General features: G+C 34.5%; 6 protein-coding genes across 6 annotated transcripts; all 6 read left to right on the forward strand.

The window, feature by feature from the left end:
* The first annotated feature begins 4574 nt into the window (after positions 1–4574).
* On the forward strand, positions 4575–23851 carry LOC135142627 (protein takeout-like). The gene is made up of 5 exons (XM_064074370.1): positions 4575–4755; positions 4894–4986; positions 13948–14095; positions 14147–14280; positions 23370–23851. Exons 1-5 carry the CDS (start codon positions 4677–4679, stop codon positions 23669–23671), a joined length of 756 nt encoding a protein of 251 aa, XP_063930440.1. The 5' UTR covers positions 4575–4676; the 3' UTR covers positions 23672–23851.
* A 441-nt stretch (positions 23852–24292) lies between these two features.
* On the forward strand, positions 24293–25276 carry LOC135142663 (protein takeout-like). The gene is made up of 4 exons (XM_064074404.1): positions 24293–24356; positions 24410–24650; positions 24699–24832; positions 24889–25276. The coding sequence occupies exons 1-4, from the start codon at positions 24299–24301 to the stop codon at positions 25185–25187; spliced, it is 732 nt and encodes a 243-aa protein (XP_063930474.1). The 5' UTR covers positions 24293–24298; the 3' UTR covers positions 25188–25276.
* Positions 25277–34223: 8947 nt separating this feature from the next.
* LOC135142527 (protein takeout-like) lies at positions 34224–35124 on the forward strand. Its single transcript, XM_064074244.1, has 4 exons — positions 34224–34281; positions 34341–34581; positions 34630–34763; positions 34820–35124. Exons 1-4 carry the CDS (start codon positions 34224–34226, stop codon positions 35122–35124), a joined length of 738 nt encoding a protein of 245 aa, XP_063930314.1.
* An 11001-nt stretch (positions 35125–46125) lies between these two features.
* On the forward strand, positions 46126–47190 carry LOC135142660 (protein takeout-like). Its single transcript, XM_064074401.1, has 4 exons — positions 46126–46188; positions 46242–46482; positions 46541–46674; positions 46725–47190. Exons 1-4 carry the CDS (start codon positions 46131–46133, stop codon positions 47027–47029), a joined length of 738 nt encoding a protein of 245 aa, XP_063930471.1. The 5' UTR covers positions 46126–46130; the 3' UTR covers positions 47030–47190.
* Positions 47191–54814: 7624 nt separating this feature from the next.
* LOC135142623 (protein takeout-like) lies at positions 54815–56044 on the forward strand. The gene is made up of 5 exons (XM_064074366.1): positions 54815–54830; positions 54925–55089; positions 55150–55390; positions 55439–55572; positions 55625–56044. The coding sequence occupies exons 2-5, from the start codon at positions 55023–55025 to the stop codon at positions 55927–55929; spliced, it is 747 nt and encodes a 248-aa protein (XP_063930436.1). The 5' UTR covers positions 54815–54830; positions 54925–55022; the 3' UTR covers positions 55930–56044.
* Positions 56045–66569: 10525 nt separating this feature from the next.
* On the forward strand, positions 66570–67901 carry LOC135142640 (protein takeout-like). The gene is made up of 4 exons (XM_064074386.1): positions 66570–66962; positions 67101–67341; positions 67386–67519; positions 67575–67901. The coding sequence occupies exons 1-4, from the start codon at positions 66902–66904 to the stop codon at positions 67877–67879; spliced, it is 741 nt and encodes a 246-aa protein (XP_063930456.1). The 5' UTR covers positions 66570–66901; the 3' UTR covers positions 67880–67901.
* Positions 67902–71574: the final 3673 nt, after the last annotated feature.

The raw sequence follows: 71574 nt of genomic DNA on the forward strand, positions 1-71574 counted from the left end.
TAAGGCCTCTTTCTTGTTGTAGTTATGTTACATTTCATTTGTCGCATTTTTGGTTACCCTTTGTTGCATATTTCGTGGAATTTTGTCGCATTTTTCGACGGCTTTTTGGCCTTTTTGGCATTTTTTCACTTTTTTGTCGTTTTGATCTTTTTTGTTGCCTTTATTACAATTTTTTGCCCGTTTTACGTTCTTTTTTTGTCGTTAAGGTTTTTTTTTGTTGTTATATTTCTTTTGTCGCTTTTTTGATTGCCGTTTTTTGCATTTTTTGTGGACTCTTGTCGCATTTTTCGACGTCTTTTTTTTCACTTTTCGTCTTCTTTCGAATCTTTTTTCGCCTCTCGCTTTTTCTCCATTTGTTTTGTCCCTTTTTTATTGGATTTTTCTGTCCCTTTTTTTTTCGTTGTTTTTTTTGTCATCTTTTTTGTCAATTTTTTATACTTTTTTTGTCTCTTTTTTCTTACCTTTTTTGTCGCGTGTAATTTTTTTGTTTTTTTTTTGTTACTTGTCTGTTCTATAGCTATTGCCGATCTGTCTTATGTCTGTTGCCTTTCTATTTCATGACTGTTATTTCTTTGTCACCTGTCTGTTGTATGGTTGTTACCCGTGTCTTATGCGTGTTATCAGTCTGTCCAATGGACGTTGTTTGTGTGTCCAAAGGCCTTTTTCTGTCTGTTTTCTGACCGTTGTCGTGTTTGTTCAATGACCGTTGCCTGTCTGTCTGATGGCTATTGTCGCCGTCCAATGGCTGTTGTCTGTCTGTTCTATGGCCGTTGTCTGTCTGTCCTATGGCCCTTGCCTGTGTGTCCTAAGGTCGTTGTCTGTGACATAGGACATACAGCCATAAAACAGTGTATGACCGTTTTCTGTCTGTCCTATGGTAGTTTTCTGTCTGTCTTATGGCCGTCTCTGTCTGTCCTATGGCCTTTGTCTGTCTGTAATAAGGCCGTTCTCTCTCGGTCCTATGGCCTTTGTCTGTATGTCCTAAGGACATTGCCTCTCTGACACAAGACATTCAGCCATAGCGCCGTTGTCTGTCTCTTCTATGGCCGTTGTCTGTCTGTCCTATGGTCATTGTCTGTCTATCAGAAGGCCTTTTTTATGGCCTTTTTTGTCGGTTTTTTCATAGTTTTTTGCTGCTTTCTCTGTCATTTTGTGTGACCTTTTATTATTACATTTCTGTCTTTTTTTTTCACTTTCTTTTTTGCTGTTTTGGTCCCCTCTTTGTCGCTTTTTTCATATTTTTGTCACTTGATTGATCTTTTTGTCATTTTTGTTTTTTTTTGTTGCCTTTATTGTAATTTTTTAGCCTTTTTTATCTCTCTTTTTTTTGTTGAATTTTTTCTGTTACCTTTTTTTCGTTGCCTTTTTTTGTGTCATCTGTGTTTGTCAATTTTTGTATACCTTTTATTTACCTTTTTTGTCGCTTGTAATGTTTTTTGGCCCTTTTTGATTACTTGTCTGTTCGTTACTGTTGCCGATCTATCTTATGGCTGTTGTCTATCTATTTTATGACTGTTATTTGTCTGTCGCCTGTCTGTCTTACTGTTGTCATCTGTGTTAAGACACAGCCGTAAGCGGCTGTTATCAGTCTGTCCAATGGACGTTGTCTGTCTGTTCAAAGCCCGTTGCCTGTGTGTCCAAAAGCCTGTATCTGCCTGTTTTCCGACCGTTGTCTGTTTGTTCAATGAACGTTGCCTGTGTGTCTTGTGGCTGTTGTTTGCCTTCCATGACTGTTATCCATCTGTAAGTACTGTCGCTATTGTCTGTCTGTCCTATGGCCGTTGTCTGTTTGTCCTATGGGCGTTGCCTGTGTGTCCTTGTCTGTGACGCAGGACATACAATCATACGGCCGTTGCCTATCTGTTCCATGGCCGTTGTCTGTCTCTCTAAAAGCCTTTGTTTTTATGGTTTTTTGTCACTTTTCATAGTTTTTTCGTTGCGTTTTCAGTTGTGACCTGTTATTGTTACCTTTCTGTGTTTTTTCACTTTTTGTCTTTTGTCGTTTTTGTCTTTTTTTGTTGTCTTTATTGCATTTTTTAGCCCTTTTTTACGTCTCTTTTTTGTTTCTTCAGGTTTTTTGTTAGAGTGATGTTACGCTTTTGTGGTTGCCCTTTTTTGCATTTTTCGTGTACTTTTGTCGAATTTTTCGACGTCTTTTTTGGTTTTTTGTCCTTTTTTTATTTTTTTTTGTCGTTTTTGCCTTTTTTGTTGCCTTTATCACGTCTTTTGCCTTTTTACGTTTCTCCTTTTGTTCTTAACGGATTTTTTTTTAGTTGTTGTTACGTTATATTTCTTTTGTTGCTTTTTGGTTGTCCTTTTTTTGCTTTTTTCGTGAACATTTGTCGCATTTTTTTTTGTCAATGTTTTCTATTTTTTTTTTTCCTTTTTTTCGTACCTTATTTGTCGCTTTTTTGGCCTTTTTTTGTTACTTGTCTTATGGCTGTTGCATGTCTGTTTTTTTACTCCCATTTGTCTGTCGCTTGTCTGTTGTACGGTTGTTGCCTGTCTGTCTTATGGTTGTTATTTGTGTCTTACGGTTGTTATCAGTCTGTCCAATGGACGTTGCCTATGGGTCCAAAGGTCTTCACCACTCTGTTTTCCGACCGTTGTCTGTTTGTTTAATCACCGTTGACTGTCCTATGGCTGCTATCTATCTTATGACAGTTATTTCTCGGTCGCTTTTCTGTCTGATGGCTGTTGTCTGCCTGTCGTATGACTGTTTATGTTTGTTCTGTGGACGTTGTCTGTCTGTTCTATGACTTTTGTCTGTTCTATTTTATGATTCTTATTTATTTACCACTTGTTTGTGTTAGGGCCACTGCCTGTTTATCCAAAGGTCGTTGTCTGACTGTTCTACAGCTATTACCTACCTGGCTTATGACTGTTGTCTCTCTGTTCTATGGTTGTCGTCTGCTTGCCCTATGGCTGTTGTCTGTCTGTCTTGTGGCCTTTGTCTGTTTTACGTTGTCTATCTGTCGATTTCTTTGTCGTATATTTGTATATTGTGTACTTGTTGTAGATCTGTCCTTTAACGTCTGTGTGAGGAATTCATAAGGTAGATAACCGCCGAAATTGTAAGAGTGTGTGCCGTTGTCTGTCCGTTCAAAGATCTTTTTGTCACCTTTTTCGTCGCTTTGTCATCTTCTTTGTGACCTTTTATTGTTGCCTATTTGTTCATTTTGTCCTTTTTTGTCGGTTTTTCCACTTTTTGGCACACTTTTAGTCAATTTTTTAATCGCCTTTCTTTGTTTTTAGTCTCTTTTTTGTTGTCTTTATTGAAGTTTGTATCTTTTTTATTTCGTTATCGTCTGTTCAAAATTCATCAGATCTTAGAAACCAACAAACAGAATTTTACGTTTTCTTGGTGCTTGGTGAGGACCGTAACTGTAAAAAAATGGTCTAAAGTTATTTCAACACAATTTTTGGCACACATGAAATCGCGTTCAAACAAATTCAATGTCTTGGTCAAATTTAAATAGTATTTGCTAAGCAAAATGTTTACTTGACGTCACTAAATTGTTGGTGGGGATGATTAGACAAATTTTAGTTAGTGTTTTGCCATCTGCACGATATTCTTAATATAAAATTGACACAGATGGCAGATTGACAGACGGAAACAGGAGATTAAGAGTAATTAATAGTATTTAGTTGTAATTAAATCATCAGCGCGGTTTTGTTAACATTTTGACTTGGCAATGTCTAAAATTTATGTTTAGCAATACTTTAATATTAGTGAAAATTTTCACTAATGTTTCTTAGCTTTTGCCCTTCCTGTGGAAATAATTTACCTAAATAAAAATTATGGAAACCAACATGGCGGCTTTATTTTGGATTTTTAAGCCGAAATATTGAAAAATAAGTTGAAAATGAGTACTAAAGCAACCCTTAACCTATTGAGCAGCAAAAACAGCATAATTAGGTTTGGTAAACTGAATATTTTTTCTTGAGTGGCATTTCTAAAGTGCCAATAACGCAACTGAATTGGAAAACAGTCCTAGTGTAAATATTTGAACCGATCTTTGCGTTTTGAACATGAGTATGTTTATGTTATTTAAAAGTTCTATTTGCTGTAGTTGCATTCCTCGGAGGTAAAATAATAATGTTTTTGGGACGACTGACGTAATAATTTTATCATCAAACCAACCGAAGACGTTATTTGTCAAAAATTGACGAGCACCATATGAAGCGGTTTACGAGCCGAAGGCGAGCATATCTGTGCGGATGGGTACTAGTGAGGATTTCCCTTTTTCTGTTTCTTCCAGAATGGCAACTTTCATCTTTAAGAGCAAAATATTTTTGTGTCATCTAATCGCCTTTTAACGACCATTACCCAACTCCTCCACGAAAAAACCAAAACAAATTTGCGACACACCATTTTACCCTTTTCCCTCTGACTCGCAATTTCCATCATTACCCATTGTTAGACGTTCACCTTGGCTCGCGAATCCATCAAGAATAATGACACGAAGTACACAGATTTACTTTCTTGCGTTATTGTCATCGTCATTATTTTTTTAATGTATGGCTTTTCGTGTGTGTGCGCGCGTATTTGGTATAAAAGAGACAAGTGGAGCCATATCTCGCCGATTTCCCCCTCGACTAGACAGGTCTGAAGGTGCATGTCTAGCCTACCTAAAAACCACATTCACTTATTAACTAATAAAAGTGTGTGAACTATGGGTCGTTTCGGTGTCACCGCGTTGGGTTTCTTTGCGCTGGTTGTCGCAAGCTTTACGACACGAGCGGCGAAATTGCGTAAGTAGAAAGATTTTTGTGATGGTCGGGCACTTTTTGGTTTTTGGATCGTCAAATGGGGGTGCTTTCAGAGGGCGGATTGAAGTAGCCCCGTTTGACGGTGCCTCTTTCTGTGTGTTTTTAATACCGGATTTTTAGCGAGCAGTTTCAAGAGATGCCACAAGAGCGATCCACATTTTGACGACTGTCTGGTTGTGAACATCGAGGATGCCATCAGAAAGCTGAAGAATGGTAACTTTTTTCTTGATTTAGTTGGTGCGGGTTATCTAACGGCGATTAAAGTTGTTATTTATTGGAGATTGTGAAAATTGTTGCTTTAATAGTGTTGCGATGTTGGGTATTTTTGTTTCTGGAAAGGTAAGTAAGGTAGAAATTGCGGGAGATATTTTGAAATAAGTTGAAAGTTTTGACTGTCGCGTATTGTACTAGAAAAAACTTGTTATATTTTTTTATATAAAAATAATAACACTAGTAGAATTTAGAAATTATATTTATATAAATATGAAGTTAACGACCAAAATCGTACAACTATACAGAGTATTTTTTTCGTAATGCAGGGGTTCAGTTTTTTCAAGCACAACATCCTGTATTTTATTTCTGCATCTTACTCTATTTTTTGTTCTCTATCAACTATCAACTTTAATGTAGAAAAAATATAGAATAAGACGCACTAATAAAATACAGGTTGTTTTAATTGAAAAAAATCGATATTTGAAAATTCTAAAAATTTATTTTTTTATTATTATTTTCTTGTTTCAAAAATACATTGCTCATGTTGTGACGTCTATGAGGGCAATCGGAATAATTATGTAAAAATATACAGCGTATTTCATCAAAATAAAAAAACAACCACTCTGTATAGTTGGAAATAATTTTAGCGTACGGCTTTGTAAGCGCATTCTATTTTTCAAATTTGCTGCGACATTGCCCAGTTATACTAATTTTTTTGAATTTTTTTCATAAATCAAAATTTTACAAAAAATTCACAGCCGTTATCAAATCGGCCCTTAATATACAGAATGTTCATATGAACATATATACAGGGTGCTGAAAAAAATGACATACCAACTCTGACACTTTGTTGAGGACTATTTATAGAACAGAGAAAAAATAATTAAAAAAATTCTTGGGCCCAAATGTAGATAATATAGCCCTTCAAAATTTAAGGCAGTCGCTACGTTTTCTGGATGAAATTTTCAGTACATTTTTAGAATGTAATATCTCCATCCAACTTTTACTATATAATATACGAAGGCATTTTTTTAAACAATTTTATTAACAAATATTTTTTAAATTTTGTTGTAATTTTTGCATAGCGTATTTAAAAAAAATCAATATCAATCAAGGGATTTTTTAATGATTTTTCCCGAATTTACTGTTGTGAACTTAATAATGTACCATTTTTTCAGCACCCTGTATATAAATTCCAATTTATAATTTTCGGATAGGTATTTCTTAGTTTTTACATCAGCCTATATTTTATTTATTATTGCATCTTGTCCTGTTTTAATTCTATTTTTTTAAAGCATTTTTTATACTTTATACAGGGTGAGTCACTAAGTGTGACAGCACACAATTTATTTTTTTAAATAGGATACATTTTAACATATTTTTATCAGCTTTGTCCTAACTATAGTTTATTTTTGAAATGATGATGCGACGTTACCACCTTATTTCAATTTCCTTGACTTTTTTAGCAATGCAAGGGTTCATAAAAAATAGCAGTTATGTTATCTATAAGATCTGCATTGCAATTTTTTTATGGAGAGATAAACAGAGGTAAACACTTCGTTGTGGTGTCAAAAATTTAGTATACAGTGTGTTTATAAAAATATTACAATGGTTGTTTTAATTGAACAAACTGAAATATCAATATTGTAAATTGTTAACATTTACTTTTTATGAACATTCTGTAGATTAAGCCTCAATTTTATTCATTTTTTTATGTCAAAAATACACGGGTTATAACAACCTAGAAAGGGTTATTCAAAATGTGTGAAAATATACAGGGTATTTCATAAAAAAAACAAGTTGTAAGCGTATTTTATTTTCAGATTTTCCTGCGACGTTGTCAACTTTAGTAATACCAATTTTCTTGAATTTTGTTACCAATAGAATTGCAGTAGAGTTATTTTTGACACCGATATTTTACGGATAAATAAACGAAAATAAATAAATCGAATACGCTGTACTTTTTTTATTATTGCATCGGATTTTGTTTTAACTCTATTTATTTTTTTAAATCATTTTCTGTACCTTATACAGGGTGAATCACCGAGTGCGATAACACACGATTTAGTTTTTTAAATAGAACACCCTATATATTTTTACATATTTTCATTAGCCTTTGTAATTATAGCTTATTTTTGAAATGATGTTGCGATGTTGCCACTTTGTTTCGATTTCCATGAATTTTTTTAGCAATGCACGGGTTCATAAAAAATTGCAATTATGTTGTTTTTACGATTTGTGTTGCGATATTTTATGAAGAGAGAAACAGCCTCAGAAGTACACACGTTGTTGCGGTATTAAATGAAATTTTAAAATACAGAGTGTTTATAAAAAAATTCTAAAACAAATGTATAATTTTCAAATATAAATATTTCAAGTTTTTCAAACAAAACAGCTTGTGGAAAAAAAACACAGAATAAGACGCAGTAGTAAAATATAAGTTGTTTTAATTGAAAAATCTGAGATATCTATGTCCGAAAATTGCAAAAATTGATTTTTTATAAACACTGTATATTAAGACTCAATTTTATTCAATTTTCATTTCAAAATACACTGGCTATAATGCTCAAGTTGCAAAAGTATGTAAAGCATTTCATTAAAAGAAAAACGTGTGTTACGCGTTATTTATTTATTTATTTATTTTTTCTTTAATTTTGCTGTAATGTTGCCAAGTTATACTAATTTTCTTGAGTGCAGCCATCAATAAAATCGCTCTTTAATATGCAGAATATTCACATATAAAAATTCAAAATTATAACTTTCAAATAGGAATTTCTTAGTTTTTTAAATTGAACACCCTGTATTTTATTTGTTATTGCATTTTGTCCAGGTTAATTACATTTCTTTTTTAAGCATTTCCTGTGTACCTTATACAGGGTGCGTCACTAAGTGCGATAATACACAACATTTTATTTTGTATCAGAACACATTTGAGGACGCGACGTTGACACGTTATTTCAATTTCCTTGATTTTTTCTAGTAAAGCAAGGTTTCATAAGAAATCGCCATAATGTTATTTTTCAGATTTATGTTCCAATATGGTATATCCACGTTATTGTGGTGTTAATTGAAATTTTAATATACAAAGTGTTTATAAAAAATTCTGAAACGATACAGTTTACCAATAAAAATATTTCAGTTTTTTCAAATAGAACACACTGTAAAACAACAGAATAAGATACAGTAATAAAATACAGGTTGTTTTAATTCAAAAAACCGAAATATGGATGTTTGAAAATTGTAAAAATTTATTTTTATAAATACTCTGCATGTTAAGACTCAATTTTATTCAACTTCTGTATCACACTTTAAAAATAGAATACTCTGTATAGCTGAAAAAAATTTTAGTGTGTGGCGTTACAAAATTATTTCTTAAATTTTAATGCGACGTTGTCAAGTAGTACCTATTTTTTTGAATTTTTTTCATAAAACAAAAGTTACAAAAAAAAATGCAATAGGGTTATTTTTGACATCAGTGTTGTGATATTATGCGGATAAATAAATGAAAATATGCGCTTCATTGCAGCATCAATAAAAGGGTGTGTTAACATACAGAATGTTCATGTATATAAATTCCAAATTATAATGTTAGTTTTTCATCGAACACCCTGTATTTTATTTATTATTGCATATTGTTTTGTTTTAGTTCCATTTTTTAAGCATTTTCTGTACTTATACAGGGTGAGGCACCAAGTGCGATAATACACAATTTAGCTTTTTAAATAGACCACCCTATATATTTTTACATATTTTCATTAGCCTTTACCTAGGCTTTGTAATTATAGTTCATTTTTGAAATGATGTTGCAATGTTGACACTTTATTTCACTTTCAAATTTTAAAATACAGAGTATGTGTAAAAAATCCTAAAACATTATAGTTTTCACATATAAATATTTCAAATTTTTCAAAGAGAACAGTCTGCAGAGAACCACAGAATAAGCCCCAATAATAAAACATAGGTTGTTTTAATTGAAAAAACTTAGATATCGATGTTTGAAAATTGCAAAAATTTATTTTTTATAAACACTCTGTATATTAAGACTCAATTTTATTCAATTTTTATTTCAAAATACACTCGCTATAATGCCCTAGTTGTAAAAGTATGGAAGGCATTTCATTAAAAAAAAACTTGTGTTACGCTTTAAAAACAAAATACTCTGTATAGTTGAAAATAATTTTAGTCCGTGACTTTAAAGCTTATTATATTTTTTCAATTTTGCTGCAATGTTGCCAAGTTATACTCATTTTCTTGAATTTTTTTTATAAAGCAAAATTTAAAAAAAATTCGCAGTAGGGTGATTTTTGAGATCGGTAATACGTAGAATGTTCATATATAAAAAATCAAGATTATGATTTTCAAATAGGAATTTCTTAGTTTTTTACATCGAACACTCTGTATTTTATTTGTTATTGATTGCGTTTTGTCCAGTTTTAATTACATCCCTTTTGTAAGCATTTTCTGTGTGCCTTATACAGGGTGCGTCATTAAATTTTTACGACGCGACGTTGCCACGTTATTTAAATTTTCTTGATTTTTTAGTAAAGCAAGGTTTCATATAAAATCGTAATAATGTTATTTTTAAAATATATGCTGCAATATGATATGAAGAGATAAAGAGACGTACGCACGTTATTGTGGTATTCAATGAAATTTTAATATACAGAGTGTTTATAAAAAATTCTGAAACGGTACATTTGCAAATAAAAATATTTCAGTTTTTTCAAATAGAACACCCTGTAGAAAAAAACAGTATAAGAGGCACTAATAAAATACAGGTTGTTTTAATTGAAAAAAATCGAAACATGGATATTTGAAAATATAAAAATTTATTTTTTATAAGTACATTGTATATTAAGACTCTATTTTATGCGATTTTCATTTCAAAAATACTACTTGCTATAACGCCTAAGGACAGGTTAATGAGGGTATGTAAAAATATATAAGGAATTTCATTAAAAAAACTTATGTTATGCCTTGAAAACAGAACACTCTGTGTAGTTGAAAACAATTTTAGTGTGTGGCGTTACAAACTTTTTTTTTAATTTTGCTACGACGTTGTCAAGTAGTACCAATTTTTTTGAATTTTTTTCATAAAACAAAAGTTACAAAAAAAAATGGAATAGGGTTATTTTTGACATCAGTGTTGTGATATTATAAGGATAAATAAATGAAAATATGCGCTTAGTTGCAGCATCTATAAAAGGGTGTGTTAACATACAGAATGTTCATGTATATAAATTCCAAATTATAATGTTAGTTTTTCATCGAAAACCCTGTATTTTATTTATTATTGCATATTGTTTTGTTTTAATTCCATTTTTGCAGCATTTTCTGTACTTATACAGGGTGAGTCACCAAGTGCGATAATACACAATTTAGCTTTTTAAATACACCATCTTATATATATTTTTACATATTTTTCTTAGCCTTCACCTAGGCTTTGTAATTATATTTTTGAAATGATGTTGCGATGTTGACACTTTATTTCACTTTTCTTGATGTTCATAAAAAATTGCAATGATTGTTATGGTATTAAATGAAATTTTAAAATACAGAATGTTTATAAAAAATTCTAAAACGTCATAGTTTTCAGATATACATATTTCAGGTTTTTCAAATAGAACACCCTGAAGAGAACCACAGAATAAGACGCAGTAATAAAATATAGGTTGTTTTAATTGAAAAAACTGAGATATCGATGTTTGAAAATTATTTTTTACAAAAACACGTTTCATAAAAAAAACTTGTGTGTTACACTTTAAAAACAGAATAGTCAGTATAGTTGAAAATAATTTTAGTGCGTGACTTTAAAGCGTATTTTATTTTTTAAATTTTGCTGCAATATTGCCAAGTTATATTCATTTTCTTGAATTTTTTCTATAAAGCTAAATTTACAAAAAAAATTCAGTAATAAAATACAGGTTGTTTTAATTGAAAACATCGAAATATGGATGTCTGAAAATGATAAAAATTTATTTTTTATAAATGCACTGTATATAAAGACTCTATTTTATTCAATTTTCATTTCAAAAATTCACTTGCCATAACGGTCTAAGGAGTAGTTAATCAGAGTATATAAAAATATATAAGGCATTTCATTAAAAAAAAAACTTGTGTTATGCCTTGAAAACAGAACACTCTGTATAGCTGAAAATAATTTTAGTGCGTGACTTTAAAGATTATTTTATTTTTTAAATTTTGCTGCAATGCTGCCAAGTTGTACTCATTTTGTTGAATTTTTTCTATAAAGCTAAATTTACAAAAAAATTCGCAATAGGGTGATTTTTGAGATTGGTGTTGGAATATTTTATGAATAAATAAACAAAAGTGTGGGCTTCGTTGCAGCATCAATAAAATTGGCGCTTAATACGCAGAATGTTCATATATAAAAATTCAAAATTATAATTTTGAAATAGGAATTTCTTGGTTTTTTACATCGAACACCCTGTATTTTATTTTATTTTTAATTACATTTCTTTTTTTAAGCTTTGTCTGCGTGCCTTATACGGGGTGGGCCACTAAGAGCGATAATGCCCAATATTTTTTTTTTAAATAGAACACATTTATATTTTTACATATTTCACTAGCCTTCGCAATAATGTTATTTTTAAGATTTACACACTTTATTGTGGTATTAAATGAAATTTTAATATACAGAGGGTTTATAAAAAAATCTGAAACGGTACAGTCTGCAAATAGAAATATTTGAGTTTTTTCAAACAGAATATCCTGTAGAAAAAAAAAAAAACAGTATAAGATGCAGCAATAAAATACAGGTTGTTTTAATTGAAAACATCGAAATATAGATGTCTGAAAATGATAAAAATTTATTTTTTATAAATACACTGTATATTAAGACTCTATTTTATTAAATTTTTTCAAAAATACACTTTCTATAACGTCTAAGGATAGTTTAATCAGTGTTTGTAAAAATATATAAGACATTTCATTAAAAAAAAATGTGTTATGCCTTGAAAACAGAACACTCTGTATAGTTGACAATAATTTTAGTGTATGGCTTTACGAGCGAATTTTATTTTTGAAACTTTCTGCGACAATTGTCTTTTTTTTTAATTCTTTTCATAAAACAAAAGTTTACAAAAAAATCGTGTTATTTTTAAAGTCGGCGTTGCAATTTTACTTTATGATTTAATAAACAAAATCGGGACTTAATATACAGAATGTTAACATGTATACATTTCAAATTATAATTTTTAAACAGATATTTCTTGGTTTTTTTTTGCATCTAATACCCTGTATTTTTCCATTATTGCATATTGTTCTCTTTTAATTCTTCTTGTTTAAGCATTTTCTGTACTTTTTTTTTTAATAGAATGAAACAATGCAAGAATTCACAAAAAAATCACAATAATGTTATTTTTTAAGACATATGTGCATGTTTTTATGAAAAGATACGTGGGAAATACAGGGTGTTCAAATAAATTTCATTACTGCATCATCTTTTCTGTTTTTTGTTCTCTTTCTTTAAGTATGTCGGTCGCAATAAAACTGCGCTAGAAAATTTCGAAAAAATTGGAATAACGTTAGAGTATTCCATATGAAAAACTAAGTTGTGTGTTACGTCTTACGTAACTTTAGTAAAATCAATCGATAAAATAAATAATTCTGTAACACTGTAAATGTATTCATTTTCACAGTTCACTTCGATCTGTGTTTTTTAATAGAAAAAAAAAACAAGAAATATTTTAAAAAACCAACTTGAAAGTGGGTTTCCAGTCTGTTAAAAAAAGAACTTTGACTAAAAAAATTTAAAGCAGCTGAAAAATGAGATTTTGTTAATATTTGATAATCAGCAAAGTACTAGAAATCGCCAACAAAATTTTAATTTCTGCAATTTTACGAATAACTTTGACATGTATGGAATCCTACTTCTAAGGGTGAGAAAAATTGTCACAAAATAATAGCGATTTCAAAATTAAAGTGCGACAGATACAGATAAGATTCATTTCCAAGTTGCTAGATTTCCTGGGCTTGCATTATAGGTGAACCATTCCTCCAGGAAATCTGCATAAACCGATAAAACCTTGCATTTTTATATAATCGTTAACTAATCGGTTGTAAAATTTGATGTGATCGTAAATATATTTTAAAGCAAAAAACGACAGTTTAATTTGTGTTATAATTTATGACTGGAGATTTCTCAGTCGACAGATATGTATTTTATACAGTCATTCAATTCGCAGCGTTCGCACGAAAACCCGATAAAGTTGGTAGTTAATATGTATAATCATAAGTTTTTTTTCAATTATCGGTACAACTAAACAGTGGCTATTTGATAATAACGTAATTTACGTCAAGGTTAAGTAGTTTTATTTTAAAAATTAGTACAAATCGATAGCTACTGGGTATTGTCTGGTCAAACTAGCGCCGATGTAGCTATAAATACAAGATTATAATAATTTAAGGAATGTAAAAAGTCTAATGTGTTGTTTATCAGCGTTAATTAGTTCAACTGAATAACTTGACGTCTTAATCTCCAATGCAAATGAATTTTTGTGATGTAAAAACGTCGACAACTTAATGACAATTAGCTAACCATTAATTATCAATTTTCATTTTAGATGTTTTTCTTCAAAAACTTAACCCAAATGTGTCTATTTAAATTCCGTGGACTTGACACAGTTTCTTATGTTAAACAAGCCGTGTTTTTTCATCTCTGTGTGTGAAAATTAGCGCCATTAATGAAAAGATACCCGTGTTTATTCGTTTACACGATAGGTTATTAATGCTAATGAGCGAATAAATACCCACTTATTAAAAATAAAAATAATTAGCCATTATTTGCATTGTTTGCAAATGAAATAAAATTTCCAATACTTATTAATTTAAATATAAAACAATTTTAGAAAAAAATGTCAAAACTACATACGTAATGACCCGCTTGCAACACACTCCGAACTTTTCCTTCGAGTCAGTGACTTTTATGTAACGTTTTAGGTGCCCCTGAACTTGCGCTGGACTCCTTCGAGCCCCTCCTCATTTCGGAGCTGGTCATCGGCGAGGGCTCCGGGCCCGTCAACGTCCAGCAGAACTTCAAAAATGTCAGATTGCACGGCCTAACTGGCTCCAAAGTCCTGGCGGAGAAGTAAGACAAGTACTTAAGTCGTTCGTTAAGTAACCGCCGAGTCAATTTTAGGGCAAGTTTAGACCAAAACATGCTGTTTGCGCAGTCCATTACGCCCATGTTGCGCCTCGAAGCCGATTACAACATGAAAGGACGGGTGCTTTTGTTGCCGATTTATGGGGACGGACCTTGTAACGTCACTTTGGGTACGTTGTGTGATGTGTAAGACAAAGATTGGCTAATTTAATGTCAAGTGCGATTGAGTAATTTCTGTTTTGTTTAATTTTTTTATTTTGTGATTTGTTGGCGTTGGTTTTGCTTTTTTTTGTTGTTGGATTGTGATTTATGACGTGTGAGGTTTCGCGACTCGAAAAAGCCATAAAATGGTATATTTTGTTGCGTATTGTGTAAAGTTAATGGGTTGTTACGGGTGTTTTAAGTCTTGGTGATTATGTTTTCGCACATTTAGTTTTGCTTTCACTGATGATTCATACATCGAAGTGAGCACTGATTCTTTTCGGACTGTATAACTGTCTCATTTGTTGCTGCTAACCGTTTAATTGGTTGCATATACTACAAAATAAAAAACCAGTATACAGTGGTTGGAAGTTTACAAGTGTTCTTTTCTATTACAAAATTTGTTATTGATATTATCCACATGTTTGCAAGCATTTTAATCACGTCGGGTGTATGTAATAATAATAACCAGTGTTGGGGACAGATACTTTTAAAAGTATCTAGACACAGATTGTTTTCGATTTTTTCGAAATGTATCTAGATGCAGATACAAGAAAACAGATACTTTTTGACGCTTTGGCGAATAAAATAACTGAAAACATGTTTATGTATTTTTTTATGTATTGTTTAATGAGTTTTTTAAAATTAACAACATTTCGAACGTATTGTCACCTAAATTATTTCTTCTTGGTATCAGAATTTGGTTTCCGCTACTGAACACCCGTTCCACAGGTGCAGAAGAAGGGATTGTGGTATTAAATTTAAAAAATAAACATTTTACTGTAGCATAGTTATTCAAGACTTAAAATGATTATTCTGTGCTGAAGGTCTGTTGTCGGCAACCTGTCATAAATTATTATTCTTCAATATCGGCTTACGATGTTTTTATGACCATGTCTGGTAATCGTCTATCCCGGTGCGGCAGGTATATACATTTTAGGAAGAATTGCTGGTTCGGTTTAAGGCAAAATAAGTACAATTTCTTAGAAATGTATTTAAACTCCTTATAGGATCAAAGGCTGCCTGGCAGGCCGGAATCACCAGAGTGCAACTTTAAATTTTCAGATTTTTGTTGAAACTCATTTTATTTTAATCTCGTTTCACGATTTCTGAGAATATATCACGATAAATTATTCTACCGAGGGTTGTAAAAATATTAATTTTATTGCCGAAGATTTACATTTAAACATAATCGGCACATTCTAGGGCAAAACAGACCTACCAAGCCCACCTCGCGTTAGGTCCAACATTGAAAAAGTGAACAAATGACACATGTGGCAACAGGAAAAGATGCTACATTTGTCTGAAAAATAAAGGTATGAAACAGTAACAAATATGCGATTTATGCGAGAGAAATGTATGTATTGAACATTCGACTAGTCGATTACAGAACTAATTTGTGCTAATTGAAAAAATTAATCATTATGTAGCACGCAATTATTATTTTCTAAAAATAATAACATACCTTAAACAAATATTTTTACTATTAAAATTAGTCTTATTTAATAACACAAATACAACCAGCGGGCCTGCCGGACCCGGGTTACTCAGGTACACAGATAAAATGCATTGCCCCGATAAGCGTAAAACGCAGTGAATAGTGAATTGTCGTTTATGGTTTTTAAAATACCATCTTACCATGGCTTAGATTTATTATCCCTCATGATTATATTTAAAGATGTATAAGTACTGAAGGCTACAATGTAGGAGATGATGGTATTTAAAATATGAAAATTTCCATGACAGAACACTATTAGTGGACCTCTTACCTCGATTTTTGTTTATGTGACCAAAATCACCAACATCAAGTATCAAAAATTACTAGTATAACTCAACTAATAACTACTGAAAAAATTGGTCTAAAGAGTTTAGACAGTACTTCCCTCGCTGTCGGAAACTTGACGACTGCATGCCTATTGTGTTTTTTTCTCATTACATTTTTGTAGTGGGAATTTAAAAAAAAATTGCGATGACGTCATCAACATTTTTGCAAGGACACGTATACCAGTTGGGATAGATGTAGTGTAATACTAAGAATAAAATTATTATATTCTCAAATTTTCGGGAAAATGAATTGGGTCGTTTTGAATATTGATTTGTAATAATCAATAAAATAACGAAACAATTTACTCACGTATACGTATCAGAGGCAACTGAAAATCGTGTATGTATAAACATTCTTAATTTAAGATGACAGGCGTAACAGCATACGTGAGAGTCAAACAGAGAAACTGTAAACAAAACGACCATCGGTTTTATTGCTTCGACTTCCGCTTATTATATAAAACATTGGGTTTTATTTTAATTCTTGACGGTGAAATTCACAATTGGTTGATTGTAAACATGTCTATTTCACATTCGCGGAACCAAGTGAACGCATAAAACAAATGCAGGTCTGTAATGTTAAAGTCGATGTAAATAAGCGTGCTACCCTTATGTTTCAACCGAGTTTTTCCTTTAACAAATTTTGTGTCTACCAAATTGGGTTGGTTGGGGTGTAATACTAATAATAAGTGTTGCCTTTAATTTAATCAATAAAATAAATTGACTTCATTAATTTTTTTGAACCACCTCTTAAGAAAATCTAAAAAATATGAATGGAATGATAAATCACAAGTACAAACTCATCATATTTTTTGCATTTTAGATAGGATTTATTCAGCAAAATTTAAGGGTGACGTCATCAATTTTTTTAGGAGGGATGAACAAATACATTTTGAACAAAAGTTTACCATGCTTATAATAACTTTAAAATATTCCCAAGATTTCAAAGCATTCGGTTTTGTAATTCCTGATTAAATCGATAAAATAAATTCACGCCTTCATTAATTTTTTTGAGTCACCCTGCATATGCAAATCCAAAAATATGAATGGAATGATAAATCACAAGTAGAGACTCATCATATTTTGTACATTTTAGATACGATTTATTCGGCAAACTTTTGAGCTGACGTCATCAGTTTTTTGTAGAAGATAACCAAATATATTTTGACTAAAAATTTATTATGCTCTTTATAACCTTAAAACATCTGCAAGATTTCAAAGCATTCGGTTTTGTAGTTCCTGATTAAATCAATAAAATAAATTTACGCATTCATTAATTTTTTTGAGTCACCCTGTATATGCAAATCGAAAAAATTTGAATGGAATGATAAATCACAAGAAGAGACTCACCATATTTTGTACATTTTAGATAGGATTTATTCAGCAAAATTTTGTGGTGACGTCATAAATTTTTTAGGGGGGACGACCAAATACGTTTTGATCAAAAATTTACCATGCTTATGATAATTTTAAAATATCTTCAAGATTTCGAAGCATTCGGTTTTGTAGTTCCTGAGTAAATCAGTAAAATAAATTTACGCTTTCATTTATTTTCTTGAATCACCCTGTATATGCAAATCCAAAAAATATGAATGGAGTGATAGATCACAAGTACAGACTGATCATATTTTGTACATTTTAGATATGATTTATTCGGCAAATTTTCGAGCTGACGTCATCAAGTTTTTGGAGGGGATAAGCAAATATATTTTGACTAAACATTTATTATGCTCTTTATGACCTTAAAACATCTGCAAGATTTCAGAGCATTCGGTTTTGTAGTTCCTGATTAAATCAATAAAATATATTTACGCATTCATTAATTTTTTTGAGTCACCCTGTATATGCAAATCCAAAAAATATGAATGGAGTGATAGATCACAAGTACAGACTCATCATATTTTGTACATTTTAGATATGATTTATTCCACAAACTTTTGAGCTGACGTCATCAAGTTTTTGGAGGGGATAAGCAAATATTTTTTGACTAAAAATTTATGATGCTCTTTATAGCCTTAAAACATCTGCAGCATTTCAAAGCATTCTGGTTAGCAGATTAAAAATTAAATTTCAAAATGTTGTTTTATAATTTTGATTTTTTTTCCAAAAATCTGGACGTTTCGGGTGAAAAGTCGATTCAGAGTTGTAAACTACATGTGTAGGACTATGTTATTTTATACAATTGAAAACCCATTTACTATGTACAATTTTGAAGTGACGTCATCGCATTAGTGGTGGGGATGATTAGACAAATTTTGGTTAGCGTTTTACCATCTACATGATATTCTTAATATAAGTACAAAATTTCACAACAATCGGTCGAGTACTTTCGGAGATTATCTGTCTAATAAAAATCCGGGGGCAGACGGACAGACGGACAGACGGACGGACAGACGGACGGACAGACGGACAGACAGACGGAAATGGGAGACCTATTTCTTCGTCTTCTAGGGGTCATGAAAGATCGAGAAAACGTAAAAGTAGAGAGTCGGCCGACGGACTCGATTACAATACTTCCTTTGCTTACGCTCGGGAAGTAAAAAGTGAAATAAAAAAATGTATCTGTATCTGCGCCATTAATTTTGTATCTAGATACAGATATTTTGTGCTTAAATTCGATGTTATCTAGATACAGATGCTAGATACCCAAAAATGTATCTAGATACTTTATTTAGAAACAAGTATCTAGATACTGCCCAGCACTGGTAATAACAGAGGTGCGACTGAAGACTGAACTGAAAATCATTTATGGTACCTAAACTAAAAGATTTCTACGAATTGCAATAACCGGATCACAATGCCGACGGTCCAGACTTTTTTATTGTTCTGATATCCGGTTATTGAATAAACACTAGATTTCATTTTGATTTTCGATGTTGTAATTCACATTTGGTTAATTATAACTTGTCTAGATCTAGGGGAGGCGCAGTATCCCGTAGCCTCCCCCTAGCTAGAAAATATGAAAGTACCAAATTGCCAGATAGACTCTATTACTGTACGTCCTTAGATTATCCTCGATAAGAAAAACTACTTCAAAGTGTTTATGTTTATACATCGGAAGAATGTCACGTAGCACTACCCCTGCCCACCCACCCTTTTCTTTCTTAGAGGATATATCATTTGCCAAAATCAATCTTATCCTATCAGGTGCTAGCCCCACCCACCCACCCGCTCTTTTCTTAGAGGATATGTCATCTGCCAAAGTCAGCCTTATCTTAGCAGGTACTAACCCCGCCCACCCACCCACTTTTTTCTTAAAAGGTATCTCATTAAGCAAAATCAGTCTCATCTTACCAAGTACTAGCCCCGCCCACTCGCCCTTTATTTTCTCAGAGGGTAGTATTTGCTATAGCCCCTAGAAATACATAGTACCGTCATCCATTGTTGTACGAGTGGAGCAAATGCAAAAAATTCCCCTGGTTTGGAACCAAATTGTGTCAGCAGTGAGTTGACAGGACGTAAACTGTTGTTGTCACGTGGTCTTGGCGTGATCTTTTTGTTTAAAGTCAATTAATATAACTAATAATTGTTAAATAAGATTTTATTGATTAAATTTTATATTTTATTCAAATTAAAAGTCCATATTTTGTATATAAACTACAAATTTTAAAGCCAGCATAAAACCATTTTAAATTTCGCGGTCTGTCAAATGGTGTTCATAATTTTTGTTTTTGTTAAGTTTCCGCCATGTTTGCTCCACGGTGACGATACTATGTATTTTCGAGGGGCTATCTGCTAAGATAAGTATTATTTTGGCAAATGACATATCCTCTGAGTAAATAGTGGCGGGTGGGCGGGGCTAGTGCTTGCTCAAATAAGACTGATTTTGGCAAATACCATACTCTCTGAGAAAATAGAGGGCGGGTGGGCGGGGCTAGTACTTGCATAGGTACAACTTATTTTGGCAAATGATATAAACTCTGAGAAAATAGGTGGCGGGTGAGCAGCGCTAGCACTTGATAAGATAAGACTGATTTTGCATCTATAACTCGTAAAAACTTGTTAAATTTAAAAGGTGATAAATTGCAAATTTCCATAATAACGAGTTAGATTCGTAAATCTGATTGGATATTTGTTTTTAACAACTCAGTTATTAATTTTTCTGAGACACTCGTAGAAGTAAGTAGATTTAAAAAATATTAATGCAGTGATAAATCACAGAATTGAGATAGGGCGGGTGGGTGGGGCTTATGTTTTGCCCTTTTTTTCTTAATAAACATAGCCATCTTTCACAACGAAAAACTTAGAACATGATTAAAATGGTACACTTTTGCAAGGAAATGTAGATTTTGCAATTATGGGGCGGAGAATAATTGCAAAATCGATATTTCCAATTACAATTTTCCATTTTAAACATGTTTTAATTTCCATGTTGTGAAAAGAAGTCTACACATATTAAAACAAAAAGACAAAATGTCAGCCCGCCCACCCCCCTGCCTCAATTGTAATGATTTTCGTTATTCGTCGTGAGCCAAGAGGGCGGAGCTTAACTGCAAAATCCTTATTTCTCTATGAGAAATTAAAAATATGTTTTTGAGTATCGTGTTTAAAGAATACTATATATGATAAGTAAAAAATAAAGGCAAAGATTAGGCCCCACCCATACCCGCCCCGATCTCAATTCTCAGTGATGAATTTTCCATTCGTTGTCAGATCGAGGGGCGGGGCTTAATTGCAATATCCATAAGTTTCTTTGTACGAAAAGATGAATACACATACTTATTAAGAAAAAACGGCGAAATATAAGCCCCGCCCACCCACCCTATCTCAATTGTGATTTTTTTTATCATCAAGAGCCAAAGGAGCGAAATTTAACTGCAAAATCCGCATTATTTCTCTATAAGAAATTATCATGTACCCAAGAATACTATGTACATATATTAAGAAAAAATTAAAACCAAAGATTAAGCTCCACCCATACTTGTCCTGATCTAAATAGTAATGAAGTTTTCATTCTTTGTCAGATAGAGGGGCGGAGTTTAATTGCAAAATCCATATTTCCTTACCAAAATTTACCATTTTAAACGTGTTTCAAGTTTCTAAGAATAAAAAAAAAATCATCACAATTGAGATGAGGTTAATATTTAGCCTTTTTTCTTAATATACATAGTATTCCTTGAACAACACAGCACTCAAAAATATATTTTTAATTTCTTATAAAGAAATAAGTATTTTGCAGTTAAGCTCCGCCCCCTTGGTTTACGGTGAATAGAAAAACTCATCACAATTAAGACAGGGCGGGTGGGCGGGCTGACATTCTGTCTTTTCGTTTTAATATGTGTAGACTTCTTTTCACAACATGGAAATTAAAACAAGTTTAAAATGGAAAATTTGTAAATGGAAATATCGATTTCTAAATCAATGCAAAAATGTACCATTTTAATCATGTTGTAAGTTTTTTGTTGTGAAAGATGGCTATGTTTCTTAAGAAAAAAAGGGCAAAACATAAGCCCCACCCACCCGCCCTATCTCAATTCTGAGGATTTTTTTAATCGTCGTGAGTCGAGGGGCGGAGCTTGATTGTGAAATCCTTATTTTTCTACGTGAAATTACCATGTGAAATGTGTTCGGAAGTAATCGTGTTATACAAAGAAAACTAAATGTATTACATAAATAAAAAAGAAAACCAAAATAGAAGCCCCACCCATCCGTCTCGATCTCAAGCGTGATGAATTTTTCATTCGTTGCCAGACCGAGGGGCGGAGCGTAATTGCAAAATCGATATTTCCCTATTGAAATTTACCATTTTAGGCATGTTTTAAGTTTTTTGTGGTGACGGCTACGTATAATAAGAAAAAGCGCATTTAAGATAAATATATTCAGCAATATTTTAAGGTGATGTGATAACCCAAACATCCCGCCTTAAATTGACACTTGAATAGTTTGAAAAACCCGCGAAAAATTCAAAAATTCAAAATTTGGGCTTGGCTGTGATCGTTTAACAAAATGGAACCTACGTTGTGTGTTTTTTTTTTAACGGCGGGATGCGTTCAGATGCAAATGGTGGACCCTAAGTTTGGAAAAGTACCGCGAAATAAAACACAAAATATATGGAGGAGACAAAATTATTTATTCCTCCACTGACAAAAAAAAAAAAGAAAAAAAGTTGCGATTAAGTTGCGCAGGTTAAAGAGTACTCAGCTATAAAAAAAACTATGAATGACTTGGAATCAAATCAAATTAAACGTTCTGAATCAGTGCAAATATTTGAATATCACAAATTTAATAAAAACAAAGCAAAATCTGAATTAAAGTAACTGGATACAAATACACAAGACTTCTATACAAAACCTGCATCCTTTGTGCAGATGGCGCGATAAATCCCGTCAGCTCGACAAGGAACCGCGCACTTCGCTTCCACCACGTGTTTTAGTGTTATTTATCCTCAATTTCATTTAAATGTTCATTTTTTATGACCCTAATATTAAACAAAGTACACCCGAACAAGTGGTAAAGTTTCGAGAAACCCTCTCGCAAAAATTTAAACAGCAAATAATTCTTATTTGAGATTCAAATTGGACATCAGATAATTTATATGATGGAAACATTAATCAACAAAATATTTACATGAAACAACTAGCAAAGATTTATCAAACAAAAGTTCTGGTGTGAAGTAAAATTTGAGCAGAGCATTAAAATGTATGTCCAATTTAAATTATTACAACAAGGAAATTACTGAGGCTAAAATTGTGAAATAGAAAAATTGGGGTGAAAATTTGCAAAGCTAACAAAATTACATGAGGTTAATATTTGCCACACTTTATCAACAATTCAGACAAAGAATTTACATTATGTTAAATTATGCCACACTTTACGTTGCTAGAAATAAAATATCTCGGTGATGTGATGTTGATAACGATGATAATAACGATGATAACTGTCTAAGGAGAGTTATATTGTGAATTCTGCTGCACTTTTCTACGGCATTTTTCCACAGTGAGGCCACGTTTGGTTTATTTAACTGCCGTAAAAGAACTATTAACAATCTTGTGTGAAGAATTAAAAAGTGCTATGATGTAACACTTAAGTATTAGCATCCAGAAACTTATTCACAATTGGACAAACAAAATCAAACGAGTCCTGAATTTGATGAAAACTCCCAGCAAGTACTTCATTTATCTAAATAAATTCCTGATTGTTAAATTGTGTTAACATTAGTTAACGATTAAACTCCTAACATGAACTGTGAATTTAAAAACGATAAAACAAATTTATTGTTCGCTATTTTTTTCAGTTAACACCAAAATCAACCACACCCTCATCGGCGAACCCTTCGAACGCAAAGGAAAAACCTTCCTGAAGTGGGTGAACTACACCGTCACCCTCCGCCCAGAAATCGTCCAGTTCAATTTCGCTAATTTGTTCAACGGAGACAACCGCCTCGGTGACGAAATCAACCGAGTTCTCAACGAAAACTGGGACGCGGTTTTCGGCGACGTGAGAGCAGGCTACGAAAAAAGTTTCGGAATCATCTTCCAGGATCTAGCCAACAGAGTTTTCACGAGAGTACCAACGAAAGACATCTTTTTAGATTAATTCTGTTTCTGTATCTAGAAATGAAAACTGGATGTAGTAAAATAGTCGGGTCGTGATGATGGTAGATGTAGAGTAGAAACCTGCAACAGACTGTATTTAACTGTAATGTAACTCTAATGTGTGTATATTTAGCGAATTTGATATTTTATCTAATAAAATTATTATTTGTTTCTTTTAAAAGGGGTTTTATTTCCCGTATTTTAGACGTCTAGGTTAAAAAGAAAATGTAAACGTGATGAAGCTCTAATTAAAATTGTTCTATGTACAAAATAACATATCTTAGACCTGTGGTTTATGAAGCTGTTTGAGAAAACTAAATAATGCTGGCTGTTTTTAAAATCACCAAAAGTTCTTTAAATAGATACATTGATTAACTCTTGTAGCTTACGTTTTATGAATAATAATCTTCCATCTCTTTCTATTGATCCACTCTCCATTTCTTAGACGTATCAAGATTAAAAAAATTCCAAAAGTTGCACCTGCTTTATATTCACGTCTTAAAGTAGTAAACGCTAAATGATATAGTGGTCCAACCGGTTAATTTTATTTTCTTTATTTTTTTTTTCTAAATTGACGTATAAATAAGGACACACTCTACTTTAATCTCCAGAACTGTATCCAGAAACAATGAGAACTATACTTATTTGTATGTACTTGGTAACGCTGGCCACTGCCGCCAAACTACGTAAGTTATCACCATCATTCCTGAAAACTGAAAACCCAAAAACTGAATTACAGCTGCCAGTTTCATGAAATGTAACCCAAAACGAACGGACTTCCATCAGTGCTTGCCAAAAGCCGTTGAAAGCACCATCAGGCAGCTCCAGCGCTTGTACGAAGATTTGAATTTGACAGTCAGTGAGCACCTGGAAGTGCCTGCTTTGACCATCGACGCCGGTTCTGGACCCATGGGCACAAAACAAGTCTACAAAAATTTGATAGTGACAGGTTTAGATGAAATTACGTGCTCGAAAGCAGAGTGAGTGTCTTCATTTCTCTATCCACTAAATCGAACAAAAATTTGTAGTTTTGATTTTGACAAGAAGAGGCTGAGTGTACAATGTTTGATACCGCGGTATCAACTGAACTTTGATTACGAGCTCAGTGGGAAGATTTTGGTGCTGCCTATAACAGGACAAGGGCCTGGCTTGATCATTCTACGTACGTTTTTAAGTAGGTTTAATTAAGGTTAATTGGAATTAATTTGATAATTGTAGATGACTATAAAGTTGGGTTGATTTTTGACTTGGAGGAATACGAGAAAAAAGGGAAGAGGTATTATCGAGTTGTGGGTCATAAGTTGGATATTGATCCGAAACGTATTGAGGTTAAGTTGGATGATTTGTTCGGTGGTGATAAGGCTTTAGGTGACAGTATGAACCAAGTAATGAATGATAACTGGAAGGAGCTCTTTGAAGATGTTAAGTCGAGTTATTCTGAGGCTTTCGGGAGCATTTTTGCCTCGATTTTTAATCGCTTGTTGGTGAAAGTGCCCGTTAGTGAAATTTGGGGATAATTGAAAATAATCTTCTTTAAGTCTAGTTTCTTAAAATTAAATTTTGTATGTATTTTAAGAGTTTTGTAATAAATACAGAGTAAAATGTTTTTTATATATATTTTTTTAACAACGAAAAACTCCATTTGCAAATACGTAATTAAAAAAATCTATGCATAAACATTACGAAAATTACAAATTTATTTACTTATAATTACATGGTTCTAATCTAAAGTAGTGGAAAATTTGTCTTTTGAGAAATCTTATGATAAAAATGGCGCATCAGTGTGTTAAAGTACCTTGGGTAGCAGTTACCCGGATTTTAATTTTACATATCATTAAAACAAAAGTTGTTTATTGTTTACTATAAAAACCACTGTTCTCCATTGGTTTCGACAGCAGATTAATTTGCTTTTGCATAATTCGCTATTTTATGAATTATGTACGCCTAGGTGGAGTCTTTTTATTTTTATATTTTATGTAGCCTTGTTAATTCTTGCAAAAAGATTGTCTTATTTAGCATTTTTTACTTCCCGAGCGTCAGGTTCCATCAAACGAACGACTTATTTCATGTTTTCTTGACGTTTCATGACACTCAGAGTATGAAAAAATAGGTCACCCTTTTCCGTCTGTCCCGTCTGTCCTTTCTCTGTGGTCTGTTAACGACTTTATTAGGCAGATAATCTCCAAAATTGATGGATTTTGGTTTCTTCGAAACCAGCTGCTGAGCTTAATGTGTTCTTGGAAGAGGTGTTGCGGAATGAGTTTGTCTATATATATCGGAAACTGGTTTCAGAGAGTACAAGGCAATCACAAAAAAAGTTTTAATAAGAGTTTTTTCGTTTCCGAGATAAAATTGATTGAAAATTCGATCAAAATTAGAGTGAAACCTGTAACACTGCTTTGGCAATAATCATAACATGTCCAGTTGACGTTTTGAAAATACATAGGTAGAAAAAGATGGCATTTTTTTTTAAATTTTAGATATTTGTTGTATAGGTACATTATTTTTCTAATATCCAAGGAGTCAAGAAAAAATGTGTTAGAATGAAAAAGGCAGTGAGTGATTTATTTCACTAACGCATTTGTACATATTCACATCTATAAGAAGGAGCTATCAAAAACCTTATTAAGGTAAATTATAGACAAAATTTTTTGGAAGGGACTAAAATGTCACCCCTCTCAGGAGGAAAGTAGCTGCCCTCAGCCCCTAAAACCCTCTATCGCACGGACATATCACATTACAAATGAAACACCTTAAAAATATGAAAAGAAAGACACTCGCGAATTGACAGAGAAACGAACAGACGCAAAATCCTATACATCTGTTTGGAGCCAAAGCAAATATCTGAATATCACAAATTTAATAAAACAAAGCAAAATCTGAATTAAAATAACTGGATGCAAATGCACAAGTTATTACGGGCGTGTGGCGTAAAATTTTAAAGTTACGGCAGTTAACAGGAGCACAACAAAAGTATCCTTGGGGCGTTGTAGCACAAGTGGAGTTTGGGGTTACCGGTCGGGGCTGTTCTCCCCCCACGACGGTGATTCTATCTATCGCAAAGCCTACCCAAACAGCACATTACACGTCTCTAGAACGAACATGCCGTCCGAAACTAGGCCATTACGATCGCAGATCCGCAGTTATGTCTCGATTATTGGGCCAAATCGAAAGAACTACAACATCGCAACCGCCCCTGAATCTATCCAAACCTGTACCCTTTGTTTAGGCGTCGCGATAAGATCTGTTTTTTAACCTCAATTCCATTTTAAATGTTCAATTCTTTATAACTCTGATATTAGCAACAACTGGACAAATGTTAAAGCAACATAAATATTTAAACAAATAATTCTTATGTGAGATAAAAATGGGACATCAAATAATTTATACGATGGAGAGATTAATCAGCAAAACATTTACAAAACAAAACTAGTAAAGAATTATAAAACAAAAGATCTGGTGTGAAATAAACTTGTGCAAATAAAAATATTATGTGAGGTTAAAACTGTAGAGCATGAAATTTACGTCAAATGAAAATTATACAACTAAGGAAAATTACTGAGGTTAAAACTGTGAGATTAGGGAAATATTGTATGAGGTGAGAAATTGCAAAGTTAACAAAATTTACGTGAGATTAATATTTGCCACACTTTATCAGCGATTCAGACAAAGAGTTTACATTATGCTAAATTATGTCATAATCCAAGTGATTGGTTACTTAAAAAAAAAAACAGTTTACTTTGAGAGTTTAAAATATCGCGAACTGGTTACCCCAACGAGACACATAATAAATAAACACAAGAATATCCATCCAATCATCGTTGCGAGGAAAAAGCGCCTCGGTGATGTAAATTTTTATCGTTGCGAGGAAACACCTCGATGGTGTTATTAATCTCTAGTGTTGCGAGAACATGCCTTGTGATGTTATGAATCTCTAGCGTTGCGAGGACATGCCTTGATGAAGTAATTAATCTGTAGCGTTGTGAGGGCATGCCTCGATGAAGTAATCAATCTGTAGCGTTGTGAGGGCAGGCCTCGATGATGTAATCAATCTTTAGAGTTGCGAGGACAAGCCTCGACGCTGTAATCAATCTTTGGCGTTGCGAGGACATGCCTCAGTGATGTAATCATGACAACGACGATAATAACGATGATAACCGCCTAAGGGAAGACATTATTTTAACCCCCCCGCCAGTTCGCGGTATGAATTAGTTTAACTGCCGTAAATAAACTATTAGCAATCTTGTGTGAAAAATTAAGAAGTGTTATAATGTAACACTTACGCATATGCATCCAGAAACTTATTCGTAATTAAACAACAAAGATGTTTCCCTGACTAAGTGAATTTCATGAAATCTTCTAGCAAGTGATTTATTTAAATAATCCTGATTGTTCAATTGTGTTTGCATTAGTTGACGATTAAGAAGAACTAACTTGATTGGTGAATTTACAAACAATAAAACAAATTTACAGCCCGTGTTCCACGTTGAAAGATCACATGTTATTTAGATTAAAAGCCGCAAGAATTAGCCGCGCGGAAAACTCAGAATGAAAATGCTGCAGATAAGAAATTAAGAAAATACAAGGAATTATAACAGTCAAAGAAATAGAGTTAAGCAAATATGTCGCAGGAAAGAAAGGGATTTTTTAGAAAGACAAATAAAAACTATAGAGGAAGCATACTAGAAGAAAGAGATAAGGAACTTTTATAAAGACATACAAGACGTAAAGTCAACAAAACACGAATCTACGCAATATATAAAAGATACAGAAGGCAATTTAATAGGCGACGATGGAGGAAAAATAAGAAGATGGAAACAATACTTCGAACAAATACTAAATAGCGAAATCAGAAGAGGTCAGAGAAGAGCAAAAACAAGTACTAAAAAAAGAACTTTAAGTAATGAAAGTATAGCAATGCCAATAAGAGAAGAGATAGAGGAGATAATAAATCAGATGAGGAATAACAAAAGCCCAGGGAGAAATGGAATTAAGAAGAAAACCTAAAATATGGAGGTGAAAAACTGAAAGACGATATCCAGTTGGTAAGAAAGCAAATTTGGGAAACGGAAGAAATGCCGGATAGCTGGAAAGAGGCACTAAAAACGCCGCTCTTTAAAAAAGGTGACAGAAGAAGCTGCGAAAACTACCATGGGATTGCGTTATTAGACGTTACGTACAAACTACTGGCATCGATAATAAAAAGAAAATTTGAAGGATATATGGAAGAAGCTCTAGGAGAATATCAAGGAGGCTTTAGAAAAGGAAGAGGGACAATCGACCAAATATTTATGTTGAAACAAATCATGGTAGGAAACTAGGAATATGAAATTGATGCTCATTTACTCTTCGTGGACTTCAAAAGAGCTTACGATACGGTGAACAGGACGAAGTTAATAAACATATTGAGAGAACTAGATATTTCCGAAAAACTAATAAATCTAATGAAAATGATAATGTAAAACACAATAAGTAGAGTAAAAGTAAAAGGAAAAACTATCGACAGGTTTAATCTTAAACAAGGACTCAGACAAGGTGATCCGTTGTCAACTACTCTATTCAATCTGGTTCTAGAGAGTATTATAAGGAAAAGTGATATAAACAGGAAGGGTCTACTATTCAACAGAAGCCATCAATGTCTAGCCTTCGCAGACAATTAGGTCCTACTACCTAAGAAACTGGAAAGAATTAGAAAGGATAACAGCAAAGCTAATGAGACAAGCAGAAGAGGTAGACTTAGAATTTAATATAGAAAAAACAAAATAAATGGAACTAAAGAATAACTGTGGGAGTAGAAAAAAAAACAACCTACAAATAGACAGACAAGAAGGAATAAAAGTAGAATTTGAAGAAGTAGAAACGTTTATGTGCTGTTGATAACCAACAAATTCCAAGAAGGCAGAAATAGAACTGAGAATTGCTAAAAGTAACAATTGTGCAGGAAGATAAAGAAAAATTATGAAAAGTAAAGAAATATCAAGGCAAACAAAACTAAGAATATATAAAACCATAGTGAGACCAATCCTAACATACGCGTGTGAGACATGGATTATGATAAATAAAATGAAACAAAGACTGGAAATTTGGGAAAGGAAGATACTTAGAAGAATCTTTGGAGAGAAACAAACAGAAGGAGGACGGGAAAGAAGAACTAATGCATAAATACATGATTGATATAATGACTCAGTTGTAAACAATTTCATGAAAATAAAAAGATTGGAATGGTTAGGACATCTAGAAAGAATGATCCAAGAAAGAGAAGTTAAGATGGTGGCGTGGAAAATTCCGGAGGGTAAAAGGAAAAGAGGAAGACCAAGGAAGAAGTGGAAAGAAGCCATAGAGGAAGACCTAGCAGAAAAACAAATACAAGACTGGAGGAAGAACGCAAAAAACCGAAGGGAATTGTGATAACCCAAACTTCCCGCCTTTAAATTGACCTTGAAAAAGTTTACTAAGCCCGCGAAAAATTCAAAAATTCAAAGTTTGGCTTTGCCTGTGATCGTCTAACAAATAGGAATTGTGTGGTTTTTTGTTTTTGAAAAATGGCGGGAAGACGTTCCTTCATACAAGTGAGCATATACTGCATGTGAGTTGAGAGCGCAAGAAATAATAGACAAAATTAGGGAAGGGTCGAAATGGCATCCTTCCTTAGAAGGAAAAGAAACGAAGAGCGAATGTGACTCAGCGTGCCCTTTTTGGTGGTTCCGCAGGGCGTCATCGGTCTTCATTCCCCAAAATCCCCTAGGGTTTATTCACCGAAATATTACATTTCAAACACCTTAAGTTATATGAAAGAAAAAAAAATGAACAAACGGAAAATTCTATACATCTGTTTGGAATCAATGCAAATATTTGAATATCCCAAATTTAATAAAAACAAATCAAAATCTGAATTAAGTAACTGGATGCAAACACACAAGTTATTACAGGCGTGTGGCGGCAGATCTTTAATGTTACAGCAGTTAACAGGAGCACAGCAAAAGTACCCCTGGGGTGATGTAGTACAAGTGGAGTTTGGGGATACCGGTCTGGAGCTGTTCTCCCCCCACGACGGTGATTCTATCACAAAGCCTACCCGCACGCATATCTCCATTACTAACGTGCCCTGCGGAACTAGGCCATTACGGTCGCTAGACCCGCAAGTGGATCTTGACTACTGGTCCAAGCCGAGAGCACTACAAACCGGCGGCCGCCCCTGAATCTATCCAAACCTGTGGGCTTGTACAGGTGACACGATAAATCTCGCCAGCTCGACTAGGAACCGAACTTCGCTTCTGCCACGTTCTCTGTGTCATTTAACCTCAATTCCATTTTTAAATATTCAATCTCTTATAACTTCGATATTAACAGCTACTGAACAAGTGTTAAAGTTTCAACAAGCAATAAACAACATTTAAATTTGCCATATAATCTTGTGAAATTTTGAACAACAAATAATTTATATGATAGAAACATTCATCAACAAAATATTTACAAAACAAAACTTAGCAAGGATTTATGAAACAAAAGATCTGGTGTGAAATGAACTTGTAAAAATAGAAATATTATGTGTGAGATTGAGAAATATTGTATGAAGTGAAATATATAATTGCAATGTTAACAAAATTTACATGAGATTAATAATTGCCACACTTTATCAACGATTCAGACAAAGAGTTTACATTATGTCAAATTATATCATGATCTAAGTGATTGGTTACTTCAAAAAACCAATTTACTTTGGGAGTTTAAAATACCGCGAACTGGTTACCCCAACAAAACACATAATAAACAAACACAAAAATATCTAATCATCGCTCCGAGGCAAAAAGCGTCTCGGTGATGTAAATTTTAAAATCGTTGCGAGGAAAAAGCGTCTCGGTGATGTAAATTTTAAATCGTTGAGAGGGCATGCCTTGATAAATTAATCAATCTGTAGCGTTGTGAGGGCATACTTTGATAAATTAATCAATCTGTAGCATTGTGAGGGCATACCTTGATAAACTAATCAATCTGTAGCGTTGTGATGGCATGCCTCGATAAATTAATCAATCTGTAGCGTCGTGATGACATGCCTCGATGAATTAATCAATCTGTGGCGTTGTGAGGCATGCCCCGATGAATTAATCATGATAACGATGATAAGAAGCCATAGGGAAGAAAACATTTTAAACCCCTCCCGCCAGTTCACAGTATAATGAACTTGTTTAACTGCCTTAAATGAACTATTAGCAATCTTGTGTGAAGAATTTAGAAGTGTCATAATGTAACACTTACGTATATGCATCCAGAAACTTACTCGTAATGAAACAACACAGGTATTTTTCCTAACTAAGTGAATTTCATGAAATCTTCTAGCAACTGGTTTATTTAAATAATCCTGATTGTTAAATTGTGTTTGCACTAGCTGACGATTAAGAAAAACTAACTTGATTGGTGAATTTACAAACAATGAAACAAATTTACAGCACGTGTTTCGCGTTGACTGGAAGTCCGCATTTCTCCGATTAAAAGGCCGCAAGAATTAACCGCGCGGGTTGGGGACAACTGTGTCATTATGAAAGTTACAATTGATTGTCGTTAAACAAAGGCTTCCTCCCATTTTATTAACTACCAAAACAATTAATTTAAACCTAGCGCTTACCACGTGGTTACACTCACACAAGCACATTCAGAATGACGCTACGCCATGCAGCTTCTCTACCAACGCTTTTACCCTGTAACTAAAAACTCCCTAGCGATACCAAGCCGTCATCTAACTCAATCATCATGCAAAACTTTTTGTGATTAAATTTTTTTTTCTTTCAAATTCAAATTATTCAAGCGTGATTTCGCGCCGTTGTCAATTAATTTCAGCGCGAAAACTTTGATTTAAATTCGGTCACCACAGAATGGAGACGCATCTCAAAGCTATGGGCCTAAATGACCTGCGAGAAGCTTAATATATAGTTTTGGGTCCATCATTTCCATTTTTCGTTCATTTCTTCTCCTGTTGGATTTATTTTCACATCTCTTGCATCCATTTTGTCATCTCTTGCACCAATTTCTTCTTTCATTTCCTTATTTCTTGCGTCCATCTTCTCATCCATTACATCCATTTGTGCGAGCATAGCCGTCAATCTTCAGAATTCTTGTTCAACTTGCAGATCTTCGTAAAACCAATTATTAATCTTGAATCCCACTTCTGCCACCACTGTTACGACGAACGGGTATTTAAAATCCGCGTGGGTTAAAACTCAATAATTTATTTCTTAGTAACTTGAATTTACGCGACTAATTATACAGCGATTATGTACAAAATAATTCCGGCGGAACTTGACTGGCTTCTTTCAACATTCGCTGGATTCGACTCGACTGAATAATAATCGTTCTCGAAGGTGGTCGGGGTCTTCCTGGAATACCCATCGCGACTATTCGCGAGTTCCGCTTCCAGGCTTTCCTTTAGCGAACGCCGCCGGACCGCTGTCACCTACGATGAGTTGGGTGTAACAAGGTTTTGTTTCAGACGCATTGTATCTTTCCGGGAAAACGTTAAAGAAGCGAAAGTTGACCACCACGATGAGATGACGAGAGACATGTTTTTTCAGTGGTTTTGGCCATTTTGGTCATTATGTCCTGCGGTTACCTCCTTATTATTGCGATTGAAATGGTATGGTCCATATTAAAATCCAGAGTTCGTCGAAATAACAACAATCCAAAATTTAGTGCCAGTGCGTTAAAAAAGTCATTTCAACAGAAGAAGAATACAGGAAACGACAAGTCAGTGAATTTGTTTTATATTTAGATGAAAGCGGCGACGAAGTAGACAATGAATAATTAATTTAGTATTAATTTTGTCGATTTGTAAATATGTAAATATGTACTATTTTTGAAATTCTGTTTTCTACAAATTTCAATGAATCCGGTCCGCATGAAATGAAGTGCAGAATTCTGGCCTGCGGCGCGGGGCTTTGAAACATTTATGGAAGGGGAATAACCTGTGGTATCGGTTAAACAAAAGTAGCAATCAGTAAAATGATTTGTTGGTGAAGACCATAATAAAGACATGGATTTTCTAAAAAGCTGGATATGTTGTCCTTCAGGATCGAGCGAAGTTGTCTCTAACTGTTTTGCGTTCATTGATTTTTACTTACAGAGGTTCTCTGTAAAAAAAATAATTCTGGTTAAAGTTTTGAAATTTTGGAAAATATGGATATTAATTATACCTCTAAATAATGTCCTGGACGAAAACATTGTCTTATTGTGCACCGAAACATTACTTTGTTCCTATTTCCCCTAGTGGTTGTCTTTAAAATCGCTAAGAATTCATTAATTACATAAAAAAAAACACGGATTATAAAAACATGCGTTTTTATGACTTTGCTTTTTGTGAATAATCTTCCCTCTCTTTCTATTGATACATTTATTCACTCTCACAGGCATCAAAATTCCTATGGACGTAAATATTCACGTTTTTGTACTATTCACTAAACGACCTTAATGGCGAAGACCGGTTCATTTTTTTCAATTTCTTTTCTAAATTATGACATTATATAAGAGGACACTCTAGCTTAAGCTCCAGAACTGCAAAAGCAATGCAAAATATACTCATCTGCATATACTTGGTGACGGTGGCCACGGCCGCCAAATTACGTAAGTCATCACCATTATCATCATTCCTGAAAACTGAAAAACCAAAAATTGAATTACAGCTGCCAATTTTATGAAGTGTAACCCGAAGCGAAGCGACTTCGATCAGTGCTTGCCAAAGGCCGTCGAAAGCGCCATCAGGCAGCTTTACCAGGTGTACGATGAGCTGAATTTGACAGTCACGGAGCCTCTGGACGTGGCTGCTTTGACTATAGATGCCGGATCTGGACCCATGGGGACAAAGCAAGTCTACAAAAATTTGAAAACGGCAGGTTTGGAAGAAATTACGTGTTCAAAAGCAGGGTGAGTGTCTTCATTTTTGTATACATTAATGCGAGCAAAAATTTGTAGTTTTGATTTCGACAAGAAGAGGCTGAGTTTGCAATGTTTGATACCGCGGTATGAATTGACTTTTGATTATGAGCTCAGTGGGAAAATTTTGGTCCTGCCTATAACAGGACGAGGGCCTGGCTTGATCATTCTACGTAGGTTTTAAGTGGGTTTAATTAAGGTTAATTGGAATTAATTTTGATGTTTGTAGATGATTATAAGCTTGGGTTGGTTTTTGACTTGAAGGAGTACGAGAAAAAAGGGAGAAGATATTATCAAGTTGTTGGTCATAAGTTGGATATTGATCCGAAACTTATTGAGGTTAAGTTGGATAATCTGTTCGATGGTGACAAGGCTTTGGGTGACGGAATGAACCAAGTGATGAATGAAAACTGGAAGGAGCTTTTTGAAGATGTTAAAGCGAGTTATTCTGAGGCTTTCGGGAGCATATTTGCCTCAATTTTTAATCGTTTGTTAGCGAAAGTGCCTATTAGTGAATTATTTGGGGACAATTGAAGATAATCTTCTTTAAGTTTAGTTTTTAAATTTAAGTATCTTAAGTATTTGTATGTATTTTAAAGCTTTAAATAAATACAAAGTAAAATGAGTTGTATCTCTCAGGTTCCTCTGATTTAGTTTAGTTTATTCTTATACCGAAAAACTCCATTTGCAATGGAAATTAAAAATTTATTCACTCATAATTATAGGGTTATTAACTAAAGTAATGGAAAATTTGTACCAAAATATTAACTGTAACGAATCGAAGTCTCTACTAACTATCACTAGCAGCTTCGTAAGATATTAATTCTGTCTTTTAAAAAAATTCATAATTAAAATCGTTATAGTATTTGTGTAGCAGTTACCCGGATATTAATTAATTTTACATATCATTAAAATAAAAGTTGTTTCTTGTTTACCATAAAAGTTACTGTTCTTCAGGCAATTAGTATCGAAAGCAGCTTTATTTTTTATTGAATAAATTATTGTTTTGCTACTATTTTATGAATTATTTACGTCTAACTGGAGTTTTTTTAGTTTTATTTTTGTTTAGTTTTGTTAGTCACTTGCGAATACGTTTTTCTATTTAACTTTATTTATTTTCCGAGGGTAAAATTCCAACAAGTGAATGGCTTATTTCATGTTTTCCCGACGTTTCATGGCACTTAGAGATTGCAATAAAATTGCTTACCACCCTCAAATCCCACCTTTCTTCTGCTTGGATACCGGAATTTTGTCCCTTTCACCCGGATCGCACTTCTTGGGTAGAGACAGAGGCTTTTCCTCACGGTTGCTGACGCCTGGAGATCTGAAACTGAGAAAAAAGCTTCTCGGACCAAAGGGTTGTTGGCCTCCTGAAGAATCTGGTTGTTTCTGACGAACCAGGGGCCTGCAAGCTTGTCGGAGAATTTTTGTCTGGAGGACTTCCAACGATGAAGTTGGATTTTGGAAAACTCGTAACTCCAGGCTACTGAGGCATCAGAAATAGTGGGACGAATGATTGTTCGAAAGAGAAGAAGTTTGCTCTTGATCGACATCTTGCTGCGTCTGCCCATTAGTGGCGCCAGGACGCCTTGGATTCCATTGGTTTTGGCTATAATATAGTCAATGTGAAGAATGAAACTGAGATTTTTGCCAATGAAGACCCGAGATATTTTGTTTTGCCCTGCCAGGGGATGTCCTAGCCGAACATGGGGAGACAGTCCTGATCCTTGGGGGATTCCAGCGCTTATTGGATGTTCTGCTGATAAAGTGTGGCCTATGGGGACACAAAAAGTGTGGGCTTCCAGAAATGACCCTTTCAGCGATATTTCCCACCGAAGAAAGAATACTGATGGGGGGATGATTTTGGGAGACTGATTTTTCCCGGGTTTCGGAATGAAAATGATATTGGCCTGTTTCCGTCTACCTGGAAAGAAACAAAATTTCAACATTGCGTTAATAATACCTGTCAAGGCGACGATGGCCTCTTCGGACAGGTTTTTCAGTGCTTTGTTCGGGACCTGGGGCTTTCCTCGACTTGAGGCTTTGGATGACCGTTCGGAGTTCGTCGGGATTGGTTTCGCGGATGAGTTCGTCGTTGTCTGATTCTTCCTGTCGAAGATTTTCTACGGTTTCTTCGATGAGGTCCATGTACTCGTCGTCTGCGTCGGGGTCAATATTCGTATGGCATTGGTTCTCCAGTCTGCGAAGGCGGCAGCTTTGTCCTTACCTGTGAAAACGATGCCGTTGTGCGCGCTGTGGATCGCTTTTCAGCGCTTTGGGCATTTTTCAGGTCGAATGGTCCTCGGTGTTCAAGGACTCGAGTTTTTGTTCCCACTGCTCTTCCCAATGGTGGCTGTTCTTTTGCGCAGAGTTGGCAAGGGGATGATTGATCAGGTGTTGGGATTTTGGGGCAAGATGGAGACCATAGCATTGGAGCTAGTGGTTGCGAACAGTTTTATGAAGGGAAAGATTAAAGAACTGGAATCGACAAATAGGAAGACGTACGCTGAAGTTGTAGGATGTGCTAGATCTGGGCAAGATAGTAAGGAAGTGCCAAGAAGGAAGGAAACGTATTCTGTTATGGTGCAGTCTAAGCTTCCTAAGGAAGATGGGGATAAGATTAGAGAGAAAGTTAATAAAATAGCTGTAGACGTGAGAGTGGAAAAAGTAAGGAGGAACAGAAGTGGTGGGCAATAATTGAGACGAAGAGTAAGGAGGAGATAGAGATGATAAAGTAGGTGGTTAAGACAAACCCGAACTGGTCCACGGAAGATGTGAAAAGGAGAGGATTTAGGATTATGTGGTATGATGTACCTGTGGAATTGGCTGAGTCGATATATCGGAAAAATTTCGTGGGGAAGATGGTCGAGGAACAGTTTGGGGACAGTGTTAGGATTGTAGGGAAGCGGATCGGGCAAGCAGGAACAGGTAAGATAAGTCAAAAATTCGAAAATGTGATTGAGGCTATGGAGGTATTTTTGGACCAGGGTAGGGTGTATGGGCTGGCATTCGTTCAAACGGGAAGATTGGGTCGATATGTTGAGGTGTTATAACTGTTATGGATACGGTCATGGTGCGTTTGATTGTAAGATCAGAAATAAGGTTTGCAGGAAATATGGGGAACAGGGGCATGTGGGGAAACAATGTAAGGCGACGATCGACCAGTGTAGGAGTTGTTAGGTAGCGGGTAAGGAATTTGGCCACTCGGTGTTTTCCAGTACGTGCCCGATATTTGTACAGCAGCTAAGTGCAGCCAGGAAATTTATTTATAGGCCTTAAAATCTTGCACGCAAGTTGTCAGGGTTGTTCTAGTGTGAGGTGTGACATAGGGGTATGTATGAGAGAGAATGATATAAGGGTGGTGTTGTTGCAGGAACCGTATGCAAGAGAGGGCCGGGTTGTTGGTGTGCCTGATGATATGAGAGTGTATGTGTCCGCTGCTGTGTTGATAGAGATAGATGATAGAGGTATGGATGCTGTACAAATAACCGTGGAAGATCAAAATTTGGGAGTATGTGTGAATATAGACTGTGAGTATGGGTGTGGCGTCCTTGTATTGTCGATATGGGGATGAGATTGGACCGTATTTGGAATGGATAAGGAAGGTGGTGGTTGGATGTGAGGGAAAGACGATGGTGATAGGTATGGACGCCAATGCCTATGGTATAGTAAGTATGTGAGGACAGGTCGTGAGAGTGAGAGGAGGGGTCGGGAATTGGAAGAATTAATTGGGGAACTGGACTTGGAGGTTCTGAACAGACCATCTGATCTTTTAGCGGGCTGATGGGAGAGTCGGGAATTGACGTTACGGTAGTGAATGGTGGCTGGTTGGAGAGGTTTATGTGTGACGCGTGGGAGGTTAAGGAAGACTGGGGTGTGAGTGACCACAATTGTATATTGATCGGTGTGGAAAGTGTGCGGGGGAAGTTCAAAGCGAAGATAAAAAAGAGGAGAGGGTGGTCCATGGTTAACGTCAACTGGGAGATGTTCAAATCGGAATTGGGAAGGGAGGTCTATATGACCAGTCCTGAAAGCTTCGCGAGACTCCTGGGTAGGGAGCAGCTAGAAAGCCTACACGGATGGATCTGCATTGCTATGGACAAGGCGACAGAAAGGTTTGTTAAAGACAAGGATAAAAGAGCAGCTTGGTGGATCGAGCATCTAAAAAATTTAGAAGGTCGAGTTGCGAAAGCACAAAAAAAATGGCAGTTGATTCGTAAACGAGAGAGGAATTTGGAAGGAAACGAGAAGTGCAGGGTCGAGTACCAAGACTTTTCCCAGTTGACGTTCCCGTGAACTATGAATTATATGAAAGGGTGGAGGGTGTCGTGGAGAGAGTGAATTATGATGAGGTTGATAGGAGCGTGAGGAGTATGAGGAAGAAGAGGTCGCCGGGAATGGATGATGTGACGCCTGAAATGATGACGCTTGTGTGGGAGACTGTTCCGGAGTATGTGTTGAAGGTGTTTAATGCATGTATGGGCAGTGGGGGCTGGTGCAGGGGGGACAGTGGGGCAGTGCCCCCCTAAAATTAGAGACATAAAAAGATATATAAAAATAGCAGAAATGTATTTTCTGTTTCATTTAATCTAATTTCTTATGATTTAGTACATGTTCGTTTACTTTCATTTAATTATTCAGTGAATCAGTCCATTTACTAGCTAAGCATAACGTTTTTATAATTTATTTATATACGGACGGCTTTCATAGAATTGCCCAACGTGTTTATTCCTTCAGCCGTGGAAGGAGTAGCGGTTTTACCCAACATTTTCACATCAGGTAATACAGCTGGGACGGCTATAATCTCACAACCGACTTGGTGTGTTTTGATCAGCTGAGAGAGCCGGAGACAAAATATTTATTGTTATCGGTTAAGTGGCGACTGTGGTCGTTAACTTTTGTGTGATTTCTTCATTATGACAAAATGAATTCTGTCTCAAATATTATTAGTTTAATCAGTGACAATAAACTAACCCGCGACGTTAAAATTGAATTAAAAGCTCTTGGTGCACCGCGGCCTTCTCTAAACATTGAACAAAGCGAGACAGCGAAAAAGACACAGAAGACATTTACTCGAAAATTTAATTTTAATAATTATCAACTCGCGGAGTGGTTATGTGGATGTGCGACAAATAATGCGTTTTTTTGATATGTGTGTTTAGTAATCAACAATGCTAGAAGTGATTCTTCTTGGATTAGAGAAGGTGTAAAAGATATTAAACATCTTTCGCAAAAGGTAAAGAAACATAAATCTTGTCAAAGACACATCAACAACTGCGTCGAATACGCTCTTTTGGGTAAGGTAGATATTGCATGTCAAATAAATTCGGAATATCCTGCGAGCATTGTCCTACATAATGAGCAAGTAAAACAAAACCGTCATATCTTAGGGATATTAATTGATTGTATAAAGTTCTGTGGGATGTTTGAGCTTGCTCTGCGCGGTCATGATGAAATTGAAGAATCAGAAAATCAAGGAATTTTTCGAGGTCTTGTAAATTTTTTCGCAGAACTGGATCAGAACTTGAAAGAGCACATTGAAAAAACGAAAAATAAAGTTTTTACAGGTTTGTCAAAAACCATTCAAAACGAAATATTGGATTCAATGTACGCCGTTTGTTTAAATTTAATATATGAAGAAATTCGTCAAGCAGATTTCATAGCGATAGAAGCAGATGAGACTACAGATGCCGCTACAATATCTCAGCTAGTTTTTATTGTTCGTTATGAACTAAAGGGCCAAATATATGAGAGATTTCTAGGTTTTATTAAACCAGAAAATCACTCGGCAGATGGTATTAGCGAAGTTATACTGAATGAACTGAAAAAACTGAATATGGACAAAACTCCCGAAAAAGTAGTTGCACAGACTTTTGATGGGGCCTCGTTATGAGCGTGAAAAACAACGGAGTATAGGTTAAAATCCGGGAAATCTACGGAAGTGCACGGTTTATTCACTGTTACGCACATCAGCTGAATTTGCTAATTGAACGTGCTGCGTCCTAGAATAAGCAAGTGAAAATATTCTTTGCCAATATTGAAGCGTTTTCGGCATTCTTTTCAAGATCGGCAAAGCGCACGGCGGTGCTTGATGATATTGTAAATAAACGACTTCCAAGAGGCTCGAAAACACGTTGGAATTTTAAATCCAGTTGTGTTTTGACGGTATATTCTTATAAAAACGATATCATGACATGTCTAGATCAAATTATTGATGAAGAAATTGACCGTTCAACAATAAACCAGGCTTCTGGTTTTAAAAATTAGGCTCCATTTTTTTTAATAAGATTATGCCACACTGTGATATCTTATTTAATCAACTTCAGCAACGCGATGTTGACTCTGTAAAAGTGCATAAATATATTTCAGCATTCAAAAGTAACATTCAGATGGTAAGAAATTCCATTGATTACGACTACTATATCGAAGAAGAAGAAGAAGAAGAAAATGCACCACCAAACAAGAGAAGTAGATTTGAAGATTCAAGCAAAGTTTCTGCAAAAGAAGTTTGTGACGTTATAATAAATACTGTTGACGATCGATTTTCGAACAGTGACCATCTCTCAATCAGTGCTTTGCTTCAACCTAATCTATTTTCTGAATACCGGCTCGCCTTTCCAGACAGAGAGCTGCAACTGGCTGCTAATACCTTCAATACAGACAAATATAGTTTAAAACAAGAACTTAGTGTGTTATATAACCGAAATGAATTTGAAAATGCAGCAGGTGCATTAACATTATTACAGTGTTTTTACGAAAACAATTTGTTAACTGTTCTTCCAGAGTGTACAAAGTTACTGAAGATTATTTGTACAATACCGATGACAACAAGTGAATGTGAAAGGTGCTTCTCGACGCTTAAACGTATAAAGACTTTTGTCAGAAATACCATGGCTCAAGATAGACTGTGTGCGTTGGCAATGTGCTCGATTGAAAAAAGATTAATTCGTTCAACCCAGAACTTTAACGAATTAGTAATTGAACATTTTGTGAGACAAAAAGAAAGAAGAATAGATTTCATCTATAAACAAATTTCGTAACTAAGTAAGTGGTTTGAAAAATTTTATTGCATACCTACCTACATAGGTATATTAAAAGTATAATTAATTTTCAATTTTAATTTAACTGTTAAGTACACTATTTCTTTAGTACGTTTTTTTTTTATTATTAAAAATGTTCTCAAAACTTATTGCTAAGCAATATCAATACTTCTGTTGGGAAATGAAGATTATTATTATCATTATTTTCTTTTTTGTCTTTGCCCCCCCTCTTCAGAAGCTTACAAGCCGCCACTGCGGGGAAGGATGGGTTCCGGATGAATGGAAGGTAGGGCGACTGGTCATCTTCTTGAAGGGCATAGATAAGGATAGGTCATTACGGAGGTCGTATAGACCTATCTGCCTTTTGAGTGTGATGGGAAAAGTGTTTGAGAGAGTACTGGTGGGGAGATTGACAAGGGTACTTGAAAGAAGAAGGTCGAGCGCTCAGTTCGGATTCGTGAAAGGACTGGGAATACAGAAGGCGTGGATAAGAGTGAAACAGGTTGTGGAATGGTCGGAAAAGAAGTACCTGTTGGGAATTTTTGTTGATTTTAAAGGAGCGTTTGATAATAATCTGAGCTGAAATGCGGTGTTGAGTAAATTGAGGGAAGTGTGTGTGTGGTAGGAGGGGCAAATGAGGTGGAAAGTAAGGTGTGTAGAGGATGTCCACAAGGATCTATCTGTGGACCAGCGGTTTGGAACATGATGATGGATGGGTTGTTGAAGTAGGGGGATATCGTGTGTGGCGTATGTGAGAACAGAAGTGGTGGAAATGCAAAAAGAAACTCGCCACTGTTCCTTAATAGCATAACTGGTGCGCCAATCTTAAGTGTGAAATTATGAGGGGGAAGACCAGCTGGGTTAAGGGTGTTCAAAAACTCGACTGGATAATTTACAGCATCATCAGTTTATTTGTTCTCTGTGCATTATAACGTCCTGTGCGAGCAGTGGCTGGTTTTCTATCAGAGTGAATAACGATTTCAAACTTTTCACAATCTTCGGGTACTTTTTGAAGAGTTGTTTTCAGGTCCCTTATTATATTCGAATTTTTCTCGTGCAGTATCGTTTTAAATTGTTTGACTAAATTTGGTTTCAAGCCAGAGAAATTGCTGGATCTCAAATTTGCGTCCCTTTCGTTTTCACCAATGAAATAAATTAGAAGAAATTGAACTTCTTGTTGAGGCAAGGGTGATAAGCTACCAACCAAATGATAAACCTGTCCCTGTACTTTAAAAGTGGGCATAAAACCATCTTCCAATATTTTCTTAGCTCCAAAGGACGTCATCTGAAAACAACTGTTATACTTTGTAATACTATCCATAAAATGAGGCTGCTCTGGATGAACCCGAAGCTGCGAAGAGGCTTTGGCAAGGGTTCAAGTTGCACTTTACCACGGACGCAACACATGCCAAGAGCTTCTTCTTTCTACTTATATATATATATATATATATATATATATATATGCAAGACAATGTATGCATTTGTGATTTGCCTTTTTATATCTACTTCAGGCATTGCAGCGAAATTTATATATTTACCCGAATTTAAAAAATTCTGTTTATTTAACGCCCATTTATTACTACCTAAAATGCCTAATTTACCGTTAGAGACCTAAAGTGTTAATTAAACGACCTAATTGTAAATTTTACAAAACTTAAAATAGGATTCCACGACCAAAGAAGCGGACGTGCTGGCACAATAGAGACTTTCCATGAATTCATTGTGTTGGCTGGCAGATTGTTTAAAAATGGGTTGTAAACAACGCCCTTGAGTTTAATGGTACGGGTTGGCGTCGCCAACTGACAACGCTGGCCTGCAAAGAGGTGAATCTCTGAAAAAGCATTTTATTTTAGAAGTTTATTGTTAGTGATACTGAGTGTCTTTGCGTGTTAGTGAGTGTGCTGGGGCCGGTTTTGATTTTTGTGCATACAGTAAAGAATCCTCAAAATGCCTAAGGTAAAATCATCCATGAAAGATAAAATCAAATTATGGTTAGGGAATAATTTGGACAATAATTTTCAATTTCCTTCTTCAACCAAAGACAATGAGTTATTCTGCAAAGTGTGTGGAAAAGTTGTAAGTAAACATTTAAAATACTGAAGCTTGAATTATGTTCACATTTTTGTTTCCTAGTTTAAGTGCGAAAAAAATCACACTTTGAACAATACTGCAGTGGCGATGCACATAAAAAGAACGAGAATAAATCCAGTAAACAGACTTTATTAAACATTAGTTCCGACAATGATTTTACGCAATTTTGCACCGATTTATGTAAGGCATTTACCGCAGCAAATATTCCATGGAATAAAGTTAGTCGTCCTGAGTTTAACAATTTTATGCATAAATATACAGGAAAGCATTTACTCTCAGAAAGCACTCTGAGAAAAAATTATTTACCAAAAGATTACAATATGATGAGCACTAGAATTTTTATTTAAAAACTTTTTAACAGAAATTTTATAATTTACAGGTAATTACACAAATTAGAAATTCTATTGGCAATAATAATATATGGATTAGCGTCGATGAGACGACGGACAGATTAGGAAGATACATAGCCCATTTAGTAAATGGAAAGTTGTCTTCTGAAGAAGTTGGCCGTCCATTTCTACTAGCTTTGAAGCAGCTTGATAAAACTAATAACAACACAATCTCGAGATTTATAAACGAATCATTAGGTGTGCTATTGATAATTTTAAGCATTGAAATTATTACAATTTATTTAATTGTTAATTTGCAGCTTTATTGTGGCCAAAAGGAACTGAACACAAAAAAGTTAAATGGTTTGTATCAGATGGTGCTTCATACATGATCAAAACTGGTACTAATTCGCAGGTGTTTTATGAAAATATAACACACTTAACATGTATGGCACATGGGAAACATTTATAGTGTCTGAAACAATTAGACTGAATTATCCAGATGTCAATGGGATAATTATCAATGTTAAGAAAATCTTTTTAAAAGCACCAATAAGAGTAGAGTATTAACCAGGTGGGTCACTTGGATTCAAGCAGCATTGTTTTATGCAGAACACTTTGATGTTTTAAAACAAGTCAGTAAATATATAATGTTTTTTACTATCATTCTTGTATTGAATATTTTTAGGTTTTAATGTCATTTGAAGCCACAGATGCACAAAGCATTAAAAAAGCTCAAGAATTCTTGAATAAAGCAAACGTTAAAAATGAACTCTTGTATATTAAAACTCACTTTAAAATTATTGCTGATGCAATAGAACAATTAGAAACTATAGGTTTAAAATTAAATCAAAGTATGGAAATTGTGGAAAAAGTGTATACATCTTTAAAAAACACACCAGGAAAGGTGGAGGAAATGGCGTTCCAAAAATTATGTTCTCTATTAAAAAAGAATCCAGGATACGATTTTATATGTTCAGTAAATAACATAATTTGCGGTAGTGGAAATGCTACCAACAATACATACATAAATGAAAACGTAAATTGTTCAGTATTTAATTTTGCACCTATCACTTCTTGTGATGTGGAACGCACGTTTTCAAAACTTAAAAGTGTTTTAAGCGATCAAAGGTGTAAATTTACAATCGAAAATTTAGAGAAATATATAGTTTGCTTTTGTAACTCATTTCAAATACCTGAATTAATATTTTATTTTTTGTTAAATGCGACTTGCTTTAATTTGATCACCATTTTTTTGCGATAACTTAGAATTAGTGGACGTAACTATAGATCTTGTTTATTTAATCATTTTTTGTTTGTTGCACAAAATATTTGTTTCTATAATGTTTTGTTTAATGTTTTTTTTAAATATATATTTTTTTGATGTTTGCTTTTTCGTTGAGCAAATATTTTTTCCTCCAGGTTTCTAACCTAAACTAAGATTTTTATAACCTAATTCGTCAATTTTGGGGCCTAAAATCCGACGCCTATTCATAAGCTAACTCAAGATCATACAACATTCCAGACAAAGCTTTAACCTTGCACGGAAGCAATCGCCTTTCTGATCGTCTTCCTGGATTACAGTAATTGTGATTGAATTATGTACTTGCCACCACTGTTACACTTTACACTGTGGGTGCAGATGGTCTGAGGAATTTTGGTTTGTGTTTTCCCATTTAAACCATATTCTTAACACACATAAAATTTTACAACAATCGACAGACAGACAAACAGACAGACAGACGGAAAAATGTAAGAACGTTGTAACTGATACTCAAAAATTTCATGAGTAAGCCACTTTAGTGTGTTTTTTTTCTTTTATTAAATTTTGTTCCTGTTCGTGACTCCTTTCATTTAAAAAATTAACCAACTATTTCCTCATAATGTTGCAATTTTCAATGACATGAATCCATTTTCCATACATTAAATTAAATCGCTCAATAAATAGGCCTCTACTTTATAAAACAATAACGTTGGTGGTATAAACTGGTTCGTGCCAACATTTTCCCCCTAACCACAATAATTAATTAGTTATATAAAGACAGAACCTCCAATTTCATCTAGACGTACTGGAGAAAGCATGAAGTACCTACCAGTTTGTGTGTTTCTGGCAACTTTTACTTTCGGTGCTAAGCTGCGTAAGTCAACATCGTTAATTTATCACTCTTACTTTATTAAAACCGACTTATAGCATCCACTTTTACTAAATGTAACCCCAAACAAAGCGATTTCCAACAATGCCTGACCAAAGCCATCGAAAGTGCCGTCCGGCAGCTAACCCGTCCAATCAAGGAGGTGAATTTACCAAACATGAAACCATTGGAAATACCATCGATGATTATTGGTGAGGGTTCAGGACCAGTGGCCACCAAACAAATATTCAAAAATATGAATGCTAGTGGTTATGACGAAATTACGTGTTCTAAGGCCGAGTAAGTGTTCTAGTGTTATAGTTTCTGTATCACGAAATGGCAATTAACGATTTCGCAGACTGGATTTTAACACGAAGAAGCTAAATTTGACGTGTTTGATACCGACGTTTCGGATGGACTTCGAGTATGAAATGAGTGGGCGGATTTTGGTGCTGCCGGTGGTAGGAAAAGGGCCTGGATGGATCGTTTTACGTAAGTTTTTGGGTATTTTTGCGTAATTGTCATAACTATGATAATTGTAGATGATTTTAATTTGGGGCTGATTTTTGATTTGGAAGAGTATCAGAAAAAAGGGAAGAAATATTTTCGCGCTACTGGGCATCATTTGACTATAACCCCGCGGCTTATTGAGGTCAAATTGGATAATTTGTTTGACGGTGATAAGGCCCTGGGCGATAATTTGAATAAGGTGATGAACGATAATTGGGAGGCGCTTTTTGCTGATGTTAAGCCGAGTTATGAGGAAGGTTTTGGGAGCGTTTATGCGTCGATTTTTAACCGGTTGTTGGCGAAAGTGCCCGTGAGTGAACTCTTCAGTGACGGGTGAATTATTTATTTGTGAAAGAAAAAATTAACTTTTTACTGTTGCCAGTGTAGTGTTTTTAGTGGCTTGTAGATTTCTAATAAAATCTAATATGTTTTTAAAAATGTATTGCAGACATAACTGTTTATTTATTATTATTGAACAGTTTTCTTGTATACCAAAAATGTTTAAGAATTCCTGTGTAGAATTGGATTTTAATCGTAATACCCCCCCCCCCCCTTAGGTTAATTATTTCTTTTTTTTTAATATATTTTCTGAAATTACTTATTTTGCTAGCTTTGTAAAATATTGATGTATTAAAGATGAAAGATAAATTAAAATGAACAAGAAGTACCAGATATATAGGTAACACATTATCAAAAGTTGGGATTTAATCATTTTTCTTTGCCAAATTAATTTTTTAAAGCCTGTTGATCGTGTTTCTATAATTATTCTACTTTGAGACACGTGTTAAATTTATTAGCTGCGAGTAAAACCTTGGTTGCAAGTTAAAAATAAAGAATAAAATATGCAATGATGGAAAAAACTTTATGCATATATTATTATTAAATATATAATTATATATAATTATGCGTACTAACAAAACAAATTAGAACAGAACAGTGTTAATATATTAGTTAGTGTTAAAACTATAATGATTGACTTAAAATGTAATGAGAAATGAAACGATACATGTGAAATACGAAATGAAACATACAAAATGAGAAATGGCAAACGAAGTAGGAAACTACAAAGGCGAAATGAGAAATGAGGTGTGCGAAATGAGAAACTAGTAATGCGAAATGAGGAACGAGCTAACCGAAATGCGAAATGCGAAAGGAGAAACAAGGTGTGTGAAATGAGAAACAAGATTTCTGAACGTAGGAACGAGGAATGAGGAATATAATGCGCGAAGTGGGAAATTACAACGGCGAAATGTGAAATACGGTGTGCGAAATGAGAAGTAGGATGTGCGATATGATAAATGAGAAATGCGAAATGCGAATTGAGATGTACGAAATGACAAATGAGAAATGCAAAATGAGAGACGAGGTGTGCGAAATGATAAACGAGAAATGAGAAATGTGAAATAAAAACTAAAAAATGCGAAATTAGGATCTAGACGTGGGAAAAGAGAACGTGATATGTGAACTGAGAAATAAGATGTGCGAAATCAGAAACGGGATGTAAATAAAAATGTGCTGAATGAGATGAAAAACCAGATGTGCGAAATGAGAAACGAAGTATGCGAAATAAAAACGAGAGATGCGAAATCAGAAAACGAGTATGCGAAATGAGAATATGAAGTGAGAAACGAGTTGTGCGAAATGGCAAAAAAAAGCGAAATGGGAAATGAGAAACGGCAAATGAAAAATCCAATTGAGAAATGAGAAATACGAAATGAGAAACAATATGTGCGAAATGGGAAATGTGAAATTAGAAATAAGAAATGAGAAATGATAATGCGAAAAGAGAGATAAGACGTGCGAAATGAAGAACATGAATTGGGAAGAGAGATAAGATGTTCGAAATGAAAAACAGGATGTGCGAAAAGAGAAATGCGAAATGAAAAATTAAAAACGAGAAACAATATGTACGAAGTAAAAAATGAAAAACGCGAAATGAGAAATGCAAAATGAAAAATAAGAAATGCGAAATGAAAAATGAGAAATATGAAATGAGGAACTAGATGTGAGAAATGAGAAATGAGAAAAGCGAAATGATAAACAAGATGTGTGAAGTGAGAAATGATATGTGCGAAATGAGGAACGAAATTTGCTAAATGAGAAATGAGAAACAAGGTGCTCGAAATGGCAAATGTAAAATATGAAATGAAGAAATAAGAAGTGCGAAATAAGAAGCAGGATGTGCGAAATGAGAAATGCGAAATGGAAAATAGGATGTGTGAAATGAGAAATGCCAACAAGGTGTGCGGAATGAGAAGTAAGATGTGCGAAATGACAAATACGAAATGAGAAACAAGGTGTGCGAAAGAGCAAATGAAAAATGCGAAATTAGAAATATGATGCACGAAATGAAAAATATGAAATGGAAAATGAGCAACCAAGTTTGCGAGATGAACGAAATGAGAAACAGCATATGCGAAATGGGAAATGAGATATACAAAATGAGAGACGAGATATGCGAAATAAGAAATGAGAAATGAGAAATGCGAAACTAGAAACGAGATGTGCGAAATGAGCAACGAGATGTGAGTAATGAGAAATAAGGAATGCAACATGTTAAATGAAAAATGCGAAATGAAAAATGCGAAATGGCAAACGAAAAACGCGAAATAAGAAACAACATGAGCGACGTGAGAAATGAGAAATAAGCAATGCAAAATGAGAAATAAGATGTGCGAATAAAAAATCTGAAATGGGAAAGAGATGATCAAAATGCGAAACAGGATGTTCGAAATGAGAAATGCTAAATGAAAAATGAGAAATGAGAAACAAAATGAGAAATGTTAAATTAAATGTACGAAATGAAATATTAGAGATACCAAATGAGAAACGAGAATGTGAAATCAGAAATAAAGTGTGCGAAATGAGAAACGAGAAATGCGAAATGAAAAATAAAAAATGCGAATTGAGAAAAAAGGGGTAAATAATAAATGGAAAACGCAAAATGAGAAATAAAATGTACGAAATGGGAAATGCGGCATGAGAATTGTGAGATGCAATTAATGAGAAATGAGATGTGCGAAATTTGAAATACGAAATGAGAAAAAACGTGTGCGTAATGAGAAGCGAGATGTGCGATATGAGAAATGAGAAATGCTAAATGAAATGTAGAAGGTGTGCGAAATAGGAAATAAGAAATGGGAAATGAAAAATAAGATTTGTGAAATCAGAAATAAAATGTGCGAAATCAAAAGTGTGAAATGCAAAATGATAAACGAAACGTGTGAAATGAGAAACAGGAGGTGCGGAAATGAAAAGTGAGAAATGCGTAATGAGAAACGAGACCTAAATGATAAATGAAAAATGCAAACTGGGAAACGAGATGTACGAAAGAGAAATGCGGAATGAGAATTGTGTAATATAAAATGAGAAATGAGATGTCCGAAATGGGAAATTAGAAATGCGAAGTGAGACATGAAGAATGAGAAATGAGAAATGCGAAATGAGAAAAAAGGTGTGCGAAGTGAGAAACGAGTAGTGCGATATGTGAAATGAGAAATATGCTAAATGAAATGTACGAAATGTAATATTAGAGATACGAAATGAGAAAAGAGGTATGCGAAATGAGAAATATGATCTGATAAATGAGAAACAAGATGTGCGAAATAGCAAATGAAAAATGCCAAATGGGAAATATGATGCGCGAAATGGTAAACATAAAATGGGAAATGAGAAACTAAGTTTGCGAATTGAGATACCAGATGAGAAAGAGCATGTGCGAAATGGTAAATGAGAAATACAAAATGAGAAACGAGATGCGGGAAATGAGAAACGAGATGTGAATAATGAGAAATGAGAAATAAGCAATGCGAAATGAGAAATAAAATGTGCGAATAAAAAATGTGAAATGTAAAAGAGATGTTCAAAATGAGAAATAATATGTACGAAATAAGAAATGAGAAATGCGAAATGAGGAACAAGGTGTGCGAAAAAGCGAATGAGAAATGCGAAATGAGACAAAAGTTGTGCGAAATGAGAAACGCCATGTGCGATGTCAGAAATGAGAAATGTTAAATGAAATGTACGAAATGAGATATTAGAGATACGAAATGAGAAACGAAAATGTGAAATCAGAAATAAAGTGTGCGAAATGAGAAACGAGAAATGCAAAATAAAAAATAAAAAATGCGAATTGAGAAATAAGATGTGCAAAATCAAAAATGAGAAATACGAAATGATAAACGAGATGTGCGAAATGAGAAGTTGGAGGTGCGAAATTAAAAACGCGAAATGAGAAACGAGGTGTAAATGATAAATGAAAAACGCAAAATGGGAAGATGTGCGAAATGGAGAATGCGGCAAGAGAATCGTGAGATGCAAAATGAGAAACGAGATGTGCGATATGAGAAATGAGAAATGCTAAATGAATTGTAGGTACGAACTGAGATATTAGAGATACGAAATGAGAAATGCAAAATCAGAAACAAGATGTGCCAAATCAAAAATGAGAATTGCAAAATAATAAACGATTTGTGTGAAATGAGAAACAGGAGGTGCGAAATGAAAAGTGAGACCTGCGTAGTAAGAAATAAAGGGTAAATGATAAATGAAAAATGCAAAATGGCGAACATGATGTACGAAATGAGGAATGAGAAATGAGAAATGCGAACTGAGAAAAACGGTATGCGAAATGGGAAAAGAGTAGTGCGATATGTAAAATGAGAAATATGCTAAATGGAATGTACGAAATGAGATATTAGAGATACGAAATGAGAAATGAGAAGTGGCAAATGAGAAACAAGGTGTGCGAAATGAGAAACGAGAAATGCGAAATGGAAAATGAGATGTACAAAAAAACAAATGAAAAATGCGAAATGAAAAATATGATATGAAATGGGAAGTGAGAAACCAAGTTTGCGAATTGAGATACGAGATGTGTGATATGAGAAACAGCACGTACGAAATGGGAAATGAGAAATACAAACGAGATATGCGAAATGCGAAACAAAAAACGAAATGTGCGAAATGAGAAACGAGATGTGCGATATGAGAAATGAGAAATGCTAAATGAATTGTAGGTACGAACTGAGATATTAGAGATACGAAATGAGAAATGCAAAATCAGAAACAAGATGTGCGAAATCAAAAATGAGAATTGCAAAATAATAAACGATTTGTGTGAAATGAGAAACAGGAGGTGCGAAATGAAAAGTGAGAACTGCGTAGTAAGAAATAAAGGGTAAATGATAAATGAAAAATGCAAAATGGCGAACAAGATGTACGAAATGAGGAATGAGAAATGAGAAATGCGAAATGAGAAAAACGGTATGCGAAATGGGAAAAGAGTAGTGCGATATGTAAAATGAGAAAAATGCTAAATGAAATGTACGAAATGAGATATTAGAGATACGAAATGAGAAACGAGAATGTGAAATCAGAAATAAAACGTGCGAAATGAGAAACGAGAAATGCAAAATGAAAAATAAAAAATGCGAATTGAGAAATAAGATGTGCAAAATCACAAAATGAGAAACACGAAATGATAAACAAGATGTACGAAATAAGAAGTTGGAGGTGCGAAATTAAAAACGCGCAATGAGAAGCGAGGTGTAAATGATAAATGAAAAACGCAAAATGGAAAATAAGATGTGCGAAATGGAGAATGCGGCAAGAGAATTGTGAGATGCAAAATGAAAAACGAGATGTGCGATATGAGAAATGAGGAATGCTAAATGAAATGTAGGTACGAAATGAGATATTAGAGATACGAAATGAGAAATGAGAAATCCGAAATCAGAAACAAGATGTGCGAAATCAAAAATGAGAATTGCAAAATAATAAACGATTTGTTTGAAATGAGAAACAGGAGGTGCGAAATGCAAAGTGAGAACTGCGTAGTGAGAAATAAGGTATAAATGATAAATGAAAAATGCAAAATGGCGAACAAGATGTACGAAATGAGAAATGCGGAATGAGAATTGTGAGATGCAAAATGAGAAACGAGATGTGCGATATGAGAAATGAGAAATGCTATATGAAATATAGGTTCGAAATGAGATATTAGAGATACGAAATGAGAAATGAGAAATGTGAAATCAGAAACAAGATGTGTGTAATCAAAAATGAGAATTTCAAAATAATAAACGATTTGTGTGAAATGAGAAACAGGAGGCCCGACATGAAAAGTGAGAACTGCGTAATGAGAAATAAGGTGTAAATGATAAATGAAAAATGCAAAATGGGGAACAAGATGTACGAAATGAGAAACGAGATGTGCGACGTGAGAAATTAGAAGTGCGAAATGAGAAATGAGGAATGAGAAATGAGAAATGCGAAATGAGAAATGCGAAATGAGAAAAACGGTATGCGAAATGGGAAAAGAGTAGTGCGATAAGTAAAATGAAAAATATGCTAAATGAAATCTACGAAATGAGATATTAGAGATGCGAAATGAGAAATGAGAAGTGCCAAATGAGAAACAAGGTGTGTGAAATGAGAAACGAGAAATGCGAAGTGAAAAGTGAAAACTGCGAAATGAGAAAAGGGGTATGCGAAATGAGACATAAGATCTGATAAACGAGAAGTACGAAATGAGAAACAAGGCGCGCGAAGTAATAAATGTAAAATATGAAATGAGAAATAAGATGTGCGAAATGAGAAATACGGAATTAGAATATAAGATGAGAAACGAGATGTGCGAAATGAGAAATGAGGAATGAGAAATGAGAAATGCGGAATGAGGAAAACGGTATGCGAAATGGGTAAAGAGTATTGCGTTATGTGAAATGAGAAATATGCTAAATGAAATGTACGAAATGAGATATTAGAGATACGAAATGAGAAGTGGCAAATGAGAAACAAGGTGTGCGAAATGTGAAACGAGAAATGCGAAATAAAAAATGAAAACTGTGAACTGAGAAATGAGATGTGAGAAATGAGAAATAAGATATGCGAAATGAAAAGTGAGAAATGCGAGATGATCAACGATTTAAGATAAGTAAAAAATGCATAATGAGCCAGAAGTTGTGCGAAATGAAAATCGCAGAATAAGAATTGTGAGATACAAAACGAGAAACGAGATGTGCGAAATGAGAAATGTTAAATGCTAAATGAATTGCACGAAATGAGAAATGCGAAATGAGAGACAAGATGTGCAAAATGAGAAGCAGGAGGTGCGAAATCGGCAACGAGGTGTAAATAATAAATGAAAAATGCAAGATGAGAAATAAGATGTGCGAAATGAGAAATGCGGAATGAGAACTGTGATATACAAAATGAGAAACGAGATGTGCGAAATGAGAAATTAGAAATGCGAAATTAGAAAAGGGATGAGCGAAGTGAGAGGCAAGATGTCCAAAGTGGGAAACAATATGTGCGAAATCAAAATTGAGAAATGCAGAATGATTAACAAGATGTGCGAAATGAGAAACTTTGTTGGTGGACTTGTTAATGAGTAATTGATCAATTTTTATTTACCACTTCAAATTACTGTCGAAATTTATTTTTTAAAACAAAGATGTTGAACTTTTAAACGAATCACGAATTCTTGATCAATATCTGAGAAATCTCGATATTATGCTGACGCCGGATGGTCTAATGGTGTTCTGATCGCCTGGCACGCGCGCGACCTGTGTTCAAATCCTACTAATTCCTTATTTGCACACTAGAGTAAAATTTTAAAATATGTTGACATTCGAAACTAGAATATAATAATATTAAAAATTTTAAAATCAGTTTTGCTGCTGAAGTTGTTTACAAAAGAATGTTTTTATTCACCCCTCGTATATCCTACGGCGGATATTATATATATTAATAACAGTGTAATTGACCTCCACCTGCAAGTTCCTGCTCATGTATGCAAATACTTAAATGGAAGCATTCTCATGTGTTGTTTTTGTACCAAATTTGGATACAGTTGACCACCTTTCCGAGCTATTGTTGACATAATGGACACCACGTATTCGTATACGAGGGACATCAAAACGTTAAAAAATATTGTTTTCATTTAATTGTTTAATTATTATTTAAAGTCTTTCAAATTCTCGGAAAAATGAGGCTGCACCTGTTTCTATTTCTCAGAAGACGTGTTTACGTGTCCCAGATTTTTAAAAATGAGCACGATGTATGATTAATCCTCTTTTAGTAGTATCCAATTAAATTCATTAGTCACTCCATACCACAAAATGCCACTGTATAAGGTAAACTACGAATATTAAAATAACACTTATTTTAATGTCCAGCAATTAAAACAAACATCCACTATTATATAAGAAAATACTAATCGCATTGCAGGTGACGTAAAACTGGTTTATCTGTGTTATTCAGTTGTACCTTAACCTTCGAGGACTATAAAAGAAATCCATTTGACATCCATTGAGCCCACATCGACCATGAATCTCATACCAGTAATAACAATTTTAGTGACACTAGCAGCTGCCAGTTTCAGCGCCGTTCTACGTGAGTACTCATTTATTTTCCGTATTTTATAAAAAAGAATACAAAAAATCCAAAAAATAGCTTCCAGTTTTACAAAATGTAGCCGAAAACAGAGCGACTTCCAGCAATGCTTGACCAAAGCGATAGAAACCGCCATCCAGAAGCTGGACCGACCGATCAAAGAACTGAATTTACCCAACATGGAACCCTTGGAGATTCCAGCTCTAACCGTAGGCGCTGGAAATGGACCAGTGGCGTTCCAGCAGAATTACAAAAATTTGAAAGTGACGGGTTTTAGAAAAATTAGTTGCTCAAAAGCGGAGTAAGTTTGTGCTCAAGTTTGTCTAATTGGTTTAATTCATTTTGGTAGATTTGACTTTGATAAGAAGAAGCTGATGATGGACTGCTTAATTCCGGAGTTTCGGATGGATTTTGACTATGAGGTGAATGGGAGGATCTTGGTGTTGCCCATTGTGGGGCAAGGGCCTGGGTACATAATTTTGCGTGAGTTTCAAAAAAAATTGGTAAAAACTGTGCTGGATTTGGTTGTTCGTAGATGACTACCACTTGGTGCTCAATTTTGACTTGGAAGAAGAAGAGAAGAAGGGTAAAAAGCACTACAAGATCGCTAAGCAGAAACTGACTATAGAACCCAAACTGATTGAGTTTAAACTGGACAATTTGTTTGATGGTGATAAGGCTCTAGGTGATAATATCAACAAAGTCATGAATGATAACTGGTCGGAGCTCTTTGCTGACGTTCGAGCGAGCTACGAAGACGCGTTTGGGAAGATATTTGCGTCGATTTTTGGCAACCTGTTAGCGAAAGTGCCCGTTAGTGACCTGTTTGGTGATGCATAAATAAAAAAAAATGTTGTAGATAGGTACCAAAACTAGATTTATATTTTTCAGTAGTCCTTTAAAAAAACGTTGGATTTCAGTGATGATACTAATAAATCAGATAAAGTGTTATAAACCGTCATAATTAGTTAACCAAATGAGATTCAAACGATCGATCAATTTATTATTTGTGTGGTAGATGGAAGGGTAAGAAATCCTTGAGTTTTCTTAATCCGAAAATTAGCAGAAGTGGACGCTGCGAAATTAAGTTATTAGACAATGCAACATAATGGAATATAAATGAGATTGGTTCTATTTTGTTATAAAAACTCTAAAATTTTAATACAAAAAATTTGAATTGAGTCTCCAAACATGCGTCAGAATTATAAAATTAGTTACATAATTTTAACAAACTGATTAATGTGTGCATTTGTTTTAAAAATTAATAGAATGAATAAATTTGCAATTAAAAATATAAAGGAACTATCGCTACTTAAGCTTAAATGAGTTAATTTTATAGACTTACAAGTAGACGCAAATAAAAAGAAAACTTTAATGACGTTAATGCAAATTTTGAGATTACAAGCCTGTAAATGGCACGCATATTAAAAAACTATCAAGGTTAGGAACGCTCTTATTTTCGATCTAACGACGTTTCAACTTTTCAGATTCTTTAATCACCAGTTGGTTAAATTCATAAATCCAAAAATCTATATTAAGATAAAAGGCAAAATATATTTTGTCCATATTTTCTTAATGGGCGAAGTCTTATTTTTCCAACAAGAAATTGAAAACATATTTAACTATTGTGTCGTTGAAAGAAAACTCTAGACATTAGCAACTAATGCTCCTATAGCATCGGAACTAAAACTTCGCATTAGTTAAGAGTTAAAAAATTGTCCCTGTATATTTCTCTACAAAATTTTACTCTTTAACCATGTTTTCAGTTTCTGGTTGGAAAAAGAAGTCTACGTATATTAAGGTAAAATAGGCAAAATATATGCCCCGCCCACCCACCCTATCTCAATTCAGATTATTTTATTTTTCATCGTGAGCCGGAGGGCGAAAGTTAATTTCAAAATCTGCATTTTTCTACAAAAAGTTGCTATGTAAAATATGTTTTTAATTATCCTGTTTTTGAAAGAAAACTATATATATTAAGAAAAAAACACTCCACCCCGATCTTAATTGTGATGAGTTTTTCATTAGTAATCAGACCCAGGGGCGGAGTTTAATTGCAAAATCCATATTTCTCTACAAAATTTCACTCTATTAAAAACTCATTTCACAGGATAATGCAACTGAGATCCCACCCGGCTCACGATGCATAAAAAAATCATCACAATTTAGAGGGGGTGGGTGGGAGGGCTTATATTTTGTCCATATTTTCTTAATGGACGCAGTCTTCTTTTCCCAACAAGAAACTGAAAACATATTTCACTATTGTGTTGTTGAAGTAAAACTCTAGAGAATGGCAACTAATGCTTCTATAGCATTGGAACTATAACTTCGCGTTAGTTAAGAGTTACAAAAATGTCCCTGTATATTTCTCTACAAAATTTTACTCTTTAACCATGCTTTCATTCATTTTCTTGTTGGGAAAAGAAGACTACGTATATTAAGATAAAATAGGCAAGGTATATGCCCCGCCCACCCACCCTATCTCAATTGCGATTATTTTTTCTTCGTCGTGAGCCGGAGGGCGAATGTTAATTTCAAAATCCTCATTTCTCCACAAAATTGGTATGTAAAATATGTTTTTATGTAACTTTTTTTTGAAAGAAAACTATATACTTATATTAAAAAAAAACCCACCCCAATCTCAGTTGTGATGAGTTTTTCATTCATAATCAGCCCGACGGGCGGAATGTAATTGCAAATTCCATATTTCTCAACAAAATTTTAAATTTCACCTTTTTAAAAACTCATTTCACAGGATTTTACAACTGAGCTCACGATGGATAAAAAAATCATCACAACTGAGACAGGGTGGGTGGGTGGGGGGACTTATATTTTGTCCATATTTTCTTAATGGACGCAGTCTTCTTTTCCCAACAAGAAACTGAAAACTTATTTAACTATTGTGTCGTTGAAAGAAAACTCTAGACATTAGCAACTAATGATTCTATAGCATCGGAACTATAATTTGGCATTAGTTAAGAGTTAAAACAATGTTCCTGAATATTTTTCTACAAAAATTTTACCCTTTAACCATGTTTCTAGTTTCTTATTAGGAAAAGAAGACTACGTATATTAAGATAAAATAGGCAAAATATATGCCCCGCCCACCCACCCTATCTCAATTCTGATTATTTTATTTTTCGTCGTGATCCGGAGGACGAAAGTTAATTTCAAAATCCATATTTCTCTACAAAATTTTATTCTTTTAAAAACCCACTTCACAAGATTTTGCAACTGAGCTCCGTTTCAGGTTCACGATGAAAAAAAATCATCACAATTGAAACGGGGTGGGTGGGGGCGGGCTTTTGTCCATATTTTCTTAAAGGACGAAGTCTTCTTTTCCAAACAAGAAACTGAAAACATATTTGACAATTGTGTCGTTGAAAGAAAACTCTAGAGATTGGCAACTAATGCTTCTATCGGAACTATAACTTCGCGTCAGTTAAGACTTAAAAAAATGTGCCTGTATATTTCGCTACAAAATTTTACTCTTTAACCATGTTTTTATTCATTTTCTTGTTGGGAAAAGAAGACTAGGTATATTAAGATAAAATAGGCAAAGTATATGCCCCGCCCACCCACCCTGTCTCAATTGCGATTATTTTTTCTTCGTCGTGAGCCGGAGGGCGAATGTTAATATCGAAATCTTCATTTCTCCACAAAAAATTAGTATGTAAAATATGTTTTTAAGTATCCTGTTTTTGAAAGAAAAGTATATACTTATATTAAAAAAAAACACACCCCAATCTTAATTGTGATGAGTTTTTCATTCATAATCAGTCCGAGGGGCGGAGTGTAATTGCAAATTCCATATTTCTCAACAAAACTTTAAATTTCACCTTTTTAGAAACTCATGTCACTGGATTTTACAACTGAGCTCCGCACCGGCTCACGATGGATACAAAAATCATCACAATTGAGAGAGGGTGGGTGGGTGGGGAACTTATATTTTGTCCATATTTTCTTAATGGACGCAGTCTTCTTTTCCCAACAAGAAACTGAAAACATATTTAACTATTGTGTCGTTGAAAGGAAACTCTAGAAATTAACATCTAATGATTCTATAGCATCGGAACTATAACTTGGCATTAGTCAAGAGTTAAAACAAGGTTCCTGTATATTTTTCTACAAAATTTTACCCTTTAACCATGTTTTCAGTTTCTGGTTGGGAAAAGAAGACTACGTATATTAAGGTAAAATAGGCAAAATATACCCCACCCACCCACCCTATCTCAATTCTGATTATTTTATTTTTCATCGTGGGCCGGAGGGCGAAAATTAATTTCAAAATCCGCATTTTTCTACAAAAAATTGTAATGTAAAATATGTTTTTAAGTATCCTGTTCTTTTAAGGAAACTATATATATTAAGAAAAAAAAAAACATCCCCATCTCAATTGTGATGACTTTTTCATTCGTAATCAGACCGATGGGCGGAGTTTAATTGCAAAATCTATATTTCTCCACAAAATTTTATATTTTTCCCTTTTAAAAATTCATTTCACATGATTTTGCAACTGAGCTCCGCCCCCCGCTCACGATGAATAAAAAAAATCATCACAATTGAGAGAGAGGGTGAGTGGGTGGGGGCTTAGGTTTTGTCCATCTTTTCTTAATATACGACGTCTTCTTTTTCCAACAAGAAACAGAAACATGTTTAACTATTGTGTTGTTGAAAGAAACTTTATGTATTAAGCAAAAAAAAACACAAAGAATAAGCACAACCCGCCCGTCCCATTGGCAAGTTTTCATTCGATGTTAGACCGAGGGGCGGAGCGTACCTACAAAATCCATATTTCCCTACAAAAATTTACGGTTTTGAACATGTTTTATGCTTCTTCTTGCGAAAAGAAGGCTATGTATGATATTGTTTCTTGGAAATTCATATCGTTTCGTCATTTCTGACCATCCTGATTTTTTCTGTTGTAATTTTTTATTTGATCTAATATTAGAACTGCCCTTGGATTCGCATTTACGGCATAATTTTTTATTATTTGTACCCTAATTTTTGTTTGTTTTTTTCCTGTTCAATTTCTAGTAATTGTTTCAATTTATTACAACGAAGTTTCGTTTGTTTCAAATTTTGTTCCAAACAGCGATTTGTGTACAATAAATTTTTAATTTCTGTAGATGTATACATGGTTTCAGTTTCACAAAACTGCTCAGACTAATTAACTGACGAGTGATCCAAAAATCTACACAGTGACACAGTCCCTCATTTACGGTAGACTAAAATTTTCAAAATATTGATAACTGAAAATATTACTAATTAATAACAATCAATTTTACAAATACAAAGGAAATGGGTCCTGATACAAGTCTTCGACGTTGTGTAGACAGCAATATTTTGAAATTTGTTAAAACAACACTCTTTAATCGTGTTTTATTAAAATTAGCCTATGTAACCAACATCACACACGCGTAATGAATGTGTCTATATAAATTAAGTTTAAATTTAATTCTCAGAGATGGAGATCCGTTACTCCCAACTTACGTCATTTAACAAAAACGGACATTTCACCGACGCAACAGGTTGAATAGATTTCATAATAAATAATTTATCATTTTATTGAGTATATTCAACTGGTTCTTTACTTTTTAGCAACTCTGTACGTGTGCTCACTGAGTTGATCGAAATGTAAAGTTCCTAAATCTTTTTTTTCTTTTACCTTTTTTCCATAACACCAATGTTATTGTTTTTTCCACATTTACTTCAAATCCCTTCTTTCTCATATACCTTTCAAGATTTCTAATAATTTTTCTTTTTTTTCATTTCTTCTTCCGACTTAGCTGTCTCATCCTGTGTATTAGATGTTCACTTATCTTTTGCTTTTCAAATATTCCTACATTATTTCTCTAACCAGAGTCTCAAATGCGGATTTTATAATGTGACTTTTAATAACCTGTTTTGAGGTCACAAATTCACTCATATCAAACTAATTTCTATGTGATATTCTTCCGATGTATAAAACACCTTATACACTTCAAGTTATTGTTGCTGAGAGCCCATTTATACTGACTTAATTAAAATACGTGAAATTTGATTTAGAACTATCTACACAGCAGTGGCGGCTGGTGGGTCAAATATTTTGAGTCTACACCTTTGTGTTATATATTTTCGTAATGTTTTAAGTTTCTTGTTCTGAAAAGACGACTACGTATATTATGAAAAAAGGCAAAATATATACCCCGCCCACCCGCCCTATCCCAAATGTGATGATTTTTTTTTTATTAGTGTGCAATTAGGTTACGCCCCATAATTGTAAAATCCATATTTCCTTGCAAAAACAATTTTAACCATGTTCTAAGTTTCTTATTATGAAAATATGGCCATGTATATTAAGAAAAAAAAGGCAAAATATAATATAATATTTGGATTTGCATATACAGGGTGACTCAAAAAAAATTGAATGCGTGAATTTATTTTATTGATTTAATCAGGAACCACAAAACCGAATGTTCTGAAATTTTGGAGATGTTTTAAAGTAATCATGGGCTAGTAAATTTTTGATCAAAATGAATTTGCTCATCCCCCTAAAAAATTGATGACGCCACCCCAAAATTTTGAATAAATGCTATCTTAAATGTGCAAAGGATGATGAATGAGCCTATACTTGTGATTTATCACTGCATCAATATTTTTTAGATTTACTTATACGGGGTGTCTGAAAAAATTAATGACTGGGTCAATTTATTATATTGATTAAAACAAGAATTGCAAAACTGAATACTTTGGAATCTTGACGTTTTGTGAGCATAGTAATTTTTTAGTCAAAATGTATCTGTTTATCAACCTCAAAAAATTGATGGTCATTTCAAAATTTTTCCGAATAATGAGTCCGTTAATAATGGACCATTTCTATTTTACAATTTAACTGTCAAATGCACAAACCGATACATGGCAGTATAGGTTTTATTATCAATAGTGCCAACATAATGTCACAAAATACTAACATTGCTGATTTAGTGAAAGAAACGACTCCTGTCAAAGGTAGAAGAACGTGTAACACGTACAATGTACAGTACAATATGCTTCAATTACAAAAGTTACAATATACACACAGCTCCACGTTTGCTACCAAAGAGCGATGACTGCGCTCGCTCGTTGCTGTTGCCCGGCAAGAACCAAACAATATGAGGAGGTTTGGAGCGCGTCTTGCCATGAAAAGAGTGAACTAGGGTTTGCTAGCATGGGTGAAGGACTTTGTAAATTATGAACGTCGTACTTTGTGAATTATAAGCTTATCATATTTAAACATTACTTAATTATGTTCAGAAATTATTTAATTATAACGTAAAAAATTATAGCCTTGACAGACCAACTTCAATCGTTTCGAAAATTTCCCCAAAATTTAAATATTATCGAGTAAACGAATTACGGAACCCGATAAATTAAAATTGAAATCGTACTTATCCCGTTTCCGGTACTTTTGGAAAAATTATCACTTTCGTTCGTGTTCACAGTACCATCACAACATATTTTCACTATTCTGGATTCTGGATTCTTAATTTATGGGGGCTGACCGTGGCCAGCCGGCACTTAGGCCTCGCCTTTGGGCCCATTGTACCTTCCCCAAGTCCATATCAGGGTGTTTTCCCGCTCCTCTACTCGTCAAGCCACCCAACTGCTTGAATGTACTTGAGTAATGCAGAGGGTGGAAACTCCCTGATATTTGCCATACTAGGCCAGATGTCCCCTAGTATGGATTCCCTGTAGGAGGCTAGGGCTGGACACTCACGAAGAATGTGCTCAGCTGTTTCCTCTTCTTCATTGCATCCACGACAGATTGGGTCTGTTACCACCCCTATCGTATATAGATGTTTGTTAAACTGGTAATGTCCCGTAAGGAATCCTACCAGTTTACGCAGTTTGTCCCTTGAAAGTGAGAGATAAAATTTCGTCAACTTACGGTCTGGTGTCGCCATACAAGCTCTACTATGCCGACAGCTGCTCAACTTCACCCATATCTGCTCATGGCGTCTCTGGGTATATTGCTTTACGAGTTCGTTCGAGAGGGCGACCGAAGGCGTGATTGCCGGTTCGGGTCCCCAGAAGGGCATGCGCGCGGCTCGCTTCGCCATCTCATCTGCCCTCTCGTTTCCTTCGTTGCCACTGTGTCCTTTGATCCAACAAAGTTCCACACTATTCCTCTGCGTTACATACTTTAGCGTTTGTCTGCACTCCCAAACCAGCCCGGATCGAACCATACAGCTGTCCAGGGCTAGTAGTGCAGACTTGCTGTCAGTAAGTATGCGTATTGATTTGTTGCCGATTTCACGTTCAGCAATGATTCTAGCTCCCAGCATTATTCCCATCAGTTCTGTTTGTAAGACAGACGTGTGGGTGCCGAGAGGTACACTAATTTGTGCGTTCAGTTGTTCGGAGTAGATGCCGGCTCCTGAACCACTATCTGTTTTGGCACCATCGACATAGATATCTATGTCGGCTCGTCCTTCTGAATTATCATTCATTGATATTCTATATGTCTTCTCATATATTAATTTTGTGCCCATTCGGTCACAGCCCATCCTTAACAAGGGTATTCTGTTGAACGCCTCCGTTAAGATCCGAGTGTGCTTCGTTGTGCGGCCTTGTTTGTTCCATACTCCCAGAGAGTGAAGTCTTAGAGACGTCGTCATTGCCGCTTCCTCTATGTAAAGGTTAAGAGGTGCTAAGCAAAGAAGAGTCTCCAGAGCCGCTGTGGGAGTGGTCCTCATTGCTCCTGTAACACTGAGACACGCCATTCTCTGAACGTGTTCAAGTTGCAGGGCTGTTGTTTTTTGTCTGGCTCTGGGCCACCAAACTAAAGCTCCATAGCACAGCATCGGTCTGACTATTGCCGTGTAGATCCAGAGGGCGATCTTGGGATTTAAACCCCACGACCTTCCCACCACCCTACGACATTGCCAAAGAGCCGAGCGTGCCTTTTCTACTTTATCATCTACATGCTTCTTCCAATTCAGTCGCCAGTCCAATACAACTCCCAGGTATTTGACTTCGTCCGAAAGTTGAAGCGTTGTGTTAAATATTTTTGGCATCTGTAGTGTGCCAATTTTCCTTTTCCTGGTGAACAGGATTAGTTTCGTCTTTTCTCCATTAACGGAGAGGGTATGCATATTTTCACTAATATTTATTAATAATAAATTAGAAATTCGCGAAAATAAGCCAAACCGGAGCTCCGATGTTGCTGCCATCAGACCGAAATCTAAACAGAACACAAGGGGCCGAAAAATGTGACTTTTGCTCAGGTAGCTCACGTGACAGTGACGTCATCCTACGTCACGATGAGATTGCAAACATTATTTTTCATATTTTGGCCAGGAAATTGCACATTTTCGGGGTTAATTTAATAATATTTAAACAAATTGCTTTGTTTTTAGTAACTTTACTTTTTGAAGAAAACGGTGTTCGATTTAATTATCATATATTAATACTTATCGTATTTAAACATTATAAATAATATTAGTTATGTTTAAATATTATTTAATTATATCGTGAAAATGTATAAATTTGATCGACCAACTTCAATCGTTTCGAAAATTTCCCCAAAATTAAACTTTGTCGAGGAAACGAATCACGGTACCTGATAAATTAAAACTGAACTCCTACTTACCCTGTTTTCGGTCCTTTTCGGAAAAATATCTATTTTCTTCCGTGTGCACAACTATAACACAACACATTTTCCTTAATATTTATTAATAATAAATTAGTAATTCGCGAAATTGCTATACTTTTACGCCAAAAGGACGCGACGATCTTGTCACCATCAAACAAAAATTAAAACTGAACACAAAAGACCGAAAAACGTGACCTTTGGACAGGTAGCTCACGTAACAGTGACCTCATCGCACGTCACGATGAGATTGCAAAAATTATGTTTCATATTTTGCCCTGAAAATTAGACATTTTCAGGATTAACTTAACAATAGTTAAACAAATTGCTTTGTTTTTAATACCATCGTGTTTTTAGTAAAACCGTTTGATTATCATATATTAATAGTTACTTAACATATTTGAACATTATAAATAATATTAATTATGTCTAAATTTTATTTAATTATATCGTGAAAATGTATAGCTTTGACCGATCAACTTCAACCGTTTCGAAATTTTTTCCAAAATTTAAACATTGTCGAGTAAATGAATTGAAGTCGTACTTACCTCGTTTTCAGTCCTTTTCGGAAAAATATCCACTTTCGTTCGTGTTCACAGTACTAACATAACACATTTTCACTAATATTTATTAATAATAAATTATAAATTCGCGAAAAGAAGTCTACATTTAAGCCAAAATATTTTGCCTTTTTTTCTTGTTCGTAATCTTCTTTTCGCAACAGAAAACTTAAAACGTGTTTAAAACAGGAAATATGTATTGTCGTGAAAAGATTGTTACGTATATCTAGAAAAAAGGTAAAATTTAAGTTCCGCCCTCGCACCACCATCTCAATTGTAATGATGTTATTCGTTGTAAATATTGAAATTCTAAAAAATTGTTATACTTCATATTGTAAATTGTGGCGATGCGAGGGAAGTTGTGTCGAAACTACTTTCGACCAATTTTTTTTACCACGTTTTTAAATTTCTTGTTGTGAAAAGATGACTACACATATTAAGAAAAAAAGGCAAAATGTAAGCCCTTGCAGTTATAATACCTAATCTGTTTTTGAGACGAATAGCAATCAATTTTGTTGATTTAATAAGCGTTGAGAACTATCTTTAACAATGCGTAAGTACTGACAAATAGCTACAGTGTAGAAAATGATGGCAGCTATTTAAAATATGATGGTTTCAGTGAGTAGGTGATTAAATGGGTTAATATTAGTGGACTTCATTTTCTATCTATATGTTCCAATTACAGTTATTACGGGCAAACAGTTTCACCTACTTACTTTCAGCAGATAGGCAACCAACAATACATTTCTTCATCTTTTAACCCATACCTAAGGAAGGATGTGAAGAGCTTTATTTTGTCTAAGCTCCCAGACCTATGCACTGTGTTTTGTGTTATTACCTAAAATATACCGTTTAAATAATAAAAATTAATTTTTTAGAAAGAGCTTTTGAAGACATTTTAGTATTACGCAATTGTAAGGTTAGACGACTTAAAATTGAATTAATTTCATAATAAGAGCTGAAAAAAACTTTAAGTTGAATTTAAGTTCCATTTTCCCTGAAAAATAGCTAACTCGAAGGGCGAAAACATACACAAGGTGTTTTATAATTAATTGAATTATATGCATTTCATTCCAAAAAAAAAATCTTTACCATTATGCAAAATTATCCGCCAAGCAACCGAAATTGTGTCTCTGCACCGTTAACTTCTGATCATAGACTCCTACTCGCCTGACAAGGACCTTGCCACCGGCTGAATTCCATCACCGTTATCGTCAAGTGTTCAATAAAACCATAAACTTGCGACGCCAATAACTGACCAATAACTGACCCATCCATTGCCCCAAGCACAAAAATATAAAAATTAGCTCATATCTCTCGGATTAATTAGCCACTTTAATTAGCTCTCACTCTCAAAGCTCAAACAAAAGTACAAAATTTGTAACAGCAAAATGACATTGTGCGTTTATTCTTTAATTCGTATTTAATATTCACTTTCAGTAAACAACGCACTCTTTCTTTTGTTAGAGGACTCAATTTCTACCAACCGGATGCTATAAGTATGCTACAAAACTGTAAATCGAAGATGGTTGGGTGCAGCATAGCGAACAGGTCTTAAGTCTTTGGCATTTTCAGGCTAAATTTAACTATCCAGCCACCAGTGCACAAGAAACAAGAGTCGCTCAACGACGATAGCAACATGAACAAATGGCTCATTTCGTACACAATCTTAGTGTCTTTGTGTTCTTGTAGACAACTCCGTAAGTACCACAAAGACAGCTCTAACAATAACAATAATAATAACAATAGTAGTAGTAGTAGTAGATGTTTTGCCTGAATGCCGGTCATTGTCCGGGTCAGTGCACTACAACGTGACTAATAATAATAATAATTTTCAGCGTACAATTTCAAAAGATGTGACGTCACGAAACCCACCTTCAACGACTGCCTCACCAGGGCCATTCCTGAAGCCATCAGACTGCTCAAAACACCCATGAGAAAACTAGGTTTACCCAGCATGCACCCATTGGTGATCCCCGCGATGTCCATCTCCTCCGGTCCTGGCGTCACTGGGTTCGAGCAAAACTACACCGAATTTAAAACCTGGGGGTTCACGTCGATGGGTTGTTCCCAAGTTAAGTGAGTACAAATTTTTAAGGTTTGGTGCTAAAATGGTAATCAAGGTTGGATTTGGAGGGAAAAAATATGACTATGAGGTGCTTTACACCCCAGTTGAGGATCGAGACAGAGTACACTTTTAATGGGTCGATGAGTGTGATGCCCATTTATGGCAACGGGAGTGGGACGGTGATTTTGGGTGAGTTTGATACCGTTGGAGGTTTGCACTTAATGTTTTTTTTTGTTTTTTTTAGATAAGGTAAGGTGTTTTCATACCTATGAGTTTGAAGAGTATTTGAAGAAAGGGAGGAGGCATTTTAAGGTGGTGAATAGTTCGCTGGATGTAAATCCGGGACATGTTATGTATCATTTTGATAATTTGTTTGATGGCGATCAATTTTTGGGGGATCATATTAATTTGGTTATGAATGATAACTGGAGGGAGGTTTATGAGGGTATAAAGCCTTTGTATGAGGAGGGTTTTACGAAAGTGTTTCAGGCGATTTTTAATCGTTTGTTGGAGAGGGTGGCCGTAGATGATATTTTTATCAATAGTTGAGAAATTTGTTTATATAGTTACAGTTAAATAAATGTGTTTTAAATAAGTTGACGTCGTTTTTTACAGCACTAACACTCGAAATAACCAGAAGCAAATTTGACGTTTAAAAAAATTATAAAGCATTTTGATTTATTGTTAGTGTTGTGATGAAAATTATGTATATACTTATTACAATTTAGGACCAAATAATAGAAAATTCATTTTAGATTTTTGTCAGATTTGGAATTATTCCATGAACATCATTTTTTGATGACGTTAGCAGGGGAATTTAAAAACTTACTGTTGACGTTGAAGTTCCCGCTGACGTTGCTTTTAGAGCTGAGAATTGTCATTTATAAACTCCGTTATCAAGTTGTCGTTGATAGTAATTTTGATGTTCAACTTTTCCGGTATTTAAAGGGATTGTAGAAAAAAACTGAACGATTTAAGTTGATTACTACAAAAATATACTATTTTAGACATGTTTTCAGTTTATTGTTTTCGAAATAAGTCTACACATACTAAGAACAAAAAGGCAAAATGTAGCCCCACCCACCCGCCCTGTCTCAATTGTAATGATCTTTTTTTATTCGTCGTGAGCCAAGAAGGCGGAGCTTAACTTCAAAATCCTTATTTCTCTACGAGAAATTAAAAACATGTTTTTGAGTATCGTGTTGTTCAAAGAATACTATGTATATTTAGAAAAAAATAAAGCCATAGATTAGGTCCCACCTAGAGACCCTAGATATACTTTAGACAAGAGTTGTGACACGGACATTTTCTGTCTCTATCTTTGTTACATGGCGGTCAGTTATGAAATAGCTATAGTGATTGCTGTCTTTATCTAATTTAGTGATTTAGTTTCAAAAACTTCAAAAGAAATTTATAGGTTACGTTACATTTTCAAACAGTGGTGTAGTGCTCCCAATAGTTTCTTTGAAATTTTGTTGACAGTACTGACACTGATAGTACCTTGTATTTAAGAAGAAGTGTTATGCGGTTAAGTACTTCTTACAAGTTGCAACCGACATCTCTAGTAAAACAAAAAAAACGCGGAATACCTTATCAATAGAAAAAAAAAAAAAGATTCCGGTGCCTCTACTTATATTAAATAAAACTTACAAGTTAAAATTTGGTACTTCTTTTAATTAAAATAACAATAAAAAAATTACAAAAGCAAGCAGGGTGTATCGAATTTCTGTAACTCGAAATATTTAAGAAATGTTCCACAAACAATGAATTAAATGGCCGAAGAATACATGAGGTTGATTCTAATTTCTTTTACAGTTCTAGATAATGCGTCTCCGTGTGTGGAATTCCCACTAAAATGATAACATACGATTTGTTTCCATCGTAAGGTTACACCTACTGACACAAAAAACAAAACATGGGTAGCGACTTAATTTAAATTTGTTAATGTTGTTTCCCAAAAGTAATGAGGAACCTGGACTGTATTCTTTAACTGGATTTATTGCTGCTTCGTCTAAAAATAAACAATAATCTCTTTCCTAATCATTAAAATTTTGAATTTTGAATGTTATATAGGTGAAAATTTCATGCAAAATTCCTGGTTAAAACGGTACCTATCTGCTGAATTTTACGGCATAGGGTTCTACTTGAAGGTAACAGAAAATTTATATTTAGAAGATATAGTTAAGTCTTGATGTTCCACAGACAAATTTTGTTTTAATGGCTTCTTCTATTGCTTCGTTGTTCCACCGTTTTAGTGGTTTACGTTTAACACTTACATTTTTCCTTTGGTTTTCGTTGAAAATCCTTTTTGTAGTTCTGTTTTATGCATCGTTCTTATTTTTGTAATTTACCACTTGCCGAAGGTAACGGTGGGTGCTGAAAAAGAAATTCATGTTTTGAAAGCAAAAATTCCTAGTTTACTTCTAAAGCACCCACCGTTATTTTTTCTTGTAACTTTAAATTTTCGTTTTGCAGTTTTTTGATGCAATTGTCTTTTTAGAAAATACTCATAGTCTCCTGAAGTTTATCAATAACATTTTTTTTGCCGACAGCCGGTCATTTTGACGTAAACTCAGCCACATTATAAATTGTTGGAATTGCGTTCTCACATACTTTGCATTGACTTCAAATATAAAATTTTCTTTTTTGAAGTGAACCTGTTGACCAAGGATTAGATGGAAAATGCAGTTTTGGACAGATAACAACCTCGCAGATGTAAACCCTTTTGCCAATTTTTCAGGATGGATATTGTGTCTGTTCTCTCCATTTGTTAAGTAATATCTTGTTTTCGGGGCATTTGAACAATGGGAAACCATTTGCTTCCGTATTTCTACAGTTTTGTACACAGCAGACGACGACTATTCTCTTCCACGTCTATGTATGTACTAAATGACAATTACAAATTGTCAAAACATGACACAAAAAAAGCATCCGTAGCCAGCATAGTAAAATAAAATTTACCATTAATTTTGACGTTTCGTGTCACAACTCTTTTCTAAAGTATATCTAGGGTCTCTAGTCCCACCCACACCTGCCCAGATCTCAATTCTCAGTTGTGATGATTTCTTGTTGTGAAAAAATGACTACACATATTAAGAAAAAAAGGTGAAATTGTAACCACCCGCCCACCCGCCCTGTCTAAATTGTGACGAATTTTTCATTCGTTGTCAGATCGAGGGGCGGGGCTTAAATGCGATATCCATATTTGTCTACAAGAATTTACCACTTTAAACATGTATTAAGTTTGTTGATCTGAAAAGACGGCTACGTATATTAAGAAAAAAGGCAAAGTATAAGCCCCGCCCACCCACCCTGTCTCGATTCTGATGATTTTTTTTTATTCGTCGTCAGCCGAGAGGTGGAGCTTAATTGTAAAATCCCTAATCTTCTACTCGAAATTACCGTGTGAAATATGTTCTTAAGTAGTCGTGTTCTACAAAGAAAACTAGATGTATTAATTAAAAAAGAAAAGCAACAGAAAAGCCCCACCCATCCGTCTCGATTTCAATCGTAAGGAAATTTTCATTGGTTGTCAGACCGAGTAACGAAGCGTAATTGTAAAATCTATACATATTTCCCTATACAAATTTACCATTTGAAACAAGTTTCAAGTTTCTTGTTGTGAAAAAATGACTACACATATTAAGAAAAAAAGGCGAAATTGTAGCCCCGCCCACCCGCTCTATCTAAATTGTGATGAACTTTTCATTCGTTGTCAGATCGAGGGGCGGGCCTTAAATGCAAAATCCATGTTTGTCTACAAGAATTTACCATTTTAAACATGTATTAAGTTTCTTGTTCTGAAAAGACAGCTACGTATATTAAGAAAAAAGGCAAAGTATAAGCCCCGCCCACCCACCCTGTCTCGATTCTGATGATTTTTTTTATTCGTCGTCAGCCGAGAGGTGGAGCTTAATTGTAAAATCCCTAATCTTCTACGCGAAATTACCATGTGAAATATGTTCTTAAGTAGTCGTGTTCTACAAAGAAAACTAGATGTATTAATTAAAAAAGAAAAGCAACAGAAAAGCCTCACCCATCCGTCTCGATTTCAATCGTAAGGAAATTTGCATTGGTTGTCAGACCGAGTGGCGAAGCGTAATTGTAAAATCTATGCATATTTCCCTATACAAATTTACCATTTGAAACAAGTTTCAAGTTTCTTGTTGTGAAAAAATGACTACATATATTAAGAAAAAAAGGCGAAATTGTAGACCCGCCCACACGCCCTATCTAAATTGTGA

The sequence above is a fragment of the Zophobas morio genome, unplaced genomic scaffold (genome assembly GCF_036711695.1).
Source record: "Zophobas morio isolate AGI-343-1 ecotype UQ-CSIRO unplaced genomic scaffold, CSIRO_AGI_Zmor_V1 ptg000049l, whole genome shotgun sequence".
In the NCBI taxonomy this organism is placed as follows: domain Eukaryota; kingdom Metazoa; phylum Arthropoda; class Insecta; order Coleoptera; family Tenebrionidae; genus Zophobas; species Zophobas morio.

Bases quoted from the DNA above. Each gene is read 5' to 3' on its own strand.
- LOC135142627 (XM_064074370.1), top strand. From the start codon at position 4,677: ATGGGTCGTTTCGGTGTCACCGCGTTGGGTTTCTTTGCGCTGGTTGTC. The intron at 4,756-4,893 runs GTAAGTAGAAAG...CCGGATTTTTAG, and splicing joins GACACGAGCGGCGAAATTGC to CGAGCAGTTTCAAGAGATGC. The intron at 14,096-14,146 runs GTAAGACAAGTA...AGTCAATTTTAG, and splicing joins TCCAAAGTCCTGGCGGAGAA to GGCAAGTTTAGACCAAAACA.
- LOC135142663 (XM_064074404.1), top strand. From the start codon at position 24,299: ATGAGAACTATACTTATTTGTATGTACTTGGTAACGCTGGCCACTGCC. The intron at 24,357-24,409 runs GTAAGTTATCAC...ACTGAATTACAG, and splicing joins GGCCACTGCCGCCAAACTAC to CTGCCAGTTTCATGAAATGT. The intron at 24,833-24,888 runs GTACGTTTTTAA...TGATAATTGTAG, and splicing joins GCCTGGCTTGATCATTCTAC to ATGACTATAAAGTTGGGTTG.
- LOC135142527 (XM_064074244.1), top strand. From the start codon at position 34,224: ATGCAAAATATACTCATCTGCATATACTTGGTGACGGTGGCCACGGCC. The intron at 34,282-34,340 runs GTAAGTCATCAC...ATTGAATTACAG, and splicing joins GGCCACGGCCGCCAAATTAC to CTGCCAATTTTATGAAGTGT. The intron at 34,582-34,629 runs GTGAGTGTCTTC...AAAAATTTGTAG, and splicing joins ATTACGTGTTCAAAAGCAGG to TTTTGATTTCGACAAGAAGA.
- LOC135142660 (XM_064074401.1), top strand. From the start codon at position 46,131: ATGAAGTACCTACCAGTTTGTGTGTTTCTGGCAACTTTTACTTTCGGT. The intron at 46,189-46,241 runs GTAAGTCAACAT...ACCGACTTATAG, and splicing joins TACTTTCGGTGCTAAGCTGC to CATCCACTTTTACTAAATGT. The intron at 46,675-46,724 runs GTAAGTTTTTGG...TGATAATTGTAG, and splicing joins GCCTGGATGGATCGTTTTAC to ATGATTTTAATTTGGGGCTG.
- LOC135142623 (XM_064074366.1), top strand. From the start codon at position 55,023: ATGAATCTCATACCAGTAATAACAATTTTAGTGACACTAGCAGCTGCC. The intron at 55,391-55,438 runs GTAAGTTTGTGC...TCATTTTGGTAG, and splicing joins ATTAGTTGCTCAAAAGCGGA to ATTTGACTTTGATAAGAAGA. The intron at 55,573-55,624 runs GTGAGTTTCAAA...GGTTGTTCGTAG, and splicing joins GCCTGGGTACATAATTTTGC to ATGACTACCACTTGGTGCTC.
- LOC135142640 (XM_064074386.1), top strand. From the start codon at position 66,902: ATGAACAAATGGCTCATTTCGTACACAATCTTAGTGTCTTTGTGTTCT. The intron at 66,963-67,100 runs GTAAGTACCACA...AATAATTTTCAG, and splicing joins GTGTTCTTGTAGACAACTCC to CGTACAATTTCAAAAGATGT. The intron at 67,520-67,574 runs GTGAGTTTGATA...TGTTTTTTTTAG, and splicing joins GAGTGGGACGGTGATTTTGG to ATAAGGTAAGGTGTTTTCAT.